Below are 72,089 nucleotides of genomic sequence, written 5' to 3'. Positions count from 1 at the left end.
ATATCGTATGAAACCTGTTAGGTAACTTGAATCTGTCCTTAATGTAAAATCTCTTGGTAGTAAATCAATTTTTCATTTCTTAAGAGATTTAATTGCTGCTAGAGTTTCCTTTTCATGAGTGGTATATCTCTGTTCTGTTGGAGTAAAAGTCCCTGAAATATACCTGCAAAGTAATTCCTTTGGGGAATATTTAGAATCTAGTGATTCTTTTTCTTGTTCCAAACTTTTTATAACTTTCTTAGCTTTTAGACATCCTGACCAGGTTATGTCTGAAGCATCTGTTTCTACTATTAAGTAGTCATTTTCTTCTGGAATATAAAGTTCTGGAAGTTTTTCACAAAGTTCTTTAATTCTTTGAATTTGCATACTAGCTTTTTCATCCCATTTCCATTCTTTTTTAGTACTTATTTTTGGAAATAAGCTTTTAGTGTATTCTGTTATATTCTTTAAAAATCCTTGATCGGAAATATAATTTATACACCCTAAAAATCTTTGTAATTGTTTTCTATCTTTTATTTTATTAGGAAATAAATTTACCTTTTCTAGAACATTTGGTTGAAGTTTTAGCTTACCTTGAGTAGATAGAATTAATCCAAGAAACTCTATTTCTTATTTTGCTATTCTTGCTTTCTTTTTGCTAAGAACTAATCCTTTTTCTTTACATCTTTCTAAAACTATTAATAATTTTTGAAGATGATCTTCTTTATCTTGTTTTGTAAAAATTAGTATATCATCAATGTACACTAAAACAAATTCATTTAATTCTTTTAGATTTTCTTCCATAAATCTTTGATAAATACCTGGGGCTTGTTTTAATCCGAATGGTAATACATTCCATTCATAGAGCAACACACTTGTTGATTCTTTTGTTGGGCAAGTAAAAGCAGTTAATTTCTTTGTTTCTTCGTCTAAACGAAGTTGCCAATATCCTGATTTTGCATCAAGAGATGAAAACCAAGTTGCTCCTTTGATTTTTTCTAAAATAGAATCTTTTCTTGGAAGTTTATGAGCATCACCAATAGTTGCTTCATTCATCTTCTTATAGTTAATAACCATTCTTCGTTTTCCCCCTTTAATTTCATTATTGTTTTCGACATAAAAGGTTGGAGCCGCATGAGGACTTTTACTTAATCTTATAATTCCTTTTTCCAAAAGATCTCTACATTCTAATGAGAACTCTTCTCTATCTCTTGCGGAATAAGGAATTCTATTTGGAACATTTATCTCTTTTGTAGGATCTTTTAATTTAATGCTTATTAATTCGTTATTTGTATTTTTAACATCTAAAGGATTTTTTCAGCACAAATTTCATCCAAAAGTTCTTCTATCTTTATTTCAAGATTATTTTTCGGAATATTTATCTGAAAGTATAAATTTAAATAACATGTCTCTAAGATAGAAAATATTTTAAATTTTAGAATCTTGTCTATAGTAGTAGTTGGTATTTTTATACGTTTTGATTTTTGATTTATTGAAGAATCGTGTGGAGCTTTTAAAACTATATATGTTAATTCTTGAATGAACGGATGATATAGCTTTAAAAAGTTATTTCCTATAATAAAATCCATTCCAGAATCTAACATATATATAGATGGAACAATGAACCTATAATTTTGAATAAAAATTTCAGCCATCTCTGTTTTTTGGTCAATTTTATGTATTGATTTGTCAGCTATTCTAACTCTTAATGGTTTTTTTAATTTTTTCCAATCAAGTTTTATATTTGAACTAGCAAAGCATTGTGTTGCTCCAGAATCTATGAAAGCATTTATAAACTTTTCTGTTATTTTTATAGTAATAAATGTGGCATTATTACTCAATCTCTGAGTCCGTTTCTGAGACATATTCAAAAATATAGTCTAAGTTATCATCAGATTCTTCTAAAAGTTCCATGAAACAAGACTTAGCAATTTCTATTTGCTTAGTAAGATCTTTTTTATCCTTCTTTTTGGGACATTCATTTGCATAGTGTCCTTCTTCTTGGTAATACCAACACTTGCAATTTTCTTTTTTATTCGGGCAATAGTCATTTTTTTGTCTTTTATTGTTATTTCTTTTTCTGAAGTACCTCTTTTTTCTCCAGTTTGGATAGTATTTTCTTTTTCTAAATTGATATTTTCTTTTTCTTTGAAAATTTTTATTAAGACCATATTTTTTGGGTATTTCTTCATTATCCTAACAGCAAATTCTAATTATATTTGCAAATCTTTTTTGAGTCGCTTCTTACATACAACGTTCTTTTATTTTCTCTCTTATTGCAGAGGTTGCTCCACCAAAATTATTTTCAATCGTCCCTCTATTTATTTCTCTTATAAATCTTCCCATTATAAATTCATTAGCAGGATATGGAAGTTTTGGTATATACATACTAAGATAATGATTTTTATCTTCTTCTTTTAATTTGTAATAATGTATTCTACATTCACATATATAAGACTCTACATTACATAGATCATATATCTGAATATTAGCTAAATGGTTTTTTGCTTCTTGATATTCTTTATTATAGACTTCTTGTCTATGGTCTATAATATTTTTTCCAAAAAAATCTTTATATAGAATCATCATTATATATAATATTTTATCATAAGCTGTTGTTTTTGTTGCTAATTCTTCTATTAATTGGTTCTCTATTGATGTCATATAATCTCTTATAGTTCCTTTAGTATGAAACCCTATGTAATTCCAAATATCTCTTCCAAATAATTCACTAAGTTTTGGATTAGTAAAGGCTTCTAATAAAAAGGAATTCAACCAATTTTCGAAAATTTCCTTTTCATTCTTTTTACAGTCTAAGTCAAGCATTCTTTCTCCTTCCATTTCCTGAATTTTAGGAACGTATTTTGATGGTATTTTTGTATATTTTGAATCTTTATTTATAAACCCTTTTTTAAAAGCATAATTATCAAAACATGTTTCCCATTTAAATTGAGATTGATTATCTTTAGATGTTCCAGCTTCATTTTTTACTTGTATTGGAATTGCTGGTTCTTCGTCACTTGAATAATCTAGAATGTGTTCTTCATTTTTTATATTTTCAGAATTTACTAATTCTTCTTCTATTTGAAAACCATGTTCCATAATATTATTTTCTTGAGCCATTTTTAATTATTTAAAAAGCATTGTAACTTCTTCTAATTTTTCTTCAATATTCATAATTTCAATGGTGGTTTTACTTTTAGATCTGTTATGTTAATTATTTTCTGAAATTTTTCTTCTTTGGGATTCTCTTTTTCCTTATCCCTTTGAAATTTTATGGATACTAATATTTTTTCAAGCATATCTACTATAGAATTTAATTGTGGGTTGAAAGTATGATAAAGATGTGGGGAATCATTTCCATTGTAACACCCTAATATTCAAATCCTTATGCTCGAGTCATAAGTCAATGATATTACGGTGGTACGACTCTCAGGTGGATTTTTAATATATAAATATAGGTAATTTCGAAAGGAGTATTAATCAAGAAGCCTGAAAAGAGTAGAAATAAAATCGCGAAGACGTATCACTCACGTTTCGACAATGAAAAGATAAAACGTGAAGCCGAAAGCGATATACGGACAAGGCATAAAGGAGATTAAGAGATAGATAACAGATAGATATATATATAAACATAAGTAAATAGCCACTAGTCGCGACCCGCGAAGTTTAGGCCGGCTAGGGTACAGTATGAAAGCAGTTGACAACAGTACATCCTAATCTCTCCCAAAAGAAACATAAGAGCCTCTATAGGCAAGTTCCAAAAGAGTTCAATACATAATATAATCTTTTCAAAACAAAAGTGGAGAGATTCTAAGCAAAACACAAAGTAGAGGAAATAAATATCTTCGCCGTCTCTCAGACGAACCACAGCTCACTTCTGAGCATCTGGACCTGTATCTGAAAAACAAGAGATATATACGGAATGAGAACCCCGGGCCCATGGGTTCCCAGTACGGTAAAAATGCCAAATAAATACAATGCACTGCAATAAAAACTCACTAAGCATCCTAAACTCCTTTTCACCAAGTATCCAGCCTAGATTCTCACTAATCCATAAATAGGCATCTGTCGTAAGGGGATACTAAATCTAGTTCATGTTACACATGTTTTCCAACTCGCTGATTCTTTCACGAATCAGACTCAGAATTATAAGCAAAACCATTACAAGTTGTTCTGCCTCAGCAACTTTATATCAATACATCATACCCTCGCCTGGAGCTAGTGAAATCACATCACTGCGTCTACCCAGGGGGCTCAAATGATCTCATTCAAAAATTATCATCATTATGCAATCGCATTATCAATTCATCTCATCAAGAACAGCCCCCAACATCCACCGACACCATCATGAGGGATCTCTCAGTTGTACAAACACAAGCAATACAGACAAGTAATACACAAATAAGGTACAAGTAGAACAAGTAGCATGTAATCAGGTAACATAGCATATATGATATAGAAATCCAAAACAAATAGGCAAACCCAAACAATTCAAACATATGCAAATGATGTATGCCTGCCCTATGGCTGATGATATCATCTGTCGGTTATATAGCCAACCCGACACGTCCTGGTAGCTAACCATGGACAGAAACACCCCTTGCGGAGCAAGTAGGTTTGAGCTACAACCCCCTTGCTACTACCCGCTCAGCCCAGAGCCAGTGGAACAACCACTACTGCGGCTACTACCCAGGCGGGTGTTTAACAGCTCAACCTGGAGCGAGTGGATTCACCACTACTACCGCTACTACCCAGGCGTCACAATCTCTAACCTGGAGCAAGTGGGACGAACCACAACCCTTGCTACTGCCCAGGTATCTTAAGCATTAACCCGGAGCAAGTGGGACGAGCCACAACCCTTGCTACTGCCCAGGTATCTTAAACATTAACCCGGAGCAAGTGGGACGAGCCACAACCCTTGCTACTGCCCAAGTATCTTAAACATTAACCCAGAGCAAGCGGGACGAACCACAACCCTTGCTACTGCCCAGGTATCTCAACATATATTCATTCAATCTCAATTCAAATTATCAATCCTCATTGTTATCAAATCTCAAACATTAACCTGGAGCAAGTGGGACGAACCCCAACCCTTACTACTACCCAGGTATCAGAGTTACATTCATTCAAAACTCCATAATTAACTCATTTATCATAAACATCCTTTTCCGCCTCATACCCGGAGCAAGTGGACAACGCCACTGCCTACTACCCGGGGTTACACATCACATTTCAATATTTTCCATTATTATCCATTCAACACATTCATTCATTAATCATATATGCATTTATACTCAGCCATAATCAATAATGGCTTTGCCGTGACCCGGCAATAACTCAGCCATCCGGCTCATGGTTCAATCAAGAACCAGCCATTTATCAATAGATATAGCCCTTCGACTCATGGCATACACGGTACTCCTACCGTCATCCTCCATATCTCATATAATCATCGTTGATCACCATTGATCATAACTTTTCCCCTTGCTTCACTCGCAAGTTACCACATCCCCTAATTCATTTCTCATTACTAAGCATATCATAATGATTTAATACATAAGGGGTGAGATCGGAGGCTTAGAAGTATGAGATTTGGCTCTTAGAACTCAAAAATCAACTTTGGCATGAAAGCAGGGCCACGCGTACGCGTACTCCACGCGCACGCGTGGATGGCCACAAAACTCATCGGCGCATACGCGCCATTCACGCGGATGCGCGGATTGAAAAATAGACAACGACGCGTACGCGTCAGCCACGCGTACGCGTGGGTACACTTGCGCCCCAGGCACAAGACTGGCACAACTCTGGCACAACTCTCGGGAAAATGGCTGGGCAATGGGTGCAGCGCATCGACGCGCAAGCGCACACCACGCGCACGCGTGGATGCTGCCTTTTTGAAGAATGACGCGTACGCGCCAAGTGCGCCTACGCGTGGAGGGTCATTCTGCTAAAAATTTTCTAAGTTAAAAGCTGCAGAATTTACAGATTCAACCCCCAATCTTCCGACGGACATAACTTTCTCATTTTAAATCGTTTTTCACCCGTTCTTCAAACGGCATGGACATCCCGGATCGAATTTCATTTTTAAACAGATTTGGCACAAAACAGAGATCCGTAGTCCAAGTTATGTCCCGTCAAAGTATGCCCAAAACTATGTTTTTCATACAAAACCACAAAGTGCCATTTTCAAAACAAGTCATTTTCAACTCTTTTCAAAATCAACCAAAACATGCCAATTTCAACCTTTTTTGAAACCAATCAAAATATATCAAATTCAATATCAAGCCTCCTCAACTCATACATTAACACTTTACTACGGTTCACAAAACCGCCATATAACCATCTTTACCCATTTCAAATAAATGGCTAAATTACAACATATCAACATGTCATACATCATTCCTCATCTCAATTTCCAACAATACTATTTCCAATCAACCATCAGTATACATAATCAATATCATAATCACTATCACATGGTTTCTCCCACAAATTAACCTTAATCATTCCTCAAGCATATATGACAATATATATACCTCTCATGCATCATCATACCATCAAGACATCAATAATCATAATCACATATATGACCACATAATATTTCTCAACCCAAAACCAAACATACATCATCTACATAATTTCACCCAAAATGACCAAATTCCACACTTCAACTCCTCAAATCTTATTATTCAACAATCAACCCAATCATTCGCATATTCATTATCTGAAATTCATCCAATCACTTGTGTCATCATACAATGCACACATCAACTTACCTCCCTTACCTCTTTCCGGCCTCCGGCCCAAAATTTACGGCCTCCGGCCCAATTTCACAATTTAAATGCATAAACCACAAATTAATACTCATTACCCAATACATCAAATTTTCAATACACCAAGCATACAAGGCCACCCAATTCTCAACCCAATCATCAATTCACATTACATACCAACTATGCATATTAGCATCAACCATTTACACAATCCAAACTTAATCCTAGGGGCATCTAGCCTAGGAATTCTCATCACACCACACGGTACTTAAATAAAACTTAAACCGTACCTCTTGTAGCCAAATCAATTGAGCCTCTTCTTTGGAAGTCTCCACCAACCTTATCCCCAAGCCTCACCAAAGCTCCTCAAGCAACACCAATCTCCCAATTGTGCACCAAAACCATCAAATGCACTAACATAACCAATATTACATACATACATCAACCTAGGGCTCATAAAAATGAGAAATCACAAGGGTTGGAGGGTTTCTTACCTCATCCCACTGAAGTTTGTGATGAATATCACCCATGGCTCATACTAGAGCACTCCTAAACAATCAAAATCACAAGGTTTCCTCAAAATCCAAACTAAATTCGAATTTGAAGAGGAAAATGAAAACTGGGCAGAGGACAGTGGATTACTCACCACAAAACTTAGATAGAATTGTAGAGGATGAGAAGAGCGACGCGTGGCCACAAACGGCTCGTCAATCGGAGCTCCGTAGCTCAAGTTATGGTGGTTTGAAGATCAAAGAGAGTTAGGTTTTCTCTCTTCTCTTCTCTCTTCTTAATTCAGCGCCCCAACCCTTCTTTTTAGGGTAAAATGAGCTGAAATGCTCATAACTAATGTTTATATATGTTGGATCTTGGGCCCACTTAGGCCCGGTTCACTTATTTTTGTCCGTTGGCCCAATTTTGGGCCAAAACCTTTAAGATTAGCGCTCCAAATCGCACTTTAAATATTTCTACCTCCCCTAATCATAATTCCTCATTTCTTAATATTATTTACTCATAATCAATTTTCTCAGCTGCAGTACCAGACAGGTCTCAGCCGGTACTGCCGGTCAAAATTCCACTGCGCGCTTTTACGCAGAAAACTATGTCTTCCGACTCGGAAAAATTCACTGAATCCAAATATCATATTTAAATCATCAAATTCCAATTGCCAAATCTTCCAACCATATTCGCTCCTACTTAACTCATTATTTAATTAATTTCGGTTAGACCGGGTATTACATTCTACCCCCTAACAGAAATTTTTGCCCTCAAAAATTCCATCCATCACTACGAGTACGCGCACGTAGTGTGCCTTTATATCCAACGCATAACAGTTCCAAGGTCCTTTTACTCTGCGCGCTTCCGTTGCCGCGCTCTGATTTCTCTATCTCTGAGGATCTCGGTCATTCGCTCCTTACTTTTATCGTCTCATCAACTCACACCCTATTAAATCTCAAATCATGTCATCAATAATATTGTCATCATCGTTAATCATAGCCATCATCCCACATCACTATAATCAATCAAAGCTTTCTTCGCTTTTAGAATTCAATGAGTTTGGACTAACAAGCTGACAAACTCTTATGAATCCGCTTTGCTTTACTAATCTATAAAAGCTTTTGAGACACATCTCTTTGTTGAAGTTACTCAGATCAAAAATCATTTTCAAAAATATAACCAACACTCCTTCAATTCTTGGGAGAATTTTCAACAGCACCTCCCTAAAAATTGGAGTTTACCACCCGTCACGGGTTCCCTCAAACCAATCTCAGTACCGCATTAGTATTGCAATTTAAAGGTCTCCAAACGATATCTCTGAAACCGATCATTACAAATCTTGATCAAAATCCAAGGTCACCATGACCAAACATCATAGCACTCATTCCTCGAACACAACAACTTGCACTCAATCATCATCTAAATCCGACTATGCATCAATGATAATTTCCTCATCCATTTCAGAACCATTAAGGCTCACCGCCACAATTAATTCCAATTATCGAGAATCAGTATCTGTATAAGCTCACTAAACTTTTAAGTACTCAAAGCATAAAGCATTTTTAATCATATCCCACTTTTCCTTATTATTACCATACTATGCTAACGCTTTTAGCAAGCTTCCGCTATGCCACTTTGATTTCTCGTCAAGTATTAGCTCCATCACTTATTTCCTCAAGTACCCAACCACAACTTAGCATGACTGGTATTTCAAATCAACGTTTCTAAATCCATCATTTAGGACCATTCCTTATCTATTTAAATCAAAGGAACTAAAAGTCATGGGTTCAATCCGTTTCACCAAAAATCCAGAAATTAACCAACTATATAACAAACACAACACATCATTCTCAACAGAAAATCATTTACATCACAAGCATTTATCCATTTGTATTAAGGCAATTCCTTACTCGGACCATCCGGTTTGCTTCTCAGTCTAATATTAAGCTCGACATTCTCAGTTTAACTGTACAGGCGGTATTATAAAATCATGCACTGTCCTTTAAGCTTGATGATAATAATTACCTCAATCTTACTGTCGCAATCGGCCCGTATCCTGACTCTCTCCTTGTTGGCAATTTCTTGATACATGCCCTGGTAACCCGCACTTGTAACATACACCTAACCCCAATCGGCACGGCCTATTTGGGTGATGACTTCCACACCTCTGACAGCTCGAAACATCAGAAGCAGCCGCTGCCCGTTTTTCCTTACCGCTTCTTTGGGACTCCTCACTCGTCGCAAAGTCATTTCGCCTTTGAGAAAAACGTTGTGGGTATCCTCTTCTCTTAAACTCTTGACCCCTTGTTAGGTATTCTTGATTGTGCTCCCTGCGGTGGGACTCCCAACGGTCATTCTTCGCCTCAACAGCCTTCCTCACACATTCTCCAGCAATACGGCTCTTGTTCACAAGTTCGGAGAAGACCCTAATCTCCATCGGTCCAACGGAGCTCAGGATTTCACTTCGAAGTCCTCCCTCATACTTAATACACTTCCATTCCTCGAAGTCTCCCGGAGCTCCCTGACACATGCGGGAAAACCTAAATAGCTCCTCAAATTTGTCTGTATACTCAGATACGGACATAGCACCTTGCTTCAGCTGTAGTAACTCCAATTCCTTGGCTGTCCTGGCGGAATTTGGAAAGTACTTCTTATAGAATTCCACCTGGAAGGCATCCCAAGTGATAGGATCATTCCCCTGTTGTAGGAGACGTCGAGCCCCTTGCCACCAATGCGATGCCTCCCCTGTGAGCAGATAGGTAGCAAATTCAACACGCTGCTCTTCAGGCACCAACTGCACTTGCAGTGCTCGCTCCATGGCCTGAAACCAAGTATCAGCTTCAGTCGGATTGGTGGTTCCCATGAACTTAGGTGGATTAACCTTTAAGAAAGTTGCCAGTGTCATCGGACCCTGAGCTTCCCTTCTGCCATTGCCATTATTGTTTATCTGTTGCCCAAGAGCCTCCGCAGTGGCTTGCATAGCAGCAGCCATATTCTCCAACGCCGCCATAAGGTTTACCGGGTTATTCGAGTTGATTTCCGGTTCCTGTGTACTAGCACGACCTCTCTCACGTCCCCGACCGGGTCCACGAGGCGCCATCTGGTTCCTATACACACCAAACAATCGATATCAAGTTGATCAGTCTCAATATCGGTAGTATAGTGCTTCAAGGTACCAAAGGTGCACTCATAGACTTCATGCTAGATGTATCGGTTAGATACCCTAACTAGCACAGGCACAGACTTAGAGTATGCATTGAAGCATAAGCAGTTCCATCCCTCAGGCTCACGAGGACGAACTGCTCTGATACCATAATGTAACACCCTAATATTCAAATCCTTATGCTCGAGTCATAAGTCAATGATATTACGGTGGTACGACTCTCAGGTGGATTTTTAATATATAAATATAGGTAATTTCGAAAGGAGTATTAATCAAGAAGCCTGAAAAGAGTAGAAATAAAATCGCGAAGACGTATCACTCACGTTTCGACAACGAAAAGATAAAACGTGAAGCCGAAAGCGATATACGGACAAGGCATAAAGGAGATTAAGAGATAGATAACAGATAGATATATATATAAACATAAGTAAATAGCCACTAGTCGCGACCCGCGAAGTTTAGGCCGGCTAGGGTACAGTATGAAAGCAGTTGACAACAGTACATCCTAATCTCTCCCAAAAGAAACATAAGAGCCTCTATAGGCAAGTTCCAAAAGAGTTCAATACATAATATAATCTTTTCAAAACAAAAGTGGAGAGATTCTAAGCAAAACACAAAGTAGAGGAAATAAATATCTTCGCCGTCTCTCAGACGAACCACAGCTCACTTCTGAGCACCTGGACCTGTATCTGAAAAACAAGAGATATATACGGAATGAGAACCCCGGGCCCATGGGTTCCCAGTACGGTAAAAGTGCCAAATAAATACAATGCACTGCAATAAAAACTCACTAAGCATCCTAAACTCCTTTTCACCAAGTATCCAGCCTAGATTCTCACTAATCCATAAATAGGCATCTGTCGTAAGGGGATACTAAATCTAGTTCATGTTACACATGTTTTCCAACTCGCTGATTCTTTCACGAATCAGACTCAGAATTATAAGCGAAACCATTACCAGTTGTTCTGCCTCAGCAACTTTATATCAATACATCATACCCTCGCCTGGAGCTAGTGAAATCACATCACTGCGTCTACCCAGGGGGCTCAAATGATCTCATTCAAAAATCATCATCATTATGCAATCGCATTATCAATTCATCTCATCAAGAACAGCCCCCAACATCCACCGACACCATCATGAGGGATCTCTCAGTTGTACAAACACAAGCAATACAGACAAGTAATACACAAATAAGGTACAAGTAGAACAAGTAGCATGTAATCAGGTAACATAGCATATATGATATAGAAATCCAAAACAAATAGGCAAACCCAAACAATTCAAACATATGCAAATGATGTATGCCTGCCCTATGGCTGATGAAATCATCTGTCGGTTATATAGCCAACCCGACACGTCCTGGTAGCTAACCATGGACAGAAACACCCCTTGCGGAGCAAGTAGGTTTGAGCTACAACCCCCTTGCTACTACCCGCTCAGCCCAGAGCCAGTGGAACAACCACTACTACGGCTACTACCCAGGCTGGTGTTTAACAGCTCAACCTGGAGCGAGTGGATTCACCACTACTACCGCTACTACCCAGGCGTCACAATCTCTGACCTGGAGCAAGTGGGACGAACCACAACCCTTGCTACTGCCCAGGTATCTTAAGCATTAACCCGGAGCAAGTGGGACGAGCCACAACCCTTGCTACTGCCCAGGTATCTTAAACATTAACCCGGAGCAAGTGGGACGAGCCACAACCCTTGCTACTGCCCAGGTATCTTAAACATTAACCCAGAGCAAGCGGGACGAACCACAACCCTTGCTACTGCCCAGGTATCTCAACATATATTCATTCAATCTCAATTCAAATTATCAATCCTCATTGTTATCAAATCTCAAACATTAACCTAGAGCAAGTGGGACGAACCCCAACCCTTACTACTACCCAGGTATCAGAGTTACATTCATTCAAAACTCCATAATTAACTCATTTATCATAAACATCCTTTTCCGCCTCATACCCGGAGCAAGTGGACAACGCCACTGCCTACTACCCGGGGTTACACATCACATTTCAATATTTTCCATTATTATCCATTCAACACATTCATTCATTAATCATATATGCATTTATACTCAGCCATAATCAATAATGGCTTTGCCGTGACCCGGCAATAACTCAACCATCCGGCTCATGGTTCAATCAAGAACCAGCCATTTATCAATAGATATAGCCCTTCGACTCATGGCATACACGGTACTCCTACCGTCATCCTCCATATCTCATATAATCATCGTTGATCACCATTGATCATAACTTTTCCCCTTGCTTCACTCGCAAGTTACCACATCCCCTAGTTCATTTCTCATTACTAAGCATATCATAATGATTTAATACATAAGGGGTGAGATCGGAGGCTTAGAAGTATGAGATTTGGCTCTTAGAACTCAAAAATCAACTTTGGCATGAAAGCAGGGCCATGCGTACGCGTACTCCACGCGCACGCGTGGATGGCCACAAAACTCATCGGCGCATACGCGCCATTCACGCGGATTGAAAAATAGACAACGACGCGTACGCGTCAGCCACGCGTACGCGTGGGTACACTTGCGCCCCAGGCACAAGACTGGCACAACTCTGGCACAACTCTCGGGAAAATGGCTGGGCAATGGGTGCAGCGCATCGACGCGCAAGCGCACACCACGCGCACGCGTGGATGGTGCCTTTTTGAAGAACGACGCGTACGCGCCAAGTGCGCCTACGCGTGGAGGGTCATTCTGCTAAAAATTTTCTAAGTTAAAAGCTGCAGAATTTACAGATTCAACCCCCAATCTTCTGACGGACATAACTTTCTCATTTTAAATCGTTTTTCACCCGTTCTTCGAACGGCATGGACATCCCGGATCGAATTTCATTTCTAAACAGATTTGGCACAAAACAGAGATCCATAGTCCAAGTTATGTCCCGTCAAAGTATGCCCAAAACTATGTTTTTCATACAAAACCACAAAGTGCCATTTTCAAAACAAGTCATTTTCAACTCTTTTCAAAATCAACCAAAACATGCCAATTTCAACCTTTTTTGAATCCAATCAAAATATATCAAATTCAATATCAAGCCTCCTCAACTCATACATTAACACTTTACTACGGTTCACAAAACCGCCATATAACCATCTTTACCCATTTCAAACAAATGGCTAAATTACAACATATCAACATGTCATACATCATTCCTCATCTCAATTTCCAACAACACTATTTCCAATCAACTATCAGTATACATAATCAATATCATAATCACTATCACATGGTTTCTCCCACAAATTAACCTTAATCATTCCTCAAGCATATATGACAATATATATACCTCTCATGCATCATCATACCATCAAGACATCAATAATCATAATCACATATATGACCACATAATATTTCTCAACCCAAAACCAAACATACATCATCTACATAATTTCACCCAAAATTACCAAATTCCACACTTCAACTCCTCAAATCTTATTATTCAACAATCAACCCAATCATTCGCATATTCATTATCTGAAATTCATCCAATCACTTGTGTCATCATACAATGCACACATCAACTTACCTCCCTTACCTCTTTCTGGCCTCCGGCCCAAAATTTACGGCCTCCAGCCCAATTTCACAATTTAAATGCATAAACCACAAATTAATACTCATTACCCAATACATCAAATTTTCAATACACCAAGCATACAAGGCCACCCAATTCTCAACCCAATCATCAATTCACATTACATACCAACTATGCATATTAGCATCAACCATTTACACAATCCAAACTTAATCCTAGGGGCATCTAGCCTAGGAATTCTCATCACACCACACGGTACTTAAATGAAACTTAAACCGTACCTCTTGTAGCCAAATCAATTGAGCCTCTTCTTTGGAAGTCTCCACCAACCTTATCCCCAAGCCTCACCAAAGCTCCTCAAGCAACACCAATCTCCCAATTGTGCACCAAAACCATCAAATGCACTAACATAACCAATATTACATACATACATCAACCTAGGGCTCATAAAAATGAGAAATCACAAGGGTTAGAGGGTTTCTTACCTCATCCCACTGAAGTTTGTGATGAATATCACCCATGGCTCATACTAGAGCACTCCTAAACAATCAAAATCACAAGGTTTCCTCAAAACCCAAACCAAATTCGAATTTGAAGAGGAAAATGAAAACTGGGCAGAGGACAGTGGATTACTCACCACAAAACTTAGATAGAATTGTAGAGGATGAGAAGAGCGACGCGTGACCGCAAACAGCTCGTCAATCGGAGCTCCGTAGCTCAAGTTATGGTGGTTTGAAGATCAAAGAGAGTTAGGTTTTCTCTCTTCTCTTCTCTCTTCTTAATTCAGCGCCCCAACCCTTCTTTTTAGGGTAAAATGAGCTGAAATGCTCATAACTAATGTTTATATATGTTGGGTCTTGGGGCCACTTAGGCCCGGTTCACTTATTTTTGTCCGTTGGCCCAATTTTGGGCCAAAACCTTTAAGATTAGCGCTCCAAATCGCACTTTAAATATTTCTACCTCCCCTAATCATAATTCCTCATTTCTTAATATTATTTACTCATAATCAATTTTCTCAGCTACAGTACCAGACAGGTCTCAGCCGGTACTGCCGGTCAAAATTCCACTGCGCGCTTTTACGCAGAAAATTATGTCTTCCGACTCGGAAAAATTCACTGAATCCAAATATCATATTTAAATCATCAAATTCCAATTGCCAAATCTTCCAACCATATTCGCTCCTACTTAACTCATTATTTAATTAATTTCGGTTAGACCGGGTATTACATCCATGGTAACATTTTTTAGAAATTCCGTGTGAAAAATAAGTTTTTTTCAGGTTTTTGAAGTCCTTCAATAAAACTTATAGTAAAATAAAGATTTTGAGAAAAATCATGTTGTATTGATTTTAAGAATTCGGTGTCATTACAATTAACATTAGTTAAAATCATTAATTTTTGATCTATTAATTTTGATAACTTAATTATTTCTTCTCTTAAATCTTCTAATTTACTTTTTTCCATTAGGTGACGCTTTTTTTGTGAAGAGTTACGATTTTGAATGAAAAGTGTGGCTTTAGAGTGTATGATCTAAATTTTGCCACGTAGGCATATCTTTAAACTTAGATCTGTATACTATAATTCTCTATTGAATAATTATGGATTCATTAAATTGGAGTACGTAACAGCCCAAATTAACCTCTAAGAGGTTTTTTGTCGAACACGTTAATTTCTAATAACTTTTAATTACTAAATCAATTTACAAAAAATTATTTTATAGACAAATTAATTCTCATATCGAATTTTATTTTCATATCTTTTTAAAATATGATGAAGATTAACTTGCATTTTTTTTTTTGTAAAATTTGACGGGTAATTAATTTGCCTAACAAAAGTTGAAGATTGATTTGATAATTAAAATGTTCTGAAAATTGATTTGGGTTTTTAGTCGCTAAATAAATTGGCATGGGACAAAGTCTAATAATAGTACGTATTAGACTTGATAATATATTATTGCATAAAACGTAAACGTCATAAGTTTCACAAAAATGCTTCATGGAAAAAAAAAAAATAAAAACTTCAGCTATGGTATATTTGTTTATATTTATACCTATTAATTACTTTACACATTTTTCTAATAATATAACTAGCTCCCAGAATAATCAAACTAACATAATAACTAAATTTGTGATAGTCCAATAATCAAGTTAAGCCTTTTACTATAATATAATCAATTATTTTTTATAAATACCAAATAGATATATATTAGCGGCTAATTTTTTTTTTAATCAATGTATCATATAATTATAAACTTTATACTATTGAGTAATTAGTCTGTCATTTATAACTATATATTTTACTTTTTCCAATTTTTATTGTGTCATTATATTTGACTATATCTTATTAAAAAAAACTTATAAAAAAGCTAACATGATACATATGTTACAGGGCAAATTATATAATTAAAATAAATTGATTTAGAATTTACCTAATTACAACTTTTTAAAATGAAAGATATGATATATATTATTTTTATTATTAAAAAAAGTATGTTTAATAATATTTTAAAAGTTAAAAGAGTAAAAAAACAAGAAATTTTTATTAAATTTTTAATAAAAATAAATTTTTCTAAAATATTTTATATTTTCTAAATATTTTCGATTCGCAAATATTCGAATCAGACCCAAACTTAAAAAAACATAGATATTAGATCCGATGATTTTAGTGTGGATCGAATCGAAATTTTGACGATTCAATCTATATTGACCCTCTATTTGCATCTAATACATTTTTTATATATTTAATAAATCCTCTTTTTATCTTAAATTGTCAAAGATAGTATTTTAATTTATGTTCCATTAATTAGATCTCTAAATATCTCCACTTCTTTCAAAGTGTTTGCACTTGCATATATAGAGAAATCAGCTTCATATAAACTGCTAGAGCCTCCTACGAATTACGCATATCAACGTTTCTTCATAACCCGCTATAGCCAGTAGTAGTTTATGTATTGCTTGAATCTTTCAAAAACCGCTACAACTTCTATTTGTTTCTGCTCAACACCTTTTCCCACATAATACGCACTAGCCTGTAGTGGATTACGTTCAATGTCTCAGAACCTCTTTGATTTTATCTAAACATTGTGGTAAGGAATCTTGAATTCTATGCCCAGTTTGCTATTCTTTTCAAATTCGTATTTTGAATTTTACAGTGTTGAGATATTGTAATTTTAGTTTTTAAGGGTACTCTAGCATAGATTTTAGGTAAGTTCTATTCCAAATTAGAATCGATTAAGATAAAGAAACTCAATCTCTCTATTATCACTAATTTTGAGTGAAAGTCCTAGTGTAAATATTGAATAATTGTGAAAATTAGATTATATGGAGTAGCTTGGTTGATTTGGTGCATAATTTGGACTCTTGAATTGATTGCAGAGCACTAGGTGAAAGTTTGGAGGATTGATTGAGGCTTGGGTTCATCCGGAGAGGAAACTCAAATGTTGGAGAAAATCGCCAACATTAAGGTACGGATTTAGGTTTCGGGTAAGCATTATGTAAAGTTATGTGAATGCCTATGTTACTTGCTCCTGGGATAGGATTGAATGGAATTACTTGTATTTATGATTAGTTGGTTGAATGTCAATTGATAGTTGTTTTTGTGAATTATGAATTTAAATGTTAATGAGCATGGATATGGGATATGATGAGCATGGTGTTTGTTGATGATAGGTTATGTGTTAGTGTGATTTAGGAAATTGAATGCTTAATATGGATATGTGTTTGCTTGAGTAAAATGTGGATTTTGTTGCCTATTGTGGCAATGTGTATGAATATTAGGTCGGAGGCCGTGAATTAGCAGAGAAGTCCCCCCTCCCCCAGAGGTAAGTATGTATAAAAAGTGTGATTTAAAAAAATGAGTAAATTATTGAATTGAATAATGAAAATTAGTTAATATATGAATAAAATTGTGGATTGATTGATGGATTGGAAGTTAACTTATTAGGTGTTGAATGGTTAGAACGGTAGAGAAATGGATAAAAGTATGCTAACACTGTTTAGGAATGATTTTGGTATGGTTTTGGTTAGAATTGGATTGAGGAATTAGTAAAAATGCATGATTGGTAAAATCCATATTTTTAACCAACTTTGACGGGGCATAATTTGGTTCTCGGACCCTCAAATCTTGTGAAACTCATCTTAAATGAAAATTGGGTTTAAGTGGTTTATGAAGTTTGAAGAATGGATGGAAAATAATTTTTAACGGAAAAGTTATGCGCGTTTGAAGTTTGGGGTTAAAAACTGAATTTGCATAAAACAGAGGTCATGCATTCGCACGATCTATGCGTACGCATGGGTGGAGTTTATAGAAATGAAAGATTTTTGTACGAGTATCATGCACGTACCATGCGCACGTACAAAGCCAAGTCATGAGCATGCATGACCCATGCGTACGCATGACTTACATTTCGAGAATCAAATATTTTTTTCGTGTGCGTACCATGCGCACGCACTTTGTAATGTATTTATCAATTTACATCACATTTATTTATCTTGTTTATACTGTAAACGAGATATATGGAATTTGAAAAAATACATATATCTCGTTTACTGTGTAAAGGAGATACATTCATAATTATCTCATTTACGGTATAAACGAGATATGTGTATTTACAAATAATTAAGTATAATTTTTAAAAATAATAAAAATTATTAATAATTTAAATTTGACCAAACTCTTAAAAATGAAACGTTTCAAATAATAGGGAAGATAGACTGTTTTAAATAATAGAGAAGATAAACCGTCCATTTCAAAAAATACTTAGAAATCTTTTCCATAATAAGATCTCAAAATGAAGACACAAGTAGACGCATCTGTGACACCGGAGCCGAATCAGAATTAGAAGCTTCATTGATTTCATTTAACAAATTGGCTACTATTTATACTACTTAAGAATTGCTAAAGCCTGACCTAATAAAACTTCTAAGAAGCTCAACAATAAGAATCATTATCCTACCATTTCAAATGCGTTTCTAGCAAATCATTGGACTTTGCAATGGCTAATTACCTAGATGTTAATGTAGGTGATGAATTTTAGCACATGGTGCGCGAAATTGTGATCACTACAACTTCACACAACTAACCAGCAAGTGCACTGGGTCGTCCAAGTAATACCTTACGTGAGTAAGGGTCGATCCCACGGAGATTGTTGGTATGAAGCAAGCTATGGTCACCTTGTAAATCTCAGTCAGGCAGACTCAATTGGGTATAGTGATAAACGAATAAAGCATAAAGATAAAGATAGAGATACTTATGTAATTCATTGGTAGGAACTTCAGATAAGCGCATGAAGATGCCTTCCCTTCCGTCTCTCTGCTTTCCTACTGCCTTCATCCAATCCTTCTTACTCCTTTCCATGGCAAGCTCATGTAGGGTTTCACTGTTGTCAGCAGCTACCTCCATCCTCTCAGTGAAAATACGTCCCTGATGCTCTGTCACAGCATAGGCTAATCATCTGTCGGTTCTCGGTCAGGCCGGAATAATATCCATCGATACTTTTGCGTCTGTCACTAACGCCCTAGCCTGCTAGGAGTTTGAAGCACGTCACAGTCATTCAATCATTGAATCCTACTCAGAATACCACAGACAAGGTTAGACCTTCCGGATTCTCTTGAATGCCGCCATCAGTTCTTGCCTATACCACGAAGATTCTGATCTCACGGAATGGTTGGCTCGTTTGTCAGGCGAGCACTCGGTTGTCAGGCGATCAACCATGCATCGTGCAATCAGGAATCCAAGAGATATTCACTAAGCCTCAGATGCTTGTAGAACAAGAATGGTTGTCAGTCACCTTGTTCATGAGTGAGAATAGTGATGGGCGTCAATCATCACCTTCATCATGTTGAAGAACAAGTGATATCTTGGACAAAGAACAAGCGGAATTGAATGGAAGAACAATAGTAATTGCATTAATACTCGAGGTACAGCAGAGCTCCACACCTTAATCTATGGTGTGTAGAAACTCCACCATTGAAAATACATAAGAACAAGGTCTAGGCATGGCCGTGAGGCCAGCCTCCTAATGATCTAAGAACTAGATGTCCAAAGATGAAAAATACAATAGTAAAAGGTCCTATTTATTGGAAACTAGTAGCCTAGGGTGTACAGAGATGAGTAAATGACATAAAAATCCACTTCCGGGCCCACTTGGTGTGTGCTTGGGCTGAGCAATGAAGCATTTTCGTGTAGAGACTCTTCTTGGAGTTAAACGCCAGCTTTTATGCCAGTTTGGGCGTTTAACTCCCATTTAGGTGCCAGTTCCGGCGTTTAACGCTGGAATTTCTTGAGGTGACTTTGAACGCCGGTTTGGGCCATCAAATCTTGGGCAAAGTATGGACTATCATATATTGCTGGAAAGCCCAGGATGTCTACTTTCCAACGCCGTTGAGAGCGCGCCAATTGGGCTTCTGTAGCTCCAGAAAATCTACTTCGAGTGCAGGGAGGTCAGAATCCAACAGCATCTGCAGTCCTTTTGAGTCTCTGGATCAGATTTTGCTCAGATCCCTCAATTTCAGCCAGAAAATACCTGAAATCACAGAAAAACACACAAACTCATAGTAAAGTCCAGAAAAGTGAATTTTAACTAAAAACTAATAAAAATATAATAAAAACTCAACTAAAACTACCAAAAACACACTAAAAACAATGCCAAAAAGCGTACAAATTATCCGCTCATCACAACACCAAACTTAAATTGTTGCTTGTCCTCAAGCAACTGAAAATCAAATAAGATAAAAAGAAGAGAATATACTATAGACTCCAAATTATCAATGAAACTAAGCTCCAAATTAGATGAGCGGGACTAGTAGCTTTTTGCCTCCGAACAGTTTTGGCATCTCACTTTATCCTTTGAAATTCAGAATGATTGGCTTCTTTAGGAACTCAGAATCTAGATAGTGTTATTGATTCTCCTAGTTAAGTATGATGATTCTTGAACACAGCTACTTATTGAGTCTTGGCCGTGGCCCAAAGCACTCTGTCTTCCAGTATTACCACCGGATACATACATGCCACAGACACATAATTGGGTGAACCTTTTCAGATTGTGACTCAGCTTTGCTAAAGTCCCCAATTAGAGGTGTCCAGGGTTCTTAAGCACACTTATTGCCTTGGATCACAACTTTATTTCTTTCTTTTTCTTTCTTTTTCTCTTTCTCCCCTTTTTTTTCGTTTTTCTCCTTCTTTTTCTTTTTTTTTTTTGTATTCACTGCTTTTTCTTGCTTCAAGAATCATTTTTATGATTTTTCAGATCCTCAGTAACATGTCTCCTTTTTCATCATTCTTTCAAGAGCCAACAATTTTAACATTCATGAACCACAAATTCAAAAGACATATGCACTGTTTAAGCATACATTCAGAAAACAATAAGTATTGTCACCACATCAAACTAATTAAGCTAGTTTTAAAGATGAATTTGAAATCCTATACTTCTTGTTCTTTTGTGATAAAAACAGTTTTCATTTAAGAAAGGTGATGGATTCATATTCATAGCTTTAAGGCATAGACACTAAGACACTAATGATCATAAGACACAAACATGGATAAACATAAAGCACTAAAATTCGAAAAACAGAAAAATAAAGAACAAGGAGGTTAAAGAACGGGTCCACCTTAGTGATGGCGGCTCTTTCTTCTCTGAAGATCCTATGGAGTGCTTGAGCTCCTCAATGTCTCTTCCTTGTCTTTGTTGCTCCTCTCTCATGATCCTTTGATCTTCTCCAATTTCATGGAGGAGGATGGCATGTTCTTGGTGCTCCACCCTTAGTTGTCCCATGTTGGAACTTAATTTTCCTAGGGAGGTGTTAATTTGCTCCCAGTAGTCTTGTGGAGGACAGTGCATCCCTTGAGGTATCTCAGGGATTTCTTGATGAGAGGGGTCTCTTGTTTGCTCCATCTTCTTAGTGATGGGCTTGAGATCATGCCTTCTCAGTTGAACCGGCTTTGGATGCCATAAATGGTTATGGAAAAACAAAAAGCAATGCTTTTACCACACCAAACTTAAAAGGTTTGCTCGTCCTCGAGCAAAAGAAGAAAGAAGAGAGTAGAAGAAGAAGAAATGGAGGAGAGGGAGATGGCTTTGTGGTTAGACCAAAAGGGGAAGAAGTAGTGGTTTAAATTTGGATGGTGAGGTAAGTGGGGTTTTATGGAGGTGAGTGGTGAAGAGATAGATGGGATTTGATAGGTGAGGGGTTTGTGGGGATCCTGTGGGGTCCACAGATCCTTAGGTGTCAAGGAAAAGTCATCCCTGCACCAAATGGCATCAAAAATCACGTTTTGAGCCAATTCTGGCGTTAAACGCCGGGCTGGTGCCCATTTCTGGCGTTTAACGCCAGGTTCTTGCCCTTTTCTGGCGTTTAACGCCAGTCTGGTGCCCCTTTCTGGCGTTAAACGCCCAGAATGGTGCCAGACTGGGCGTTAAACGCCCAACTGCTAGCCTCACTGGCGTTTAAACGCCATGAGTTCTTCCTCCAGGGTGTGCTGTTTTTCTTCCTGTTTTCATTCTGTTTTGCTTTTTCAATGGATTTTGTGACTTCTTATGATCATCAACCTACAAAAAACATAAAATAACAAAGAGAAATATATAAAATATAATCATTGGGTTGCCTCCCAACAAGCGCTTCTTTAATGTCAGTAGCTTGACAGAGGGCTCTCATGGAGCCTCACAGATACTCAGAGCAATGTTGGAACCTCCCAACACCAAACTTAGAGTTTGAATGTGGGGGTTCAACACCAAACTTAGAGTTTGGTTGTGGCCTCCCAACACCAAACTTAGAGTTTGACTGTGGCCTCCCAACACCAAACTTAGAGTTTGACTGTGGGGGCTCTGTTTGTCTCTGATTTGAGAGAAGCTCTTCATGCTTCTTCTCCATGATGATAGAGGGATGTCCTTGGGTCTTAAACACCAAGGATTCTTCATTCACTTGAATGATCAACTCTCCTCTATCAACATCAATCACAGCCTTTGCTGTGGCTAGGAAGGGTCTGCCAAGGATGATGGATTCATCCATGCACTCCCCAGTCTCTAGGACTACGAAATCAGTAGGGATGTAATGGTCTTCAACTTTTACCAGAACATCCTCTACAAGTCCATAGGCTTGTTTTCTTGAGTTGTCTGCCATCTCTAGTGAGATTTTTGCAGCTTGCACCTCAAAGATCCCTAATTTCTCCATTACAGAGAGGGGCATGAGGTTTACACTTGACCTTAAGTCACACAAGGCCTTCTTGAAGGTCATGGTGCCTATGGTACAAGGTATAGAAAACTTCCCAGGATCCTGCCTCTTTTGAGGTAGTTTCTGCCTAGACAAGTCATCCAGTTCTTTGGTGAGCAAAGGGGGTTCATCCTCCCAAGTCTCATTTCCAAATAACTTGTCATTTAGCTTCATGATTGCTCCAAGGTATTTAGCAACTTGCTCTTCAGTGACATATTCATCCTCTTCAGAGGAAGAATACTCATCAGAGCTCATGAAAGGCAGAAGTAAGTCCAATGGAATCTCTATGGTCTCATTTTGAGCCTCAGATTCCCATGGTTCCTCATTTGGGGGACTCAGTGGAGGTTGGTGCACGCCCATTGGGGTCTTCCTCAGTGGCGTCCACCTCCTCTCTTTCCTCTCCATATTCGGCCATGGTTATGGCTTTGCACTCTCCTTTTGGATTTTCTTCTGTATTACTTGGGAGAGTACTAGGAGGGAGTTCAGTAATTTTCTTGCTCAGCTGTCCCACTTGTCCTTCCAAATTTCTGATGGAGGACCTTGTTTCATTCATGAAACTTTGAGTGGTTTTGATTAGATCAGAGACCATTGTTGCTAAGTCAGAGGTATTCTGCTTAGAACTCTCTGTCTGTTGCTGAGAAGATGATGGAAAAGGCTTGTTATTGCTAAACCTGTTTCTTCCACCATTATTATTATTGAAACCTTGTTGAGGTCTCTCTTGATTCTTCCATGAGAAATTTGGGTGATTTCTCCATGAAGAATTATAGGTGTTTCCATAGGGTTCTCCTAGGTAATTCACCTCTTCCATTGAAGGATTCTCAGGATCATAGGCTTCTTCCTCAGATGAAGCTTCCTTAGTACTGCCAGGTGCATTTTGCATTCCAGACAGACTTTGAGAAATCAAATTGACTTGTTGAGTCAATATCTTGTTCTGAGCCAGTATGGCATTCAGAGTGTCAATCTCAAGAACTCCTTTCTTCTGACTAGTCCCATTGTTTACAGGATTCCTTTCAGAAGTGTACATGAATTGGTTATTTGCAACCATTTCAATAAGTTCCTGAGCCTCTGTAGGCGTCTTCTTCAGATGAAGAGATCCTCCAGCAGAGCTATCCAAAGACATCTTGGATAGTTCAGAGAGACCATCATAGAAAATACCTATGATGCTCCATTCAGAAAGCATGTCTGAGGGACATCTTCTGATTAATTGTTTGTATCTTTCCCAAGCTTCATAGAGGGATTCTCCATCCTTCTGTCTGAAGGTTTGGACTTCCACTCTAAGCTTACTCCATCTTTGAGGTGGAAAGAACTTTGCCAAGAAGGCATTGACTAGCTTTTCCCAAGAGTCCAGGCTTTCTTTAGGTTGAGAATCCAACCATATTCTAGCTCTGTCTCTTACAGCAAAAGGGAATAGCATCAGTCTATAGACCTTAGGGTCAACCCCATTAGTCTTGACTGTGTCACAGATTTGCAAGAACTCAGCTAAAAACTGATGAGGATCTTCCATTGGAAGTCCATGGAACTTGCAATTCTGTTGCATTAGAGAAACTAATTGAGGCTTAAGCTCAAAGTTGTTTGCTCCAATGGCAGGGATAGAGATGCTTCTCCCATAGAAATCAGGAGTAGGTGCAGTGAAGTCACCCAGCACCTTCCTTGCATTGTTGGCATTGTTGTTGTTTTCGGCTGCCATGTGTTCTTCTTCTTTGAAGAATTCGGTCAGGTCCTCTAAAGAGAGTTGTGCCTTGGCTTCTCTTAGCTTTCGCTTCAAGGTTCTCTCAGGCTCAGGGTCAGCTTCAACAAGAATGCCTTTGTCTCTGCTCCTGCTCATATGAAAGAGAAGAGAACAAGAAAATGTGGAATCCTCTATGTCACAGTATAGAGATTCCTTGAAGTGTCAGAGGAAAAGAAAAATAGAAGAAAGAAGGTAGAAGAATTCGAACTTGATTAGATAGAGTTCGAATTGTGCATTAAGAAGGAGTGGTACTCCATCAATAGCAGGATGTGGGAAGGAGGGAAGAGGATTTTCGAAAATTAATTAAAAAGATGTTAAAAACATTTTAAAAATTGATTGATAATTTTCGAAAATTGAAAGTGGAAAAGGAATCAAGTGATTTTTGAAAAAGATTTTGAGATTAGAAGTGTAAAAGGATTTGATTGAAAACTATTTTTAAAAAGGTGTGGTTAAGAAGATATGATTGGTTTAAAAAAATGTGATTGAGAAAATATGATTTGAAAACAATTTTAAAAGATATGATTTGAAAACAATTTGAAAAGATATGATTTTAAAATTTAATGACTTGCCTAACAAGAAAAGATATGATTCAAACATAAAACCTTCCTCAACAGAAAAGGCAAAAAATGTTCAATCAAATCATTAATTGTTAGTAAGTATCTTTGAAAAAGGAAAGAAATTGATTTTGAAAACATTTGATTGAAAAGATATGATTTGAAAAAGATTTGATTTTGAAAAACTTTGAAAACTTGAAAAAAAATTGATTTTGAAAACAAAATCTTCCCCCTTTGCCATCCTGGCGTTAAACGCCCAGAATGGTGCACATTCTGGCGTTTAACGCCCAAACCTATACCTTTTTGGGCGTTAAACGCCCAACCAGGCACCCTGGCTGGCGTTTAAACGCCAGTCTGTCTTCTTCACTGGGCATTTTTGAATGCCCAGCTTTTTCTGTGTGATTCCTCTGCAGTATGTTCTGAATCTTCAATTCTCTGTATTATTGACTTGAAAAGACACAAATTAAAAATATTTTTGGATTTTTAATAATAAGGAAAAATTAAAATGCAACAAGAATCAAATAACAATGCATGCAAGACACCAAACTTAGCAGTCTGAACACTACTGACACTAATGCATATGAGACACACAAAACACTCAAGTCAAGAGAATTTAAAGGTTAGAGCTAGAAAATCATCAAGAACAACTTGAAGATTACTGAAGACACATGCATGAATGCAAAAACATGCAATTGATACCAAACTTAACATGAGACTCTAGACTCAAACAAGAAATATTTTTTTGGTTTTTATGATTTTGTAATTTTTTTGTGCTTTTTTTTCAAAAATTATGTAGAAAAAGAAAATAAAGGTATCAAAATTCTTAATGAGAATTCCAGGAATCATGCAATGTTAGTCTAAAGCTTTAGTCTAAAGAAATTAGACATGGCCGGCCAAGCTTCAGCAGGACATTGCATTCAAGAGCTAAATTGATGAGAATCAATCAGCTTTGGTGATGATAAGAATATCACCTTGAAACACTAGAATTCATTCTTAAGAACTCTGAAGAAAAATACCTAATCTAAGCAACAAGATGAACCGTCAGTTGTCCATACTCGAACAATCCCAGGCATTGTTACCAAAAGCTTGCTGAAAACTTGAACAATCCCCGGCAACGGCGCCAAAAACTTGGTGCGCGAAATTGTGATCACTACAACTTCACACAACTAACCAGCAAGTGCACTGGGTCGTCCAAGTAATACCTTACGTGAGTAAGGGTCGATCCCACGGAGATTGTTGGTATGAAGCAAGCTATGGTCACCTTGTAAATCTCAGTCAGGCAGACTCAATTGGGTATAGTGATAAACGAATAAAGCATAAAGATAAAGATAGAGATACTTATGTAATTCATTGGTAGGAACTTCAGATAAGCGCATGAAGATGCCTTCCCTTCCGTCTCTCTGCTTTCCTACTGCCTTCATCCAATCCTTCTTACTCCTTTCCATGGCAAGCTCATGTAGGGTTTCACTGTTGTCAGCAGCTACCTCCCATCCTCTCAGTGAAAATACGTCCTGATGCTCTGTCACAGCATAGGCTAATCATCTGTCGGTTCTCGGTCAGGCCGGAATAATATCCATCGATACTTTTGCGTCTGTCACTAACGCCCTAGCCTGCTAGGAGTTTGAAGCACGTCACAGTCATTCAATCATTGAATCCTACTCAGAATACCACAGACAAGGTTAGACCTTCCGGATTCTCTTGAATGCCGCCATCAGTTCTTGCCTATACCACGAAGATTCTGATCTCACGGAATGGTTGGCTCGTTTGTCAGGCGAGCACTCGGTTGTCAGGCGATCAACCATGCATCGTGCAATCAGGAATCCAAGAGATATTCACTAAGCCTCAGATGCTTGTAGAACAAGAATGGTTGTCAGTCACCTTGTTCATGAGTGAGAATAGTGATGGGCGTCAATCATCACCTTCATCATGTTGAAGAACAAGTGATATCTTGGACAAAGAACAAGCGGAATTGAATGGAAGAACAATAGTAATTGCATTAATACTCGAGGTACAGCAGAGCTCCACACCTTAATCTATGGTGTGTAGAAACTCCACCGTTGAAAATACATAAGAACAAGGTCTAGGCATGGCCGTGAGGCCAGCCTCCCAATGATCTAAGTACTAGATCTCCAAAGATGAAAAATACAATAGTAAAAGGTCCTATTTATAGGAAACTAGTAGCCTAGGGTGTACAGAGATGAGTAAATGACATAAAAATCCACTTCCGGGCCCACTTGGTGTGTGCTTGGGCTGAGCAATGAAGCATTTTCGTGTAGAGACTCTTCTTGGAGTTAAACGCCAGCTTTTATGCCAGTTTGGGCGTTTAACTCCCATTTAGGTGCCAGTTCCGGCGTTTAACGCTGGAATTTCTTGAGGTGACTTTGAACGCCGGTTTGGGCCATCAAATCTTGGGCAAAGTATGGACTATCATATATTTCTGGAAAGCCCAGGATGTCTACTTTCCAACGCCGTTGAGAGCGCGCCAATTGGGCTTCTGTAGCTCCAGAAAATCCACTTCGAGTGCAGGGAGGTCAGAATCCAACAGCATCTGCAGTCCTTTTGAGTCTCTGGATCAGATTTTTGCTCAGATCCCTCAATTTCAGCCAGAAAATACCTGAAATCACAGAAAAACACACAAACTCATAGTAAAGTCCAGAAAAGTGAATTTTAACTAAAAACTAATAAAAATATAATAAAAACTCAACTAAAACTACTAAAAACAATGCCAAAAAGCGTACAAATTATCCGCTCATCAGCACACAAGATGTATGTGCATAAATGGTGACTATTGATATGATTTCTTTAACAAAATGAAAATCAACAAATTCAAATAAATATGAAACTAATTAGAAGGATACTTATAGATGAAAATGCTTAAATTCATAGAACTACATTACAACAAAGAAGGATATAGCAAGAGCGGCAAATAATGCAACTGACCGCAGCCTGAATCTTGTATCTGGGACAAATTATTTGCTCAAGGAATTTCACAGAACCATCAGTGGCAGTACAACTGGAAGCAAGATAGGCTTCTCCATGATCCAAAATAGCATCCAACTCTTTTCCCATCTAAGTAAAAAATATCAGGAAAAAAGAAAATTAACTTTCTTCAAAAGTAATTTGAAATGTCTGAATGTAAAAGATACTTAAAAATAGTTATCTAACATTAGAAAGTGGGAGTAAACCAATAACACCCGATGCAGTCGTTCCTTTCATCGATTAACAAAAAAAAAAGGCAGGAAAATTTTTAATGAAAACAAAGATACCAACAACACTTATTTAAAGTTTTCCTGATCCAGACCTTTGAATTCAAAATATATAAACAACTCACTATAAATTATGCATGACTAACACCAGCGTAAATTAAAAAGAATAAACTATGACCATGGCAACACCCATAAATTTCCACACTAGTAGTGCATAGAAAATTTTGATTAAAGATAAAATCTGACAAAATCTAAGTTTTATATATAAAGAATAGCTTTCCAATCTCATAAGTCATAACATATCCAGGTAAAGTCCTATATACATATACACTAGATAAATACCAGACGACTAATCCAATCCCATGAAACTTTCTTGTTAGAAAATGTCATTGCGATGCAAGCATTACACACCAACCAAATAATCCAAATAATAAGTTATGCTTCACCGTATGTACCTTAATTAGAAGCTAATATTTAGCAACACATCCTAGTTATCCAAATTTGATGTGAGTTGGGAGATATTAATTTCAATAAGAAAGAAAAAGAAGTCAAATATAACATACTAAGGTAAGTTAGGTTATAAAATTATTCACCTTTATGCCAATTCAAAAGAGGGTGCATCCAATAACTAAAAACAACAACAATATCTTGCAACTTGGCCATTTGTGTGCCATGGCCTCCAATCATCTATGATGTAGTAGTTTAAAGATCTTATCCATGCTTCAGTTGCCAAGTAAGGAATCAACAGGTCATTATCGCCGTTGTATATCAGTGAACAGTAACCTTTTTTACGGAGCTTCACATGATATGGAAAGTTGCTAGGAATATCCTCCTTGTGAGGTATATTTAAGGTACAGTGTTGTAATTTTGCATTCGTTCTCTGCAAGAGTTGGAAACATGATAACATCACTTTCATGTCACTGCTAATTTTGCCATGCATTCCATCCATGCAATAAAACTACTTCTAAGATTGTGTTAGCTTTACCTCATGTATATTCAGGGCACTGTGAATTTTGCCATCATTAGCCTAATAACTACTGAGAAAGTACAGAAGCCAAAAAAGGAACATGATTAAATACATATGGGCAAGAAGAATATAGATAAATCCAAAATAGGGAAAAACTAAAAAGTGGAAGAAACAAAAACAGAAGCAAGTTTGAAAAAAAATAAAAGCAATAAGAAAAGAGATTCAAATTGAGCTAAAGCAAGACTGGAGAATTAAATCCAAAAGAAACGGTTCATATGAAGAATTGAGTAAATGCAGAATAAGGAGAAGAAAGAGGAATTGAGCTGAGATACCAAGCAAGAGCTGTAATGAAAAATGAATCCAAAGCGGTTGAAACGCGGCGTAAAAGGTGAAAGCTTGACTCTTGAGAGTGAATATAATTTAACATTTGATGGGAAAAAATTTTTATTTGATGAACCAGGATAGGAACTATTGCAAGAAGCTATCTAAAACACAAAAGCAACTATGACTATAATGAGTTAGAAACATCATACATCTCAATGGTTAGAAATCTCTTTTGAAGCTCAATGTAAGCAACACATGATGTTCCAAAAAAAGTAAGTATACCTCCATGTTTAAAATATATTATAGGACTTGGATCAGGGATTGTAGGCTCTTTTTGCTAAATATAATCCACATGTTTAAAATTTAACCCCCCACCAAAAAAAAACAAAAACAAAAAAATCATTTATAATCATAATAACAGAGAATAACAAGAGAAAGAATATCGTAGAGTGACTAAACAAAACGAAAAATTTTGGTATAGTAATCAAAAGAGGTTGTCTAAGTAAGCAAATAGATTGATAAGACAAAAGCAAAAAAGAAAAGTAGACAAATATATTTTCTCCTAAAGTAAATTTCTACTAATTAGTCACTGCCTACTCTTCCATGAGAAATAAGCACTAGAGAAACACATATCCGAGGGGGCCAAAAAATTAAGATTCAAAAAGTTAGAACATTTTCCTTAGGACATTAATTAATTGTAAGGATACCCACCTAAAAAAATGGGGGGTCTATCTGAGTTTATAGAAAAAGCAATAATGTTACTTTTTCCAAATGTTTGTGTACAAGAAATATCCACAAAACTGCAATTCTTGTGCTGATAGAGTTTTCGTGCGCGAAATTAAAACTCGCACAACTTCACTAGCAAGTGCATCGAGTCGTCCAAATAATACCTCAAGTGAGTGAGGGTCGATCCCACGAGGATTTTTGGATTGAACAAGCAACGGTTATCCTGCAGGTCTTAGTCAGACAAATAGAGAAAAGGTTTTTGATGTTGAATTCGCATAAAACAATAATAAAGAAAGCTGTAAAGAATTAGTGTAGAAACAATAATGAGAGAACAGTTAAGGTCTCGGGGATATTCACTTTTTCGGATTAATATTTCTTACCAACTATTTTAACAATGAATGATTCATTCTATGGCAAACTATAAGTGATTAAAACCTATTTCCCTAGCAAATTAATCTCCTCCAATCCTACTCAAAACGCCACAAATAAGGTTAGATCTTTTGGATCAGAGGGCGAAGTTTAGAAAACTAGTTTAGCATCACAGAAACCTCAATTACTCAAAACTAACAGGATTATATGTCACATAACCCAATTAGCCCAGATAATTACGATTTAGGAGGAGTGTTTTCAAGCTGTAGCTCAAGTGACCTTGTTCTGAGTATCATAGGAACTCATGAAGAAAAAAGAACATACCTAGTCTCATTTGGATGAAGAACGAAAACACACCTTAGAACTGAATTAAACATATATTAAAATAGAATAGTAATGATATTAATTCATAGAGATAAGCAAAGCTCCTAATCTTAACCAGGAGGTTTAGTTGCTCATGATTTACAAAAGTAAACTAAGATCTGAAAAATAATATTTGGTCCTCTCTAAATCTTAGTGATCTCCTCTTTAAATAGGAGCTGTTAACCCTAAAAGATGTTAATTTAAATTTGAAAAGTACAAAGGTAAGACTAAATAAGCTAAGGAGTGCTAAAATCCACTTTGGGACCCACTTTGGTGTTTGCTTCGGTCAAGGCTTGGCGTCCAACTTGGGAAGTGGGCGTTGAACACCCATTAGAGGGTGAATTCACTGCCTTCTGCTCCCTATCTGGCGTTGAACGCCAGTCTTGGGCATTCAACGCTGAAGACTGGTCCTTCTTGGGTGTTAAACGCCAGATGTGGATGTTTAATGCCAGTTTTGGCAATGATTCTGGAAAAGAAGTATAAATTAGCATATATTTTTGGAAAGATCTAGAAGTTATCTTTCCAACTCCGTTGAGACCGTATCAATTGGACCTCCATAGCTCAAGATATGCTCGTTGAAATGTATGGAGGTCAGGATTTGACAACATCTGCTATCCTTTCTTCGTCTCTGAATAATACTTTGTCAAATTCGCTCAAAAATCCCCTAAAATCATAAAAAACTATAAAAACTCAAAGTAGCATCCAAAAGGTGAATTTTTCACTAAAATATACTAAAACTTGATAAAATATAACTAAAAACAACTAAAAAATGACATGAAAAGGGTATAAAATGTTCACGCATCAAGTTTTCTGCCAGCAACAAACCAATTAGTAACTAAAATATACACTACCCATGAACAAGGAAGTGTAATGTAATGTCTTCTATCTAAACAAATTTAAGATTATAAGAGGCATTCAAGTACTAATTGCAGCAAAAATAAAGAAGTTAAACTGTCAAACTCAACATAAAGCTTTGGTATAACAGCAACACAAGCACATAATCCATGATAGCATAGATCAAAATTGAAATAAAGCATCTACTCTTATAAGATTATTTAGTTATGACAAATGAACCAAGCATTGAAAACACAAAACAGTATTTGATTAAGGGAATTAGGGAAATATGAAATTTTTTGTTCAGGGTGGCCACCTTGAAAAATTAATGGAAATAACTAATTATTATTACAATTTATTTGTTTATTAACATAAATCATGACATGGAGTTGTGGGGACAAACCTTATGGAAGTTGAATATTAAGTCCAGTTCACAAACCTGCAAATGATGATGCAAGCAATACTGAATTAGAAAGATATGAGAAAATGCTATATCTTTTGAAACAGAATGGGAATACTTCCACTAGTAAATTAGATAGCAGTATTCAAAAGTTAAAGCTTTGATGAGAACTCACACTACCAAAATATCGATCAAGAATCTCCATATAATGATGAATTATTTCAAGAATTTCTAATTCGTTGCCATCTTCATCAAATATATGCAAAAATACAGACCAGAACAATAGTCTACAAAGGAGGAAGCAAGTGATTACTCTCTTTTATGTTAAAATGATAGAAAAAACAAAACAAGGAACAAAGAAAAAATCTTACCGTAGCTGAGGATATTGAGTTGAATTTAAAAACTAAAATTGATGAATCCAAACTAGTATTAACTGAATTAAATTTTTATTCTAGACAACTATAACATTCATCAAGCTCATATTAACAATGTTCAGCAATACAAATTAACAATCTAAACATTTCTCAGCTATTCAGAATCAAAACCTAATCTAATCCTATTTTAACAACCTAAAAATCTACTAATCAGAAAATAAATATAACTAAACTAGTTACTAAAATCAAAGTAACTAAAAAAAATTAATTAAACTCAACAGATATTAAAAGAATTTTGAAACCAAAACCTAGAATTAGAGATAATCAAAACAGGACAGAGGGAAAGAAGGATGCACAGGTCTCTACGGTTCGAACAGGGGGAAAGAGAGGTGGACCTGTGGCTGACGGTGGAACCAATTTTGGTCGCCACGGAGCTAGGGCTTGCGCGAAGGTAGCTGATGAGCGGATAATTTGTACGCTTTTTGGCATTGTTTTTAGTATGTTTTTAGTATGATCTAGTTAGTTTTTAGTATATTTTTATTAGTTTTTAGTTAAAATTCACTTTTCTGGACTTTACTATGAGTTTGTGTATTTTTCTGTGATTTCAGGTATTTTCTGGCTGAAATTGAGGGACCTGAGCAAAAATCTGATTCAGAGACTGAAAAGGACTGCAGATGCTGTTGGATTCTGACCTCCCTGCACTCGAAGTGGATTTTCTGGAGCTACAGAAGTCCAATTGGCGCGCTCTCAACGGCGTTGGAAAGTAGACATCCTGGGCTTTCCAGCAATATATGATAGTCCATACTTTGCCCAAGATTTGATGGCCCAAACCGGCGTTCAAAGTCACCTTCAGATTTCCCAGCGTTAAACGTCGGAACTGGCACCAAAATGGGAGTTAAACGCCCAAACTGGCACAAAAGCTGGCGTTTAACTCCAAGAAGAGTCTCTACACGAAAAATGCTTCATTGCTCAGCCCAAGCACACACCAAGTGGGCCCGGAAGTGGATTTTTATGTCATTTACTCATCTTTGTAATCCTTAGGCTACTAGTTCCCTATAAGTAGGACCTTTTACTATTGTATTTGACATCTTCGGATCTTTGGACATCTAGTTCTTAGATCATTTGGGGGCTGGCCTCACGGCCATGCCTAGACCTTGTTCTTATGTATTTTCAACGGTGGAGTTTCTACACACCATAGATTAAGGTGTGGAGCTCTGCTGTACCTCGAGTATTAATGCAATTACTATTGTTCTTCTATTCAATTTCGCTTGTTCTTTGTCCAAGATATCACTTGTTCTTCAACTTAATGAATGTGATGATCCGTGACACTCATCATCATTCTCACCTATGAACGTGTGACTGACAACCACCTCCGTTCTACCTTAGATTGGGTGAATATCTCTTGGATTCCTGATACACGATGCATGGTTGATCGCCTGACAACCGAGTGCTCGCCTGACAAACGAGCCAGCCATTCCGTGAGATCAGAGTCTTCGTGGTATAGGCAAGAACTGATGGCGGCATTCAAGAGAATCCGGAAGGTCTAACCTTGTCTGTGGTATTCTGAGTAGGATTCAATGATTGAATGACTGTGACGTGCTTCAAACTCCTGAAGGCGGGGCGTTAGTGACAGACGCAAAAGAATCACTGGATTCTATTCCGGCCTGATCGAGAACCGACAGATGGATAGCCGTGCCGTGACAGGGTGCGTTGAACATTTCCACTGAGAGGATGGGAGGTAGCCACTGACAACGGTGAAACCCTTGCATAAGCTTGCCATGGAAAGGAGTAAGAAGGATTGGATGAAGACAGTAGGAAAGCAGAGAGACGGAAGGGAAAAGCATCTTCATACGCTTATCTGAAGCTCTCACCAATGATATACATAAGTATCTCTATCTTTATCTTTATGTTTTATTCATATATCATCTATACCCATTTGAGTCTGCCTGACTAAGATTTACAAGGTGACCATAGCTTGCTTCATACCAACAATCTCCGTGGGGTCGACCCTTACTCGCGTAAGGTTTATTACTTGGACGACCCAGTGCACTTGCTGGTTAGTTGTGCAAAGTTGTGTTTATGCCATGGTATTGAGCACCAAGTTTTTGGGGCCATTACTAGGGATTATTTGAGTTGTAAAAAGTAGTGATCACAATTTCGCACACCAGTAGCCACAATATTGACTGGAGGAGATGATGGCTGTGGCGCTGAAAAGATATGCTAGCCAGAACTGAGGGCGATAAAAGGAGAGAGAGAGACGTGGCAGTGGTGGAGCTTGAGCTTGCTTTGTTCTGTGAACGAGAAAGAACGAGAGAGATAGGGGGTTGAGTTCTACTGGTTCGGTGTTTAAAAAAGAGGAGAAGAAGGAGAAGGTAGCTGTGGTGGTTAGGGTGGCCGGCGGTGGCGTTGTGGGTGAGGAAAGGAGAAGAAGAAGCTCGTGCGACGGAGAGAAGAAGTAGCCCGTTAACGGAGAGGAGAATGCTAGGTTTAGCTTGTTTGATTTGTGTGCTATGAATGGAGCTCGGGCAATGCTAAGTTTAGGTCAATATTTCTTACGGAATATTTTAAATTACAGACAGATTTTCTGTCTGTAATAATTTAATAAAACACAGCATTTTTGTTCATTTAATTACAGACAGATTTTCCGTCGATAACTATTTCCCACGAAAAAATTAATTTTTCCGATAGAGTTATCGACGTATTCTCTTTTCCGTCTGTAATTTATGCTAATTCATTTTTTTGGCTTCCGACAAAGAATCCTTCACAAATTCTATCTGTATTTCTGTGGGATAAAATCTTTTGAAAATATCCGTCTGTAATAACTAGTTTTCTAGTAGTGGCTATAAATTGTTTATTTTTGGTAATTAAAATAATTAAATTTTTTATTTTAAAAAAATCCAGTTCTAGGATGATATTTAAACACAACATAAATATACACAAGTAAACAGGACAAATAAATTCTTGATAAATAGGTTTCCAATTCATTTAATATTAAAATAATATCATTTTATTTGAGAAAATAGAAATAAATAGGTCATTACCTAATTTGATAATGATATTTCGACAGTTAGTATGTTAATTTATTTTTGTAACATACTAGTTAGATCATTTTTATTACAAGTTAATGATAAAAAAGACAAAAATTATGTTGTCTCACGAAAAATAACGTCATCATCAGATACTAAAGTTTTTCTTATTTAAGATCCAATTCGGTCCATGTCCATTTTTACAAAGAACAAGGCGTCTTTTGTAAAAAAACAAAAAGAATTTGGATCTTCTAAATTTTGGATTTTCACTTTCGAAGATAAAGTGTGGTTTCTAGCTCTTAAATATTTTCTCTCTCATGTATATTTTTTATTGGTCCCACCTATGAAATAAATGGTGAGATATCACACTTTACCCTCTAAAGTAAAATTCAAAATTTAGAGGATCTAAATCCAAGAAAAAGGAACACTTCAACCCTCAACCTTTTCATTTTAGGATAATATGACCCATCTATTAAAAAAATCTGTTAAATAGTAATAAAAATTAATTTTGTGAGAATTATTTATAATTTGTGGGAGTTTAAAACTCCCACAAATTATTAATAAGTTTATTTTTGAAAAATTCCTTCACTGGTGGTGGTTAAATGGAGAAATACCATTTTTGAAAATGATGTTGTAGGAAAAACAATAATTGCAGTATGAAAACCTTTTAAAGGAAAAAAAATAGCATAGAATAAGAAAGAAAATAAGATAACATTAATGTTGATGATATTTGTATTGTTGATGATGACAATAGAGAAGATAACGATGGTGATAAAGTATGGTTACACAATAGAAATAGTTGAGGTAGAAGTGATAATTGAGGATGAAGAAGGTGGTGGTAGCAAGGTAGCAAAAATTGCATCTTTACTAGTATAAACGGACGATTTTACAGGTTTGCAGATCATCCCCGTTCCCGTTTCTACTTCCGCGACTGGTAAAGCTAGAATTCATGGAATCTCCATGAAAGATCGTGAAATCGTACAATCGTGTCGTCTCCACCGCATCAAAGAAAAGGCAATTCAGAAGAAGAAGATTTGCGGGTTTGAGATGACCCGGCTGGCCCAACTCGAATCCCACTAAAAACTCTTCAATTTCTATTGCACTTCCTAAGCGGTTATTTATCTCTGTCCCTCTTTTTGAATTCTGACTCTCTCCCACTCTTTCACTACTCTCAATCTCTCATTGACCCATTCTATTCTGCATTTGTTTAGGTTTTATTCAATGATTTTACACTTTTTCTTCTACCATTGTTAGCTTGTTATCTTCTTAGTTCTTGTCAACATAGCTTTATAAGACTGAGTCCGTGAGTGCGGTGGCCTCTGCATGATTGCATCTCTGTTCTATGCTTGTGTGCTGTGGTACCTTGTGCAATCTCTTCCAGTAAGTACATAATAAATTAATAATATATTTACCATCATTACAAATTTACAATTAAAAATATAGTTAGTTTTAGTTTCTTTACTATCATTAACAACCAATAGTGATCAACGAGGTCCATAGATAGAGTGATAAAGAAACTTATGATTCGGATTATTATTATTAAGACAGTTTAGAGAAATTTCACTTTGCATGCACCAATTTCATCTTGCTCTTTTCATTTTGTTATGCTTCTGTTTTGTGTAGCCTCCTCAATAGTAAAAAGGATTAAAGAAGCTCTATCTTGTGTTTTAGTTAATAGTTTAAGAATTAAGACATGATATTGACTAATGAATATGAATAAATAGTGCTATCTTATTTGTGCATTTCACTAAAACCTCCTTATTTTGAAACTAATAGAATCCAATTTATCATGATCTTATTGTGAATTTCACTAAAACCTTCTTATTTTGCAATTAATAGATTCCAATTCATCATGATTAAATTCTAATATAAAAACTAGGCTGCAGCTAACCCAACCAACAGCACTGACTTCATCTAGTTCTCTTGTTATTCTTAATTAATTTGATGTGATGTTTTCTTATTATATATAGTTCTACGTTCCTAGTAATCTGAGTGGAAAGTAATTAGTTGAAATTGCTTATTTTTGTTGAAAAGTGGTAGTTAGTTACTACAGTCAACTAACTATATCAGCTTATAACTTTTGAGAGCTAAAATATCTATATAAAGATATTGATGCTTTATTTGAAGATATTGATTTTTGTTTATCAATATAAGACTTGTTTGAGAAGTGCATGGAGATTGCTCAGAAGTGTCTTGATGATGTACATGATGTTGTTCTTGATAATGATTCAGATAATTGTTACTAAAAATGTTTAGGGAAATTTTCTTTTGGCATGCATCAATTTCATCTTGTTCTTTATTTTTGTTATGCCTTTGCTTTTGTTAATAATTTAAGGATCAAGAAAGACATGACAGTGATTAATGAATGTGAGTAGTGTTACATCTTACCAAAATCTCTCATTCTTATTTTTGTATCTCAACGATTCCAATATAAATAAGGATTACCAATATAATACATACATAGTACTCTGCTCAGGTATAAAAAAAGTAGAAAATGTCAACAAAACATAATTGGATTGGAATTTAAGAAATTTGTTTTTCATTTAATTTTTGATTTCTTAAAGCTTTGCTAGTTAAATTTTTTAATTGCTACCTACAACCTAAATGCTTATATAGTTAATTATATATTTGCTTATTAGTTTATTTATCTTAGTGTAGTGAATTTGATATGGACAGCACAATTTCCTTTTAAAAATAATGTGAATTTGTTGCTACTGTGTTCTCATTTTAGATTCCATAGTTTAGAAATTAAATATGTACTTCTATTTGTTTAGGTTTAATATGACTTCAAATGCGGATAATGATGGAAATAATACTAGAGTTGAAACTGATCATGGTTGTGTATCCAAGAAGATCGCTAAAAATACTACAGAAAATAGGAGTGACAAAGCTTGGAAGCATGGAATTTCGGTTGACGGAGATGCAAAAAAAATGCAAGTATTGTGATAAGGTGGTGACAAGAGGAGTGTATAGGTTGAAATATCATTTGGCAGGAACAAAAAAAGATATTGAACCTTGTATAGGTGTTTCTGATGAGGTTAAAAAGAATATGTTTGATATTGTTGTTGGTTTGCAAAAAAATTTAGTTAAGAAGACAAGAGAATTTGAGAAAAAGATACAAAGTAAAGATGAAGGAATAAAAGAAGAAAGGGATGCTTTAGTTGGTGAAAAGAAAAAGGGAAAAGAAATATAGACACCAGCAAGTCTCTTTAAAAAAAGGGGTGTGAGCACTCAAGCAACAATTAACTCAATTTTTAAGAAGGACTTAAGAGAAGAGGCATGTGATGAAATTGCTTCGTTCATCTACAATAATGCTATTCCTTTAATGTTGCAAGGTCTGAAGAATACCATATCTTGTTTATGAAGGTTACCCGCCATAGATTATGATTCAAGCCACCCTCTTATGATGAGTTAAGAGAAAAATTATTAAAGAAGAAGGTAGAGTCAACCAAACTAACATTAGAAGAACATAAAGTTGAATGGAAGAAAACTTGATGCACTATTATGACAGATTGTTGGACAGATAAAAGAAGGAGAACTATTCTCAACTTTCTTGTGAATAGTCCTAAGGAAACTATTTTCTTAAAATCCATTAATGCTTCTGATATATGCAAAACAACTGAAAAGATATTCAAGATGATTGATGAAGTTGTGGAGGAAGTGGGAGAAGAGAATGTGGTTCAAGTTGTAACTGATAATGCAGCTAACTACAAAAAGGTAAGACAAATGTTGATAGAAAAGAGAAAGAATCTTTATTGGACTCCTTATGCCGCTCATTGCATTGATTTGATGCTTGAAGATTTTGAGAAGAAGCTAGATCTTCACAAAGACACCATTGTCAAAGGAAGAAAGCTAACCACTTACATATATTCTAGGACTTCTCTAATTTTTCTTTTACAACAACAAACTAAAGGAAGAGATTTCGTGAGACCAGGTATGATGCGATTTGCTACGTCCTACCTTACTTTGGGTAGTCTTAATGAGAAGAATAATCCAATAATTAGAATGTTCATCTCGGGTAAATGGAAGAAAAGCAAGTGCTCAAAGACAATGGATGGGAAAAATATTAAAAATATTGTTTTAGATAAAACATTTTGGGAAACATTATCCATTGCTTGAGAGGTGCTTATCCTCTTCTTCATTTGCTCCGTATAGTGGATTCAGAGAAAAAGGCAACTATGGAATATATGTATTCTGAAATTGATCGTGCTAAAGAAAAGATTAAAGATGCTTTTCAAAGTGTTGAAGTAAGGTAATAAAACTAGTAATAAGTAAATATTTTTTTCTCAATCATTTAATTATTTACTAATTAGCTAATTATCTAATTTGCTATTTTTATGTTTTTTCTTTAGTTATAAATCTTTGTGGTATATTATTGATGCAAGATGGGACAAGCAATTCTTTAGGCCTTTGCATGCTGCAGGCTATTATTTGAATCTACAAATTCATTATAGTCCTAATTTTAAGGTTGAGTATGATGTTAAGAAAAGACTTTATAATTGTCTGGATATACTTGTGAGAGATCCTACACTCATTACAATTATTGATAATCAATTGAGAATTTCAAGAGTAAGGCTAAATCTTTTGATAGAGATGTAGCCAAGAATGTTTCCAAAACCAAAACACCCTCACAATGGTGAAATTCTTATGGGGATGAACATCCAGAACTTCAAAAGTATGCTATTCGTGTCTTGAGTTTGACTTGTAGTTCATCACGATGTGAGTGCAATTGGAGTGTTTTTGAGACGATAAACTTTGCATTTGATATTTGCTTAGGAATTTAGTTTCTAAATTATAGAATTAGTTAATTATTCAATTCTATTTTTTTAATTAGCATATGTTAAAATATTAAATAAATACTTGTAAATTTTGATATTATTAGGTTCACACGAAATGGATAAATTGTTTGAAGACAAGCACAATAAATGATGTTATTTTTGTGATGACCAATTCAAGATTGGCAAGGAAGAAGCCATCAAGAAATACTGCTGACTATAACTTTGAAGACTTGGATTCGGATGAAGAATGAATTGTGGAAAATGAAAATGTTATGGAAAGTTTGGAAGAATTTGACACACAAAATGATGTAAACTTAGCCCCTCAAAAAGATAGAGGTAAAGATGGGGTCCTTTGATTGATTTGGAGATTACTCTTCTTGATGATGATGCTTTGAATGAGCTTCTCAACTTTCTTCTTAATGAAAATCAAAATGTTGGAGAACATGATGATCATGATGTTAATAAATTACTTTAGTCTTTATATTTTTTAGTATGATGTTTTGTTATCTATTTTATATTTGTGATGTTACATATAGTTATTTTGAATTTCAAACTTGTGGTTAATTTATATTTTTATCTTTAAATTTTACAAATGTTATATTTGATTATTAATTTTTGCTACTTTAGCTTTACTTTATCATTATGTTATTATTTATGATACTTTTGTCAAATTTAAATTCTCATTTTTATTTAAATTACTTAATTTTATCATATTATATTACTCTTATAATTGATATTGATAAATTTATATATTTAGTATAATCTTACGTTCCATTTTATAATTTTACGCTCTACAATTTTTAATTATTTTTCTGATTCTACGTAAAATCTCAATTTTTGCTACCTTGGGTGGTAGTAATAATTATAGTTGGTTATATTGTTGAAAAGAATTTTATGGTGTTTAAAACTCTCATAACTTACAAATAAAACTCCTACAATCATTAATATTTAACAAATTTTTTAACAAAGGAGTTGTATTGTCCTAAAATAAAAAAGTTAAAAATTAAAGTGTCTCTTTTTTTAGACAAGGGTCGGATTAGGTTTTTATTATTTTTTTTAAGAGATTGTATTGTCTTTTAAGATGAATATAGAATGAGTAATCATAGTTATCAGAATCAAACCGGTAATTAACCCGGTCATACGACCGGGTCATTAGATTACTGGTTCAACCGATGGGCCACTGATTTACCCGGTTGATCCGGTCATGATTAAATAAAAATATAAAACTATAAAAATAAAATTAAAACTAAAAATTAAATACATGTTTTCAAAAAATATATTAATGACAATCAAATATCAATTCTTAGATATAATTTATGGTATAAAAACAGATAATATATTAGTCACTGGTACAAAATACTTTCTCAATTTAAATGAACGAGAGAAAACAAAAGATAACACAATCAATATCAATATATTAATATGTTTGTATATTATGTGTCGTTACTTGTTTGGTATCCATGTTAATCCATGCTTAAAAGGATAAAAAAAATAATAATTTATTCATGATTTATTATATATTTAATTTTTGTCACACATATTAATAAGAAATAAGGTTACACGGTGGCAAGGGAGAGGCACCTAATGCTAGGCATCCCATGTTTGGACTTCTCTGCCTGCATTTTTGGAATTTTTGTGGGCAGGGCTCCTGCGATGGTTCAGCAGTTTGCGGATGCATGGTAGACCCACATGAGTTTAGTGCGGTTTGAAGTGCGAACCGACCTATTTTTAAAGGATTTGACCACCATTGACCGGTTCAGTTGCACATTCGGTCCAATCTATTAACCGAACCGACTAGACCACTGGTTCTCCAATTTTTCAGTCCAACCAATCGGTCTAGTCCAGTTCTGATAATTATGCGAGTAATACTTCTCTTTTTTTTTAAGGTAGATAATTATTCATTTTCTAAATAGAAAAAAATTACATCATTATCCAAAATAATACAAAAGAAAGAAGAGGAGCGTACTATTCACATACGAGCTAAACGAAACATTAAGAAAGAAATTTTGGGACTAAAATCCCTAGAACTGAAATTGAAAAAGGAAAAATAGATGTTGTCGAACAAATTGCTTGAAAAAGGTTCCTCACTTTGCTCACTATTTCAGCTAACTCGTTGTTGGCATGCTCAAAAATGGACTCGTTGCGGTCTTTCCATATGCTCCAACAGAGAATGTCAAGCTCATTGAGGTCAGAACTTCACCAGACGAAAACTTAAGATAAGCCCTTTTCAAAATCTAGCACGGATAAAATTGGTCTTCATCTTCTCCAACATTAATTTTCTTGAACTCTATTTTCTTCCACACTTTCTTCAATTTTAGGCATTGAAAAAGGCCGTGTATGGTACTGTTACAGCTACTGTTACAAGCACGCGTATGCTCCTGATATAGTAGAAATTCTTCGATGGAGGTTAAATAGTCAATCTTTTTGGTACTGTTACAGCAGGTGTATGTTCCTGATATAGTAGAAATTCTTTGATGGAGGTTAAATAGTCAACCATACGATAGGAGGTGACGAAGGGGCATCTGCCTTACTTCTATGAGAGGACTCCGGGGCTTCCATCGTTGGAGGCGGCGTTGCCGTGGCAGTAGGCTGCTGAGCAGTAGAGGCAGTATCGTCGCTGTTGACGGAGGCACGTAATTGGGGTTAGGGACCATAATGAACGGCTGGTACGTTAAACCCGCAACCTGTGAATCCGCCGCTATTCTATGACACTAAATCCAACTGTACTCAATGATTTTCTTGTAGTGGTTGGCCATGACTGATAAGCTCTTATGGATGGCTTGCCAGAGGAAAAAGAGAATTTCGAGTGGGAGTTCAGGTTCCAAAAAATCAATCTAGATGGACTTTCAAAAGAGTAGTTCTTGATAAAATTAAATTAGATGATGTGTAAATCGGTAAGTCACCCTATATTTAGTTGAAACACTATGTTGTATCTTGTCTTCTCCTCCTCCTATTTTGATAAAATTTGTTGACTGATATAATTTGGAAAAATCATATTTATCAGCTGATGATTCTATCTTTGACTCTAATCAATCAACTCACTAATCTTTGTAATTTTATGTTCTGTATTTGCTTGAATCAACAAAACAAGTGCTCTATAGGGTTGCTGGGGTTGAACCCAGGAGTCTGAGAAGATTTGAATGTGAGTCCGAGCTTATTTGTCAGATCAGCCCATTCTCCGTGATTTTTCGACCTTCTAAAATATTGCGTCATTTCCACGAAGGTAAACTACCTACCTGTTGCCTCTGCTTTCATTATGCCGCAGTACTATTTTTCTTTGAGTATTTTGGCCAAGAACAAATTAGATTGTGTTATTAGTTTCTAGCACTGTTTATCCAAGAGGACCAAGTTTTACGCTTTTAGAAAATTAAATTAAATTAAATGTCGGTAACTGTCACGTTAATTATTGCGTGTCAAAATTTAATTACAGTTATTCTGAATTGTATGCAGGATCAATCAATATCAACATAAAATTCAATGTGCCTCATAAAAACCCGTAAGTACAATAAAAAAAATCAATAACTCATGCCATCAATTGCATTGGGCCCATTAATACATCTTGGTATCACGTTTTTCCTTGTTTTGTGAGTAGGAAATTGGGATTAAGGAACATTATTACTGGCTAGTGGGTCTGTCCTTTATAAAATACAAAAACAAAAAAATATTGGAATTCTGGGAAGTGGGAAGTGGGAACACATTTATCTTTTTCTAAAAGCGGAAATTGCACTAATACCGGGATGGTAATTAATTAAGACTCTTGTTACTTCAATTTTCCAATAAGAATATTCCAAATGATGTTCAAATATTCCGTATCTCTTTCTCATGGGTTTCTCATTGTGTTTTTAACGGCTAAAGTATATATTAACTAAACTCTTTTTTATTTATTTTATTCTAGATTTTTTTTAAGTAAACCTAAAATTTGTCTAAAATAAAAATATAACAAAGAATAAAATCATTTTTTAACATTCTAAAGTGAAAATTTTGATTCTTTTCCTTTTAAAAAATGTCAAATAAAATTATCATTTTCACACAAAAATTTCTGCAATAAAAAATATTTATCTTTTTTAATAACAAGGGACGAATTTATCCAAAATAATAAATGCATAATTTGTCTAATAAAAAACGTTTCTCATTGTAATAAATTACTTTGAACACGTAGTTTTGGTCAGGCATAATTTAAAAATTTAATTTTATTGTATTTTACAAATACATTTAAAGTTCCTCATATTTTATCTTCTTGTGACTTCTACAGTTCTACTTTACCGCTTGTTGGCTTTGAGCTTCTTTTTCTTGAAAAAACTATTATCCTCTTTTTTTTTTTTTCATATAACTGTCAATTATTCGTTTAAAAAAATTCACATTTTTCAAGGAATTTAGTTAGAAATTAGAAGTTTAGGACCAATTTATTTATATTTTGCATAAATAAAATTGAAAATAAAATACACTAAACATAAAGATATAATACGTTTTCTTAAATGAAACATGGATATAAAACATTTTCTTAACTGGAAAGGTGCTTAGCAATATTCTTTTTATTAAAATAAATAACAAAAAAGTATTAAGTCCCAGAATACATATGATCCAATGAAAGCTCAAATGTGTAAATTTTAGAAAGTATAATTTTTTGTGTGTAATAGGTGCACAAATTGCCAGGTCTTACAAAGTACAAAGCATATTCAAAATTCCACACATTTTTTTTCTCTTATTTTTTTTTTCAAAAATAAAATGAATTTAAGAAAAGAGGGAAGAGTCTACCAACCAACTTAGCAGTTAACGTTTCCAACTTTACTTGAGACAGTTGCGCAAATCTGACTTCCAGACAAGAAAAAAAAAATGTAAAAGGACCACCGTGAATCTTTCTTCTCTTTTTCTCAGTCTTAAGTCTTAATTGGTACTAATTAATTAATATGATTTCTTTTACAAATTTAGTTAACGTTACAAAAAATATAAAATTAAAATTTTAACATATTTATTACGTATTATTTAAAAAATATCTGAAATTTTACTGTAATTTTTAATATGCAATATATTAATATTCATTATGATGCAAGCATAAACACATATGATATGATACAAAATATATATACACATAAATTTTAAAATTTTATAAAATATGAGAATACATATATATAAAATATAATATATCTTTTAAATAAATTGTAATGGTATTTTAATATTTTATTAATAATAAAATATAAATTAATTTTTAATTATTTTAAATATTTTATTTTAATTATATAAAATATTTAAAATATTTTTTATTTTAATAAATAATAATATATATTATTTTTAAATGTATTATAAAAATATATGTTAAGAATAAAATTTAAATATATTGATATATACTGATATTTAAGTGTGTAAGTATATTTAAAAAAATTATTTTTTATTAAAATATGTGTCTAGAAAAGATTAATGAGTGTGATATCTAAAATATATCTGACACGCAAATACGATCACTTAAAGATTAATGGTCGGTACTTTTTAGGCACTGAGCAATCAGCATATTAGTTAACATTTATTTTTCATTTAATTAATTAATTTATATATAAGGATTTCCATTTGCACTCAAATTTGCTAAACCCCAAAGCTTTGACACCTTACCTTTTTCTTTAGGACTCTGTTTTTCTCTCTGCTTCTTCTTCTGATGGCCTTTGTAATTCAAGTGTTGGTTTTCTAGAAGCTTCAGAAAAACAAATTCTCTAGCTGGTGAGTTGATTTTCACCCTCATGCTGATCCATGCCTTGAAAATTTCACTATTTTATTCATCTTTTTGGGGTTAAATTATCTTCGTTTTGCTTTAGACGCTAGGATGATGAGGTTTATCTTAGTGAAGTTTTATTGAAGTGAGAAGAAGGAAGAAATTTAGAATGTGTGTTCCAGCTTTTCTTTTCTTTTCTTTTCCTTTTTATTCATTAATTTTGTGTTTTTTTTTAATTATTATTATTATTATTATTATTATTGAAAATTTCTTTGCTTTTACAAATTTCCTTAGTGTGTTTTGTTTGTTTTGATTTGGAGATTATAAATGTAAAGTTGTTAAATTTTTAATGAATTGAATTTCGGAAGCTTCAATTTTTTATTTTTTATGTTTTAAAAAAATGTGGTGGAAGAACTCTTAGTGATTAAGATATGAAAGAAAGGTAAAGTTGTGCGAGAAATGTTAAACTTTTCAAATCTCCATAAATTTTTCCCTTCTTGATTTGTTGGAGAAAATGGTTAGCTAGAAAAATGTCCAAGCACTAAAAAATACTGCTTCTTATCGGTTTTGGGATCCATGGAGCTCTGTGCTATAATGGTATTGAGTTTTATCAAATCTCTTTTAGGTGTGTTGTTTCACCCATTTGCTTCTCCTTCTCAAGTTGTTCTCTTAGAGCAAATTTGTTTTGAATAATCAAACTGTGCGAGTTAGTTTGTTTTCTTGAATTTGAATAAATACATAAAATATGTAACTTTTTGTGTATCTCAAGTCATGTCCATATGCCCATAACATTGTTTACTTGTATAATGATCAATTATTGTTTTGCAGCCTGCAATTATTATATTTTTTTTTATAAATTTTCACCTCCATTTTGTTAATATAAAATTTTGTTGTGTAGTTAATCAGACCATGTACCTGTCATATGGCTGACTTGTTTATTTATTATTTTATTATTTTATATTTCTGGTGTTTCAATTAGGATTTTAAAATTGCATGGTAAGATGGTTTGATGGTGTTTTTTAGAGAAGCACGAGCTCTGGTTGTGTTCTGTGCTGCTTTGCCTGCATTGCCTCCATAAATGGGCTGCTTCAACTCTAAGCCAACAAGACAGTCTCCGGGGCAGGTCGATCCAGTAGTTCTTGCATCACAGACAGCTTGTAAGTTGATTCTTGTTTCCGCAGAAATGATTTAAATCTCTAATTCTTGTGCTTTATTGTGATTGTGACTCTTTTATTCGATGAATTCTTGAGTTTGATAACCTTAGGGGTATTAAATTGATAACAAAGCCTTACTGAGAAGGGAAAGGTTCTGGGTCTGCAAGCAAGAAATGAAACAGAGTTCTGTTTTGAGTTTATTTTAGAATTTTGAAAGTAGGGTAAAGATGGATCTATGAAAATCTTCAATTCCCTGTATGCATTTTATGTCTATCTTAATGCGGGCTTATAGCATACGAACAGTAAAGGAGAGGTTGAACAAGATCTGTGGTTGAATAAGTGTAATGTAATATTACAAATTATATTGCTTCTGAAATTTGTCATATAAACCAAATCACAGATAAAATATTTTTAGCCTCTTCTACTTGCTAGGTTGAAGAGATTAAGAATAGTTGCATGTGTTTTCTATGGCATCAAGTTATTTACAATCCATCCTGTCACCACTTTAGTAGGAAAAGTGTTATTTTTCCCCTCTCCTAATTTCAATTCCAATTGGTTGTTTCATATGCTTTACCGGTCTTCTGGTCTATTAGTTATTGAAAAACAGAATCGTCTTGTATATTTGTTATGGAATTCGCTCTAATCTCTATTTCTCAAGCCCTCATGCCAGTTTATTAGTTTAAACTTACAGCAAATTTTGGTTTCGCAGTCACTGTCAGTGAGGTTGAAGCACTTTTTGAGCTATTTAAGAGCATAAGCAGTTCGGTCGTTGATGATGGACTAATAAGCAAGGTACCATATAGAAAATGCGTTTTCCTCCTAGTCTCAAACATGGTTGTATTTATAGCATCTATTTTGTGATGTTCATTTTATTATAAGATATTTGGTGTTTTTTTATTTCCTGATATGAATGATCAACAATATACTATATTGTTTTTTGTGTTTTTCATTTTCTTAAATAGAATCTGTCACACAGTATCATGATGAATTGCTTATACAATTACCATTATTTTTTTATTTCTATTTGTTCTTCACATTCATTTCATAGTCTGTTCTTTGATTACGGTATTCTTTCTTTGCAGGAAGAATTTCAATTGGCAATCTTCAAGAATAGGAAGAAGGAGAATATCTTTGCCAATCGGGTACTGTACATACACAGCATGCGTCTGGTTTATGAATAAGGCCTTCATTTTAAGGTTTCTTTCATGCATGAGTGAATGCCTATCTAGCATCACAAATGTACTTTGTTAAATCGATGATTTGCAATGCAAATAGGTTAATGAAGACATTGTTCTATTGCCGTATACTTTCGGAAGAAACTCAATTTCTTAATCCCTTTAATAACCTGAAACATAAATGCTCATGATGACACATTTAGTTAGAGGTCAAGTTTTTTTTTAGATATAAAGGCACATGCATCTCCATGTTTAAATTTTCATATAGAAATCAGTATTTTTTGAGTCTTCGCTAGTTGCTACTTAGTAATAAATTTCATTGTTTTTCATGGTATCTCCAAGCGTTAGTCATTTCAGTTAACTGGATGTCCTTTTGACATTAGAATTTTACTGCATGCAGATCTTTGATCTATTTGATGTTAAGAGGAAGGGAGTAATTGACTTTGATGACTTTGTTCGATCTCTCAATGTCTTCCACCCAAATGCACCACTGGAAGACAAGATTGATTGTAAGTTGAAGATTGAATCCTAACCCCTTTTCTGGTTAAAGTAGATTTCGATTGTGAAACTCATATTTTAGGTTTTGCAATTCTCTTGCAGTTTCATTTAGGCTCTATGATTTGGACAGCACAGGCTTTATAGAACGCCAAGAGGTAGCATATAGTGCAATCCTATTATGTGTCAATTTACTTAGATTTTCACTGTTATTCATGATATCAAAAAACAACTAGCCCTACAGTACTAACAGTAGTGTGCTCTACAAACACTTAATAAGTGATATTCGCCACTAAAATATGATTTGTTGTAGTGTTCATCTACGTCTCCGCTTACATCCGATTAATTTTAGTTTTCATTATTTCTAACAGGTCAAGCAAATGTTGATTGCGCTTCTCTGTGAATCTGAAATGAAGCTAGCAGATGAGGTGATCGAAACAATTATTGACAAGGTGACTATTTTTTGTAAAATAACTATGATATAACAAATTTGATGACTACTTACAATTTCAATTTCATGGACTTAAATGTCAATGCATTGTTAATGTAAATAAATTCTACATGATCATTCAATATATTGGCAAAATATGATTGGATAGCCTTGTAAATTTTGTATATTGACAATGTATCATAATGATTTGCAGAACCTCTCTTTTATGCTGTGCTTTAACCACTATTTTTCATGTCCTTCTGATTGCCACAAATTTAAGGCTTAAGCTTCACATTTTATCTTGATCAGACATTCATGGATGCTGACCTGAACAAAGATGGGAAGATAGACATTGTTGAGTGGCAAAATTTCGTTTCTAAAAATCCATCATTGCTCAAAATCATGACGCTACCCTATCTGAGGTACGTTTGAATTGAATAGTTTTCTTGAAATTTTTCCTTTCCATTTTCGTTGTCTCTGTCAACATAGATTGAAGTAAGGATGTAACGAAAGTGACAATGATAGATAATAGCAATGGAGCATGGATTCCGACATGGGACACGACATATATATAAAATATAAAATATTTTTTAATAATATTGTAATAACATCTTGATATTTTATTAATATTAAAATATGAACTAATATTTTTAATGTTTTGTAATGTCTTTTTTAATTATATAAAGTATTTAAAATTTTAATAAATAATAATTTATACTATTTAAAGTATATAACTTAAGAATAAGGTTAAACATGCTAAAACGTGATTATATTTGAGTATGTCCAAGCACATATACGTCGGAAAAAGCAATTTTTAGTTTTTTTTAAGACACATTGGACACGATGGTCGGATGAGCAGTAAATATATCTGATAGACGGATGACACTTTTGCAAAGTATATGTGCTTTATAGGATAATAGGAATTGAAAAAGTAAGATGCTAAACTACTTCCATCCAGATTATAAGGTACTGACCATAGTATATTTCCTTAATTATTGCAGGGATATAACCACTTCTTTCCCAAGTTTTGTATTTAACTCTAACGTGGATGAAATCGCTGCTTGAGAGAGATCACACTGCTTTAGTTTTTGCAAGTTGTGACAACATTGGGTGTGTTTTTTTTTTATATATATATAAGTGCTTAGGGAGAGATGAAGTAATGGGATGGCCAGTATAGTTAGGCATTGTCACTAATTGTAAATCACGTTCTAATTGAAATATTTCAGTCGGCTTTCGCGTTAAAAGCTTTGATTTTGATTTATTCTCCCCTAGTAATGATTCCCTTTATTCTATGAAATGTGGCTCATCAGTTATTTTTGGGTTGATGTTGCATATAAGGAAAGAAAATAATTCTAATATATGGCAGCGAAAATTACATTGTTATGGTCTTGAAATATAAGTCAAAATATACTATCTAAATTTTGCTATTGCAGAAATTAGCATCTAAATTTTAGAGAGTTGCCATGTTTATGATAACAAGAAGGAAATAGGTTACCTGTCAATTTCGTATTCGAATTCGAAAGATTCAGTCGCACAAAAAGTTTTCAAAAGATATTATTAACAAAAAAGTTTTTAAATAATTTGAAAATATGATAAAAGAATTTAATAAATATTATAGCTTTTATAAGTGAATTTTTTTTTGTATTTAGCATTTGATTTTTTGTGACAATAATTAAATAAATATTTAAAAAATCCACAAAAAATTCAGAGTAAAATTTTATTTTTATATTTTTTTATTTTTTAAAAAAATATAGTCATTCACACTAAAAATTTTTAAAAAAATTCATTTGGCATAAAATTATTAAATTTTAAGAGTAAAAAGGATTTTATTTTTCTAATAATAATTATAAAATTTTACAACAAAATCTAATATTTAAATTCTATTTTAGAACACATGTTTAATATTTTTTATCACTTTTTTTATTTTTTGGGTACTTATTTGTTGTTAATATCTGTTGAGGTTCTTTTATTAAGCGAGGTAAACTTTCAAATGCTATTTTAATAGTTTTCTCAAATGAAATAAATTAAACATATTAGATGTGAAAGTCCCTTTGGAATCCAACTTATTGGATGTAAAAGTTCCCTCTAGAATCAAATTCGAGCCTTACTTGAAGCTATAATATAGATCAAGTTTGGAACTATTACATCTACAAAATGTTTTTTTCGGAATATAGGAAAATTATGTTAGCATTTCTTGAATTATGTGGGCCAACATTTGGCTGCCAATGGTGGTGGATATATGTGATAATCTTGTATAATAGTTGTACAAGATTTTGCTGGTATGGGGTGTAAGATGGATCAGGAATTTGTCGGCCAAGGTGGTGACAGGACTGGATCTTTGGAGTAGCCGGAAGTACTTGCAAAGACACTCCGACACTCAAGTCAGAATGGATCTAAGAGGTATAGGTGAGTGTTAGGAGTGTCTGATGTACCTGAGAGAGTCCCTGGCTCCCTTTATATAGTTTGTGTTGCTATCTTATCTTATCTTATCTTATCTTGTCAGCTAAGATAAAGGAGATGTTTGAGTTTGAATTTAGTTAGAGATATCTAGGGTCTTTTGGCCAGGTTGGAGCGTGGTGATGGTCTGGACCCGGGAAATCGGGTCTTAACTTGGCCGTTTGAGGGACTCGGGGATCGGATCCAGAACAGATGCCCCTGCATCGGGAGGATATGCGTGCTTAATCTCGTTACTGCGTGGTTTAGAGGTTTCGTGTGGGAAGGTGTGGCGCAACCCTTTGCATTCGGGAGAGATCAGGAGTCTGTGATGTTTAATATGTTTTCTCGTCCCATCTCCTGCATGTTGTTCTTCCCTTTGATGAGATTTGTCCGTTACATTTTTCAAGGTGTCATAATGACACTAAATGGGAGGAGATAGATTCATATTTTCCTTTTTTTTACCCTTCGTCTCTCCACATCACAATTTGAAACGTTTGGGGCTTTTGTTATTCTTTTTCCTTGCTTTTCTACTGTAACTGCCCATTTTCTCTCCTTCTCCATTTTCTTTGCATGTACTGCCTTCTTTCTTCTTGCTATTGGTGCTGTCGTTTGGTCTGTCTGTTTCTTTGGCCGCTGCATTTGCTGTTGCTCTTCCTTATATTTCTAGAGCATGTTAGCGGGTCTCTTCTTATGCTTTTCCTTTTGCATTTTTATTCTATGTTTTGCCTTGCCCTTTTTTCTGAATTTGCTTTTTGCTTGGTGGTGGAGAATGTAGGAGAACGTCATTGTGTTGGTTGGTAGTTGTTTGATTGTAGTTCTGGTATAGTTACAAATCTTCATTTTGTGTTTCTGGGTAGTGAGTTGACAGTGATTTTTCCTTTAGATATAGGTATGGTGCAATGGAGGGGAATGTTCCCATTTCAACTCTCGGAAGGTGGTGTCCCGGATCGTTACTAGTGGGCAACGTTCGATGTGTCGGGTACACCCTCCCGTTTAGATGAGGGGGACCTTTAGTGGCTCCGGGATGAGGGTGCCATGTTGGAAGGAGGTGAGGCAAAGTGGCAGTATGAGCTCGTGCTTGCAGATGAGAATGAGAGGGTGTGTTATTTGAACCTGGACTCTCCCCGGGTTCCTGACTGGATATGGGTGCATGAGCCCTTTGACCAAGTTAGAGATTTGGCTGCCTTTCTCCGAGTTTGTGATGGTCCTTCCTAATCGTGTGTCCGCAGTGCCTCTCAAATACACCTGAATAGTTGGGTGGCTATCCGAACTTTAAAGTTGGTATGCAAATTTTTAGAGATTCTGGCTCATGTTGAGGTTTTTCTCTTCTTCTTCTTGTGCACCATCCCTCATAAGGAGGGAAAGCATCGTAAGGGATATATTTTGCTCCGAGCTCAGCCAAATCTTTGACCTGCTCGAGGATTCATTTCATGGTTTTAAGGTAGAGTACTTCAAGGTTCGTCCGGTTTAGGGTCATCACCCTTTTTGGTTGTCCCTAGAGGGGGAACGCCGAATTTGTCCATATTGGAATTTTGGGGTCGTGGCCTCCTACCTTACGAGGGTAACTTATGAGGGTCTGTCACCCAAGAATAAAAATATTGCCGATGTGTTGTTGGCGATATTTGGGACTCGTGATGTCTTGGAAGGTCTTGAGGTAGTGGTGGACGAAATTGTGATCAATGTTCTAACTATTTTGTATGAAATCATTATTATGGCACCAGTTGAATTCACAACTCCGTTCAACTAACCAGCAAGTGTACTGGGTCGTCCAAGTAATACCTTACGTGAGTAAGGGTCGATCCCACAGAGATTGTTGGTATGAAGCAAGCTATGGTTACCTTGTAAATCTCAGTTAGGCAGATTAAATATTGTTTATGGGTTCGAAAATTAATAAAGAAGAAAATAGATAAAATAATAAAAGGGATAGAACACTTATGCAGATTCATTGGTGGGAATTTCAGATAAGCATATGGAGGTACTGTAAGGCTCAAGGACGCCTGCTCTCCTACTGCTTCAACTCAATCCTTCTTACTCCTTTCCATGGCAAGCTGTATGTAGGGCATCACCGTTGTCAGTGGCTACATCCCATCCTCTCAGTGAAAATGGTCCTCTGCGGCTGTCACTCGCATGGCTAATCATCTGTCGGTTCTCAATCAGGTTGGAATAGAATCCATTGATTCTTTTGCGCTTGTCATCACGCCCAGCCTTCAGGAGTTTGAAGCTCGTCACAGTCATTCAATCCTAGAATCCTACTCGGAATACCATAGACAAGGTTTAGACTTTCTGGATCCTCATGAATGCCGCCATCTATCTAACTTATACCACGAAGATTCTGTTGGGGAATCTAAGAGATACATATTCAAGCTCTGTTGCATGTAGAACGGAAGTGGTTGTCAATCACATGCGTTCATAAGTGAGAATAATAATGAGGGTTATCTAATCATCACATTCATCATGTTCTTGGGTGCGAATGAATATCTTGGAATAAGAATAAGAGAGAATTGAATAAAAGAAAATAGAATTGCATTAATACTTGAGGTACAGCAGAGCTCCACACCCTTAATCTATGGTGTGCAGAAACTCCACCGTTGAAAATACATAAGTAAAAGGTTCAGGCATGGCCGAATGGCCAGCCCCCTAAAACGTGATCAATAGCCTCTTAGGATGAAGAATAAAACAAAACTGAGACCAAAGATGAAACGTGGTCAAAAGACATCTAATACAATAGTTAAATGTTCTATTTATAATAAACTAGCTCCTAGGGTTTACATGAGTAAGTAATTGATGCATAAATCCACTTCCGGGGCCCACTTGGTGCATGCTTGGGCTGAGCTTGATCAATCCACGAGCTGAGGCTTCTCTTGGAGTTGAACTCCGAGTTATGACGTGTTTTGGGCGTTCAACTCCGGATCATGACGTTTTTCTGGCGTTTAACTCCAGACAGCAGCATGTACTTGGCGTTCAACGCCAAGTTACGTCGTCAATTTCCGAATAAAATATAGACTATTATATATTGCTGGAAAGCCCTGGATGTCTACTTTCCAACGCCGTTGAGAGCGCGCCAATTAAAGTTCTGTAGCTCCAGAAAATCCATTTCGAGTGCAGGGAGGTCAGATTCCAACAGCATCAGCAGTCCTTTTGTCAGCCTTTTTCAGAGTTTTGCTTAAATCCCTCAATTTCAGTCAGAATTTACCTGAAATCACAGAAAAACACACAAACTCATAGTAAAGTCCAGAAATGTGAATTTAACATAAAAACTAATGAAAACATCCCTAAAAGTAGCTTGAACTTACTAAAAACTACCTAAAAACAATGCCAAAAAGCGTATAAATTATCCGCTCATCACAACACCAAACTTAAATTGTTGCTTGTCCCCAAGCAACTGAAAATCAAATAGGATAAAAAGAAGAGAATATACTATAAATTCCAAAATATCAATGAATATTAATTATAATTAGATGAGCGGGACTTGTAGCTTTTTGCCTCTGAACAGTTTTGGCATCTCACTTTTTCCTTTGAAGTTTAGAATGATTGGCTTCTCTAGGAACTTAGAATTTCGGATAGTGTTATTGACTTTCCTAGTTAAACATGTTGATTCTTGAACACAGCTATTTATGAGGCTTGGCTGTGGCCCTAAGCACTTTGTTTTCCAGTATTACCACCGGATACATAAATGCCACAGACACATAACTGGGTGAACCTTTTCAGATTGTGACTCAGCTTTGCTAGAGTCCCCAGTTAGTGGTGTCCAGAGCTCTTAAGCACACTCTTTTGCTTTGGATCACGACTTTAACCACTCAGTCTCAAGCTTTTCACTTGGACCTTCATGACACAAGCACATGGCTAGGGACAGCTTTGATTTAGCCGCTTAGGCCTGGATTTAATTTCCTTGGGCCCTCCTATCCATTGATGCTCAAAGCCTTGGATCTTTTTTACCCTTGCCTTTTAGTTTTAAGGGCTATTGGCTTTTTCTACTGCTCCTTCTTTTTCTTTCTATATTATTTTTTTTTCCGCCATTTTTTTTTCACAAGCTTCTTCTTTTTCACTGCTCTTTCTTGCTTCAAGAATCAATTTCATAATTTTTCAGATCATCAATAACATTTCTCTTTGTTCATCATTCTTTCAAGAGCCAACAATTTTAACATTCATAAACAACAAGATCAAAAGACATATGCACTGTTCAAGCATTCATTCAGAAAACAAAAGTATTGTCACCACATCAATATAATTAAATTAAATTCAAGAGCTATTTTTGAAATATATGTACTTCTTGTTCTTTTGAATTAAAACATTTTTCTTTTAAGAGAAGTGAAGGATTAATGGAATTTATTCATAGCTTTAAGGCATGGTTACATACTAATGATCATGAAATAAAGACACAAAACATAGATAAACATAATACTAAAAACCGAAAACAGAAAGAAATAAAGAACAAGGAATGAATCCACCTGAGTGAGGGTGGCGCCTTCTTGAAGAACCAATGGTGCTCTTTGAGCTCCTCTATGTCTCTTCCTTGCTTCTGTTGAATGATTCCTAGTAATTTTGGTGTTCCTCCCCTTAGTTGCTTCCAATATTTGTGTGGAGGACAACTTATCCCCTGAGGTATCTCAGGGATCTCTTGATTTGCAGCCACATGTTCTACCACTGAGCTATGACGGCTTATTTTTAGTCTTTCCATCTCCCATGACTCAGAGGTGGAAGCTTTTTGTCTTCCCTTTGAGGTTTCTCTGGCTTTAGGTGCCATTAATGGTAATGGAAAAGCAAAAAAAGCTTATGCTTTTACCACACCAAACTTAAAATGTTGCTCGCCCTCGAGCAATAAAAGAAAGAAGAGAAGAAGAAGAAGACGAAAATGTGGTAGAGAGGGAGAGAGGTAGTTTCGGCTTTAGGTGAAGAAGGAGGGGTTGTGTTGTGTGAAAATGAAGTAGAATGGAAGGGTATTTATAGGGAAAGGGGGGAAGGTAGGTTCGGCCATTTGGGTGGGAATGGGAGGGAAATTGGTTTGAATTTTTGAAGGTAGGTGGGGTTTATGGGGAAGAGTGGGTGGATGTGAGTGGTGAATGGGGTAATTGGGAAGAGGAGTTGAGGTGATTGGTGAAAGGTGTTGGGAAGTGTGACATGGGGAAGAGTGATTTTAGATTAGGAGAGTGTGATTAGGATTAAAAGGTAAGGTGAGAATATGTTAGGTGGGGATCCTGTGGGGTCCACAGATCCTGAGGTGATCCTGTGGGGTCCACAGATCCTGAGGTGTCAAGGAATTCCATCCCTGCACCAAAATAGGCATGTAAAATGCCTTCGTGCAGCATTCTGGCGTTTAAACGCCCATTGGTGCACATTCTGGGCGTTCAACGCCCATGTAAAGCATGTTTCTGGCGTTGAACGCCAGTTTCATGCTTGTTACTGGCGTTCAGCGCCAGTTTTTCCTCTCTGGGCACATTCCTGGCGTTCAGCGCCAGGATGTTGCTTGTTTCTGGCGTTCAGCGCCAGAATGGTGCTCTGTTCTGGCGTTGAACGCCAGCCAGATGCATCTTACTGGCGTTGAACGCCAGTCCGTGCGTCCTCCAGGGTGAAAAAATTTTTTTCTTCTGTTTTTGACTCTGTTTTTAATTTTTTTGATTTTTTCGTGACTCCTCATGATCATGTACCTAATAAAACACAAAATAACAATAAAATAGAATAAAATAAGAATTAGATAAAATTGGGTTGCCTCCCAACAAGCGCTTCTTTAATGTCAATAGCTTGACAGTGGCTCTCATGGAGCCACAAGGTGATCAGGTCAATGTTGTATAGTTGTCCACACCAAACTTAGAGTTTGGATATGGGATCTTAACACCAAACTTAGAGTTTGGTTGTGGCCTCACAACACCAAACTTAGAGTTTGACTGTGTGGGCTCTTCTTGACTCTGAACTGAGAGAAGCTCTTCATGCTTACTCTCTTCTGTCACAGGGGGATGGCCATGTGCCTTAAACACAAGGTAGTCCCCATTCAATTGAAGGACTAGTTCTCCTCTGTTGACATCTATCACAGCTCCTGCTGTGGCTAGGAAAGGTCTTCCAAGGATGATGCAATCATCCTCTTCCTTCCTAGTGTCTAAGATTATGAAATCAGCAGGGATGTAAAGGCCTTCAACCTTTACTAGCACGTCCTCTACTATTCCATAAGCTTGTCTCAATGACTTGTCCGCCAGTTGTAATGAGAACAAGGCAGGTTGTACCTCAATGATCCCCAGCTTCTCCATTACAGAGAGTGGCATTAGATTTATCCCTGACCCCAGATCACACAGAGCTTTTTCAAAGATCATGGTGCCTATGGTACAAGGTATTAAGAATTTGCCAGGATCATGGTTCTTTTGAGGTAGAATTTTCTGAATCCAAGTATCCAGTTCATTAATGAGCAAGGGAGGTTCACTTTTCCAAGTCTCATTACCAAATAACTTGGCATTCAGCTTCATGATAGCTCCTAAATATTGAGCAACTTGCTCTCCAGTTACATCTTCATCCTCTTCAGAGGCTGAATAGTCTTCAGAGCTCATGAATGGCAGAAGGAGATTTAATGGAATCTCTATGGTCTCTATATGAGCCTCGGATTCCTCTGGATCCTTAATATGAAACTCCTTTTTGCTTGAGGGACGTCCCAGGAGGTCTTCCTCACTAGGATTTTCGTCCTCCTCCTCCCTGGTGCATTCGTCCATATTGACTATGTCAATGGCTTTGCACTCTCCTTTTGGATTCTCTTCTGTATTGCTTGGGAGAATACTGGGAGGAGTTTCAATGACTTTCTTACTCAGCTGGCCCACTTGTGCCTCCAGATTTCTGATGGAGGATCTTGTTTCACTCATGAAACTGAAAGTGGCCTTTGACAGATCAGAGACTATATTGGCTAAATTAGATGTGTTTTGTTCAGAATTCTCTGTCTGTTGCTGAGAAGATGATGGATATGGCTTACTATTGCCCAGCCTATTACGTCCACCATTGTTAAAGCCTTGTTGAGGCTTTTGTTGATCCTTCCATGAGAAATTTGGATGATTTCTCCATGATGAGTTATAGGTGTTTCCATAAGGTTCACCCATGTAATTAACTTCTGCCATGGCAGGGTTCTCAGAATCATAAGCTTCTTCAGAAGCTGCCTCTCTTGTACTGTTGGATGGATGTTGCAATCCATTCAGATTTTGAGAGATCAAGTTGACTTGTTGAGTCAACACTTTGTTCTGAGCCAATATGGCATTCAGAGTATCAATTTCAAGAACTCCTTTCTTTTGAGGTATCCCCTTGTTCACGGAATTCCTCTCAGAAGTATACATGAATTGGTTATTTGCAACCATGTCAATGAGTTCTTGAGCCTCTTCAGGCGTTTTCTTCAGGTGAATAGATCCACCTGCAGAATGGTCCAATGACATTTTCGAAAATTCAGAGAGACCATAATAGAATATATCTAATATGGTCCATTCTGAAAACATGTCAGATGGACATCTTTTGCTCAGCTGCTTGTATCTTTCCCAAGCTTCATAGAGGGATTCACCATCTTTTTGTTTGAAGGTTTGAACATCTACTCTCAGCTTGCTCAGCTTTTGAGGAGGAAAGAACTTATCCAAGAAGGCAGTGACCAGCTTATCCCATGAGTCCAGGCTATCCTTGGGTTGTGAATCCAACCATACTCTAGCTCTGTCTCTTACAGCAAAAGGGAAAAGCATGAGTCTGTAGACTTCAGGATCAACTCCATTCGTCTTTACAGTCTCACAGATCTGCAAGAACTCAGTTAAAAACTGATAAGGATCTTCGGATGGAAGTCCATAAAACTTGCAGTTTTGTTGCATTAATGCAACTAGCTGAGGTTTCAGCTCAAAGTTGTCGGCTCCAATGGCAGGAATGGAGATGCTTCTTCCATCAAATTTGGACGTTGGCTTTGTGAAGTCACCAAGCATTCTCCTTGCATTATTATTATTTTCGGCTGCCATCTCCTTCTCTTGTTCTAATGTTTCTGAAAGGTTACCTTTAGAATAATTTAATTTAGCTTCTCTTAATTTTCTCTTAAGAGTCCTTTCAGGTTCTGGATCAATTTCAACAAGAGTGCCTTTATCCTTGTTCCTGCTCATATGAAAGAGAAGAACACAAGAAAAGAAGAGGAATCCTCTATGTCACAGTATAGAGATTCCTTTATGTTAGTAGAAGAAGAAAGGGGTAGAAGAATGAAGAAGGAGATTCGGATTTTAGATGAAGAGAGGTGAAGAGAAGTGTTAGTAATTAAATAATTAAATAGAAGAAGAAAAGAGAAGAGAAATTTCGAAAATAATTTTGAAAAAGAGGTTAGTAATTTTCGAGAATTCAAAATAAAATAAGATTAAAATTAAAATTTAAAACAATTAAAAAGAATTTTTGAAAAAGGGATGAGATATTTTCGAAAATTAGAGAGGGAAAAGTAGTTAGGTGGTTTTGAAAGAGATAAGAAACAAACAAAAAGTTAGTTAGTTGATTGAAAAAGATTTGAAATCAAATTTGAAAAAGATAAAAAGATAAAAAGTTAGATAAGATTTTTTTGAAATCAAATTTTGAAAAAGATAAAATTTTTGAAAAAGATCAAAATAAAAGATAAAAAGATTTAATTCAAAAATTTTGAAATTATTTACTTCACTAACAAGAAACTACAAGATAAGATTCTAGAACTTAAAGATTGAACCTTTCTTAACAAGAAAGTAACAAACTTCAAATTTTTGAACCATCACATTAATTATTAGTGAATTTTCGAAAATATGATGTAAAGATAAGGAAAAGATTTTGAAAATAATTTGAAAAATGTTTTTGAAATTTTCGAAAAATAGAAAAAATGAAAAAGACATGATTTTTGAAAAAGATTTTAAAAAGATAAGATTTTTAAAATTGAAATTTTGACTTGACTTGTAAGAAACAACTAATTTTTTTTTAAAAAAATTTTTGACCAAGTCAACCCAAAATTTCAAAAATTTGGAGGGAAATAAGGAAAAGATATTTTTTTTATTTTTGAATTTTTAAATATGAGAGAGAAAAACAACAAATTTACTCAATGCATGAAATTTTTAGATCAAAACAATGAATGCATGCAAGAATGCTATGAATGTCAAGATGAACACCAAGAACACTTTGAAGATCATGATGAACATCAAGAACATAATTTTGAAAAATTTTTGATGCAAAGAAAATATGCAAGACACCAAACTTAGAAATCTTTAATGTATGGAAAATATGAATGCCAAGATGCACATGAAAAACAACAAACAATACAAAACAAGAAATCATCAAGATCAAACAAGAAGACTTGTCAAGAACAACTTGAAGATCATGAAGAACACTATGAATGCATGAATTTTCGAAAAATGCAAGAAAAAAATTTTTTAAAACATGCAATTGACACCAAACTTAAAAATTGACTCAAGACTCAAACAAATAACACAAAATAATTTTTTTTTTGATTTTATGAATTTTTTGAATTTTTATTAATTTTTTTCGAAAATAAAGTTTAGAAAAACGAAAAATAAAAGAAAAATTTTGAAAAAGATTTTTGAAAAGAAAATTACCTAATCTGAGCAACAAGATGAACCGCCAGTTGTCTATACTCGAACAATCCCCGGCAACGGCGCCAAAAACTTGGTGGACGAAATTGTGATCAATGTTCTAACTATTTTGTATGAAATCATTATTATGGCACCAGTTGAATTCACAACTCCGTTCAACTAACCAGCAAGTGTACTGGGTCGTCCAAGTAATACCTTACGTGAGTAAGGGTCGATCCCACAGAGATTGTTGGTATGAAGCAAGCTATGGTTACCTTGTAAATCTCAGTTAGGCAGATTAAATATTGTTTATGGGTTCGAAAATTAATAAAGAAGAAAATAGATAAAATAATAAAAGGGATAGAACACTTATGCAGATTCATTGGTGGGAATTTCAGATAAGCATATGGAGGTACTGTAAGGCTCAAGGACGCCTGCTCTCCTACTGCTTCAACTCAATCCTTCTTACTCCTTTCCATGGCAAGCTGTATGTAGGGCATCACCGTTGTCAGTGGCTACATCCCATCCTCTCAGTGAAAATGGTCCTCTGCGGCTATCACTCGCATGGCTAATCATCTGTCGGTTCTCAATCAGGTTGGAATAGAATCCATTGATTCTTTTGCGCTTGTCATCACGCCCAGCCTTCAGGAGTTTGAAGCTCGTCACAGTCATTCAATCCTAGAATCCTACTCGGAATACCATAGACAAGGTTTAGACTTTCCGGATCCTCATGAATGCCGCCATCTATCTAACTTATACCACGAAGATTCTGTTGGGGAATCTAAGAGATACACATTCAAGCTCTGTTGCATGTAGAAAGGAAGTGGTTGTCAATCACGTGCGTTCATAAGTGAGAATAATAATGAGGGTTATCTAATCATCACATTCATCATGTTCTTGGGTGCGAATGAATATCTTAGAATAAGAATAAGAGAGAATTGAATAAAAGAAAATAGAATTGCATTAATACTTGAGGTACAGCAGAGCTCCACACCCTTAATCTATGGTGTGCAGAAACTCCACCGTTGAAAATACATAAGTAAAAGGTTCAGGCATGGCCGAATGGCCAGCCCCCTAAAACGTGATCAATAGCCTCTTAGGATGAAGAATAAAACAAAACTGAGACCAAAGATGAAACGTGGTCAAAAGACATCTAATACAATAGTTAAATGTTCTATTTATAATAAACTAGCTCCTAGGGTTTACATGAGTAAGTAATTGATGCATAAATCCACTTCCGGGGCCCACTTGGTGTATGCTTGGGCTGAGCTTGATCAATCCATGAGCTGAGGCTTCTCTTGGAGTTGAACTCCGAGTTATGACGTGTTTTGGGCGTTCAACTCCGGATCATGACGTTATTCTGGCGTTTAACTCCAGACAGCAGCATGTACTTGGCGTTCAACGCCAAGTTACGTTGTCAATTTCCGAATAAAGTATGAACTATTATATATTGCTGGAAAGCCCTGGATGTCTACCTTCCAACGCCGTTGAGAGCGCGCCAATTGGAGTTCTGTAGCTCCAGAAAATCCATTTCGAGTGCAGGGAGGTCAGATTCCAACAGCATCAGCAGTCCTTTTGTCAGCCTTTTTCAGAGTTTTGCTCAAATCCCTCAATTTCAGTCAGAATTTACCTGAAATCACAGAAAAACACACAAACTCATAGTAAAGTCCAGAAATGTGAATTTAACATAAAAACTAATGAAAACATCCCTAAAAGTAGCTTGAACTTACTAAAAACTACCTAAAAACAATGCCAAAAAGCGTATAAATTATCCGCTCATCAGGTAGGTAGGTCGTATGTTGGTATGTTCTTGTTTAACTTCTACATGTTATCTAGCTCCTTCTGATCTTGTAATTTAACCCGGCCAGTATGACTTTATTGGCGGCTTCCGTCTGTCCATTAGCTTGTGGGTGCTTGACAGAGGTGAACTGGTGCTTGATTTTTAAATCGGCTACCAGGTTTCTAAAGTCCGTGTCAGTGAACTGAGTGCCGTTGTCTGTGGTCATGGAGCATGGGACCCCAAATCTTGTGACAATATTTCTGTATAAGAACTTTCGACTTCTTTGGGTAGGGGCAGTGGCTAAAGGTTCAGTCTCGATCCATTTTGTGAAATAGTCTATTACTACGATGAGGAACTTGACTTGCCCCGATCCCTGAGGGAATGGTCCGAGGAGATCGAGCCCCCACTTTGCAAATGGCCAGGGTGAAGTGACACAAATGAGTTCTTCGGGTGGTGCGATGTGAAAGTTGGGGTGCTTCTGACATGGAGGGCATGTTTTGACAAACTTTGTTGCTTTCTTTTGCAAGGTCGGCCAGTAAAAACCGGCTCGGAGTACCTTTTTGGAAAGAGCTCGCACCTCGAGGTGGTTGCCGCACATGCCACTGTGGACTTCTTCTAAGACTTCCCTCGTAGCGGAGGTCGGGACGCATTTTAGGAGGGCTGTAGAGATTCCTCTCCTATATAGGACGTCGTGCAATATGGTGTAGTACTATGCTTCTCGTACTAGCCTTTTTTCCTCCTTTCTATCTGCGGGGAGTGTTTTAGACTTGAGGTAACTGATTATGGAAGTCATCCACCCTTGGTCCTGGTCTGATATGCTTAAGACCTTCTTTTCTTCCGAGGTTGACAGACTTTGTAGTGTTTTTTGGATGAGGCTTCTACTGTTGCTTCCTGCTTTGGTGCTGGCTAGTTTCAAAAGTGCATCAGCTCGGGCATTTTGTTTTGAGGTATATGTCGGATCTCATATCCCGTGAATTGTCCGAGCTATTCCCTAGTCTTGTCTAGGTACTTTTTCATGATGGGATCCTGATAAACCACTATTTTATGGTTTACAATGTGTTTAATTGTGTGGTTTTATCATGGTCTTTACCCACTTATTTATATAATTAGCATGCATTTATATTTCCTTCCTAAAATTATTACATGATTGAAAACATGCTTCTTTGGTATTAATTTAGCTAATCTTAATCCTCTCTTATTACCATTCGATGCCTTGATCTGTGTGTTAAGTATTTCAGGCTTTATAGGGCATGAATGAGTGAGAGATTGGGAAGGAAGCTTGCAAAAATGGAAGGACACACAAGAAGTTGAGGAGATGACCAGCGAGAAGTGACGCGTACGCGTCAGCGACGCGACTGCGCGGAAGAAAGGAATCCGCAGTGACGCGGCTGCATGGCTCACGCGACCGCGCAGATTGGAAAAGCACAATGACGCGGAAGCGTGGATGACGCGAACGTGTGGCAGGGAAAAACGCGAATGACGCATCCGCATGGATGATGCGATCGCGTGACGTGCGCGATCTGCAGAATTACAAAAGTCGCTGGTAGAGATTCTGGGCCGCATTTCAACCCAATTTTCGGCCCAGAAACACAGATTAATGTCAGGGAACTTGCAGAGACTCATCAGGATCTCATAATCCATAATTTTAGTTTCAGATGTAGTTTTTAGAGAGAGAGGTTCTCTCCTCTTTCTTAGGATTAGGATTTCAACATCATCACAGGTTCAATATTCCTTTTACTATTTATTTTCTCTTCTATTTTTGTTTACTTTGAAGCTTTTATTTGTGTTTGGTTTATGTTGCCCAATTGGCTTATGGATATTGTCCGTGTTAGAATTGACATTTTCATTCAATATAATTTGAGGGATTCCAGATATTTATGATTTCAGTTTAGCTTTCTATATTCTTGGCTTTGGTTGATTAATTGGTAACTCTTGAGTTGTCAAACTCATTGTTGATTGAAAATTGGAATTCTTCAAGAATTAATTTGAGATCCAATAACTCTAACTTTTCCCAAGGAAAGACTGGGACTTGAGGATTCGAATTAATTCATTCACTTGACTTACCTTCATAGTTAGAGGTTAACAAAGTGGGAGAAAAATCCAATTCTCATCACAATTGATAAGGATAACTAGGATAGGACTTCCAGTTCTCATACCTTGCCAAGAGTTTATTTTACTGTCATTTATTTATTTTACTTGTCATTCATCATAATTGTTCCTCATTCTTAAAACCCCCAATTTTACCTTTTTCATAGCCAATAATAAGAACATATCTCCCTGCAATTCCTTGAGAAGACGACCCGAGGTTTAAATACTCGGTTATCAATTTTACGGGGTTTGTTACTTGTGACAACCAAAACGTTTGCACGAAGGGATTTCTGTTGGTTTAGAATCTATATCTACAACGCGACTATTTTTATAAAATTCTTTACTAGCAAAAATCCTAACGTCAAAATGGCGCCGTTGCCGGGGAATTGCAAACGTGTGCCTTATTATTGGTTATTGTAAATATTTTTCAAAAAAAAATATTTTTCTTTTACTTGTTTATTTGTTTCTCCTTTTTCCCCCTTATTTTTGATAACTACTATGAATTCTCACCCCTCTCGCTTTGAGTTTGGTTATAACTTTGTTGAAGGAAATAGAAACCACAGCAGGAATATGCATTAAGGTCAGACCAATCAAGGATGGATGGAGCCAAGAGGATCTAATCAACCTTTTAGGCAACAACACCCTCCAAGATATCATGGACAACGACCATTCTACAATGCATACCCAGCTGAAAGATATGGTGGACAACCTTGTAACTACCAACAAGCCCCACCCCGTGCCTATAGACCATCCTCTCAACATAACCTCGAACCACCACACTCACAAGCTTCTTTTCACCATTCACTACCACATGATCCTTACCCACCCCAACGCCAATCCAATTACTCCCAAGAACCACCACTCCCCTATACACCATGTCCATATCCATCAAGCCCAGAATCACAGGTTCGCCTCGAAGAATCAGTAAATCAATTTAATACAACTCTTCATCAACTGGAGAAAGCAACAAATCAACTATCTTCCAGACGTTCAGCCCCTCAACAGACTCCCATGGCTTTATGTGGAGAATCCAATGAAGAACGCAGCACGAAGAAGACACAAGAAACTCCATTGGACAGCATAGAGTATAACTTCGTACTGGAACAAATAGAGGAAGCTGTCATTGTAGAAGAAGAAGAGTTGGTTGAAGATTTAGGAGATGTCGAACCGCCACCTGAATCCAGAATTGTGGAGAATTCCGTCAAAGATGTTATAATTGATACTAAGGAGGATTTTGCACCGCCTCCAATACAAATATCTTATGAAGAACTGAACGAAATAACCCAAGACGCAGGTTTTCTTGATGATGTTGATCACGAGTCCTGTTCTCTTAGTGACGAACTTGCATCCGCAAGTGAATTCTTTGAGACAGAAGAATCTTCCCCGAGTGAATATGAAGATGATGTTGAGGTAGATCTTTCTCAACCTCCAATATATGACTTGAGCGATGATGAGGGAGAAATTGAAGACTCTGATCAAGTTATGGTTAAAGTGGAAGAAATTTGCAATGAAGTGAAGAAATTCACAGAAGAGCACAAGGGAGTAAAACTTACAGAATCACTGGAACCACCTATCCCGAGGCAACTACCACCAAATACAAGCTTCAAGTGGGTACAATCCTTAACCCTTAGCTTTATTTTTCCACTTGAATATGGTTTGCTCGAAACAGATGGCCAGCTTAGAGCTCTCTGCGGCTTTAAGAGTAAGAGGGAAATGACTCTCACTCAGAGCTGGTGTACAAGGTTCAATAAGGTCCCATGCTTCAACTCGAAGTGCAATGATTGGTATCATGCTCAATTGAATGGATCACGGAGAATGTTTGGTCACCGTGGTGAGAATCTACTTTTTAAACCGCCCAGATAGAAACATGTAGATCAAGACGGAGGCGGATTTAAAAGTAAAGCTTGGGATCATGGATTCTATGTTGACATTCATCACCCCGGGAGCCTGAGAATCTGTTTGAAGCTGCTCAGAAGCTTTACATGCCTAGTTTGGGACCCCGGAGGCTATTGGCATTCCAAGCATTGGTGGAGATTTTTGGATGAATTTAAACATAAGCCGCGATAACAGGAAGCTCATCCAATGTCCAACTTAAGGACTTTAACTAAAAGTGTTAGGTGGGAGACAACCCACCATAGTATGATCGTTCTTTTTCAATTTTATTTCGTGTTGTTTATTTTTTTATTTTATTTTATTTTCATTGAACTTTTCATAGCATCGACATTAACACTGCATATTGCATACTGCATAATTGCATAATAAAAAAAAAGAAAAAAAAGAAAGGGAAAACACGCACGCGACGCGACAGTGTCGCTGATGCGTCCGCGTCACTAGTGCGTTGGGAAGAAAAGAATTGAACAGAAAGTCACGCGAGAGCGTGACTGGAGGCACGCCTTTAGCATAATTTGACCCCACGCGACCGCGTCGCTCACGCGACTGCGTCATGTGGAACTTTGGCCTCCCACGTGACCGCATCACTCATGCGGCCGCGTGCCATGAAATCGACGTCAAAAAGGTGCATGGCCGAAAGTTGTGTTGGAATTGGACTGGCCTCGTGCTAGAAGCCCAAGCCCTCCCACGCGAACGCGTGCCCCACGCGGCCGTGTCGTCTTTCAAAAATGGCCATCCACGCGATCGCGCCACCCACGCGATCGCATCACCCAGAGTTTTGGCAAAATGCAATTCAAAAAGAGAGTTGTGCAAATGCGAGGCTGCACTCGCGCCACCAGCACAAATCAAGTGACGCGATCGCGTGACCCACGCGTCCGCGTTGCCTGACCTTATTGCGCACCACACGGCCGTGTCACCCACGCGACCGCGTCGCCAGCATCGCACACCTTAACCTAATATGCCAGAATATTTTATCTTTTCTTCCCCAATCCTAATTTTTCCCCTCCTTTCTTACTTACTTCTTCTTCCCTTCTTTCCCTTCTCATTCTTCTTATCTTTCATTTTCTTTTACTTAATTGCATACTTTCATTCATTGCATTATTTTCATTGGTGTTGGAATTTTATTTGGGTCATTGTTTTTCTATATTTTTGTGGATTATTTGACAATTATATATTACTTTTTAAAGGGTTGCTTGCATGTTCTAATTAATATTTTCAATAACATTTTCACCATGCATGCTAAGTGTTTGTGAAAAAACTCGTATGGCATTGTGCATTGTTTTAAATTATTCTCTTCTACTATTCAATGCTTGCTTTTCACAAATTTCCTTTACTATTTTATTAATTAAATATAATTGTCAATACAAACGTTATTGTTAGTTTCTCACGACTAACAATACATTAAAGCTTTTGATGCTTGATCTATGCTACTCATTCACTATTTTTTACTTGGCATGATTATTATTAAAGGATTTCAACTTCTTCATCACATGTTCAATATTCCTTTTACTATTTATTTTCTCTTCTATTTTTGTTTACTTTGAAGCTTTTATTTGTGTTTGGTTTATGTTGCCCAATTGGCTTATGGATATTGTCCGTGTTAGAATTGACATTTTCATTCAATATAATTTGAGGTATTCCAGATATTTATGATTTCAGTTTAGCTTTCTATATTCTTGGCTTTGGTTGATTAATTGGTAACTCTTGAGTTGTTAAACTCATTGTTGACTGAAAATTGGAATTCTTCAAGAATTAATTCGAGATCCAATAACTCTAACTTTTCCCAAGGAAAGACTAGGACTTGAGGATTCGAATTAATTCATTCACTTGACTTACCTTCATAGTTAGAGGTTAACAAAATAGGAGAAAAATCCAATTCTCATCACAATTGATAAGGATAACTAGGATAGGACTTCCAGTTCTCATACCTTGCCAATAGTTTATTTTACTGTCATTTATTTATTTTACTTGTCATTCATCATAATTGTTCCTTATTCTTAAAACCCCCAATTTTACCTTTTTCATAGCCAATAATAAGAACATACCTCCCTGCAATTCCTTGAGAAGACGACCCAAGGTTTAAATACTCGGTTATCAATTTTAAGGGGTTTCTTACTCGTGACAACCAAAACGTTTGCACGAAGGGATTTCTGTTGGTTTAGAATCTATATCTACAACGCGACTATTTTTATAAAATTCTTTACTAGCAAAAATCCTAACGTCAGATCCTTAGCCTGATAGGTCCCTTCTATTTGCGAGGTGACTACATGTGAATCGCTGAATATGGTAAGCTTCTGTGCTCCTATCTCCCTAGCCAGCTTTAAACCAGCCAGCAGGGCCTCGTATTTAGCTTGGTTATTTGAGGCAGGGAACTTGAACTTTAATGAGAGTTCGATTTGGGTTCCCTGATCGCTCTCTAGGATTACGCCCGCGCCACTCCCGGTTTTGTTCGAGGAGCCATCCACGTAAAGGTTCCACTCTACGGGGGTGGCCGGGGTGTCAGTGTACTCTGCGATGAAGTCGGCCAGATACTGTGACTTAATGACTGTCCGAGCTTCCTATTTGAGGTCAAATTCGGATAACTCGACTGTCCACTGTAAGATTCTTCCCGCTAGATCTGTCTTCTATAGGATACCCTTTATGGGATGGTTGGTCCTTACTCTGATAGTGTGAGCTTGAGAATATGAGCGGAGTCGTTGAGAAGTGAGTATAAGGGCGTAGGTGAACTTTTCTATCTTTTGTAGTTTAGTTCAGCCCCTTGTAGAACTTTACTGATAAAGTAAATGGGTTGTTGTCCACTTTCGTCTTCTCTGACAAGTGCTGACGCTATTGCCCGACTTCCTACGGCGAGATATAGTATGAGTTCTTCGCCTTCCTGTGATCGGGTAAGGATGGGTGGTTGCCCCCAAAATTTCTTGAAATCCTGGAAAGCTTGTTCGCATTCTGGGGTCCATTCAAACTTCTTTCCCGTCGTTAATGTTGCATAGAAGGGAAGAGATCTTAGGGCTGATCCAGCTAAGAATCTGGATAGGGCTGCCAGTCTTTCGTTGAGCTGTTGTACCTCCTTGACGCAGGTCAGACTTTTCATATTGAGTATAGCCTGGCATTTATTTAGGTTTGCCTCAATTCATCTCTGGGTGAGCATGAAACCCAAGAATTTGCCAGCTTTTACCGCGAAGGTGCACTTTGCTAGGTTGAGTTGCATCCCATGCTTTCTTATGGTGTCGAACACTTTGGTGAGGTCGGATAACAGCAATTCCTCACTTTGTGTTTTTATGAGCATGTCATCTACATAAACCTCTATTAGCTTTCCGATGTGATCGGTGAAGACATTGTTCATCAATCTTTGGTATGTAGCCCCTGCGTTTTTGAGTCCGAAAGGCATGACTATATAGCAGTAGTTTGCTCTTGCGGTTAGGAACAAGGTCTTTTCCTGGTTGGGCGGATACATTGGGATTTGGTTGTATCCTGAATAAGTGTCCATGAAGGAAAGGTACTTGTATCCGGAGGAGGCGTCCACTAGGGTGTCTATGTTTGGGAGCGGGTATGGATCTTTTGGACAGGCTTTATTGAGGTCGGTGTAATCAGTACACATCCGCCACTTTCCATTTGACTTCTTTACCAAGACGACGTTGGCTAGCTGACGTTAGGATTTTTGCTAGTAAAGAATTATTAAAAATATTCGCGTTGTAGATATAGCTTCCAAACTAACAGAAATCCCTTCGTGCAAACGTTTTGGTTGTCACAAGTAACAAATCCCTAAATAAATTGATACTGAAGTATTTAAACCTCGGGTCGTCTTCTCAAGGAATTGCAGGGAGGTATGTTCTTATTATTGGCTATGAAAAAGGTAAAATTGGGATTTTGGAAGTAAGGGGGCAGTATGTTGCACAAAAAATAATAAGAAAAATAAATAAATAACTATAAAATAAACTCTTGGCAAGGTATGGGAACTAGAAGTCCTATCATGGTTATCCTTATCAATTGTAATGAGAATTGGATTTTTCTCCCACTTTGTTAACCTCCAACTATGAAGGTAAGTTAAGTGGATGAATTAATTCTGATTCCTCAAGTCCTAGTCCTTCCTTGGGAAAGGCTAGAGTTATTGGAATATGAATTAATGAAATGAAGAAATCCAATTTTCAATCAACAATGAGTTTGATAACTCTAAATTCACCAATTAATTGACCACAGCCAAGAATGTAAAAAGCTAAATCAAAATCTATCTTATCCGAAATACCTTCAATTCATTCAAAGCAGTAAAATCTAACATGAAAAATATTCATAAGCCTAATTGGGCAACAGGAAAATCCAAATTATTTATATCAATAAAAGACAGCAATCATCAATCTGAAATATCTCAAATAACATTAATTAAGAAAATCAATCTGAACATGGAACATTGAAAATAAATAAATACAAAGAACCTGGGATTGAGAGTCACTCCTAAACTAAGAGAAGTCCTAAATCCTAAATCCTAAAGAGAGAGAGAGAGAGGAGAGAACCTCTCTCAAAACTCAATCTAAATCATGGAAAGTGATAGAAAATTCGGAAACTCTCTCAATGGATGTATTCCTCCACT

The 72,089-nt window shown here is 36.2% G+C and overlaps 1 protein-coding gene, 1 non-coding gene and 1 pseudogene across 3 annotated transcripts; all 3 read left to right on the top strand.

Moving 5' to 3' along the window:
* The first annotated feature begins 24,358 nt into the window (after positions 1–24,358).
* On the top strand, positions 24,359–24,466 carry LOC130951922 (small nucleolar RNA R71). Its single transcript, XR_009074153.1, has one exon. It is a non-coding gene; the product is annotated as a small nucleolar RNA R71 (small nucleolar RNA).
* A 12,355-nt stretch (positions 24,467–36,821) lies between these two features.
* LOC130978219 (uncharacterized) lies at positions 36,822–41,085 on the top strand (annotated as a pseudogene).
* Positions 41,086–46,332: 5,247 nt separating this feature from the next.
* Positions 46,333–51,050, top strand: LOC130946348 (calcineurin B-like protein 1). Of its 2 annotated transcripts, none has more exons than XM_057875053.1 (9): positions 46,333–46,543; positions 47,559–47,692; positions 48,399–48,481; positions 48,772–48,831; positions 49,265–49,373; positions 49,465–49,517; positions 49,731–49,811; positions 50,099–50,211; positions 50,791–51,050. In XM_057875053.1, exons 2-9 carry the CDS (start codon positions 47,614–47,616, stop codon positions 50,852–50,854), a joined length of 642 nt encoding a protein of 213 aa, XP_057731036.1. In that variant the 5' UTR covers positions 46,333–46,543; positions 47,559–47,613; the 3' UTR covers positions 50,855–51,050. The 2 variants fall into 2 exon arrangements, with proteins under 2 accessions (XP_057731036.1, XP_057731046.1); XM_057875063.1 differs by having other exon boundaries at positions 46,392–46,543; positions 47,515–47,692.
* The last annotated feature ends 21,039 nt before the right edge of the window (positions 51,051–72,089 follow it).

Source organism: Arachis stenosperma, chromosome 1, assembly GCF_014773155.1.
Source record: "Arachis stenosperma cultivar V10309 chromosome 1, arast.V10309.gnm1.PFL2, whole genome shotgun sequence".
Taxonomy (NCBI): domain Eukaryota; kingdom Viridiplantae; phylum Streptophyta; class Magnoliopsida; order Fabales; family Fabaceae; genus Arachis; species Arachis stenosperma.
This window is presented reverse-complemented; position numbering and strand designations above follow the sequence as displayed.

Bases quoted from the DNA above. Each gene is read 5' to 3' on its own strand.
- LOC130946348 (XM_057875053.1), top strand. From the start codon at position 47,614: ATGGGCTGCTTCAACTCTAAGCCAACAAGACAGTCTCCGGGGCAGGTC. The intron at 49,374-49,464 runs GTAAGTTGAAGA...ATTCTCTTGCAG, and splicing joins ACTGGAAGACAAGATTGATT to TTTCATTTAGGCTCTATGAT. The intron at 50,212-50,790 runs GTACGTTTGAAT...TAATTATTGCAG, and splicing joins ATGACGCTACCCTATCTGAG to GGATATAACCACTTCTTTCC.